Source organism: Saccopteryx leptura, chromosome X (assembly GCF_036850995.1).
Source record: "Saccopteryx leptura isolate mSacLep1 chromosome X, mSacLep1_pri_phased_curated, whole genome shotgun sequence".
Taxonomy (NCBI): Eukaryota; Metazoa; Chordata; class Mammalia; order Chiroptera; family Emballonuridae; genus Saccopteryx; species Saccopteryx leptura.
The window spans coordinates 137,184,157-137,256,245 of record NC_089516.1 but is presented as its reverse complement, the minus strand read 5'-3'; positions in this window follow the sequence as shown (position 1 = coordinate 137,256,245).

The following is a 72,089-nucleotide window of genomic DNA, read 5'->3' as shown; positions in this document are numbered from 1 at the left end:
GTATAGTTTGATTTTTTTCAGGTAGCTGTCCAATTTTTCCAACACCATTTATTAAAGAGGATGTCTTTACTCCATTGTATGCTCTTACCTCCTTTGTCAAATATCAGTTGTCCATAGAGCTATGGGTTTATTTCTGGGGTTTCTATTCTGTTCCACTGATCTATATGCCTGCTCTTATGCCAGAACCAGGCTGTTTTGAGTACAATGGCCTTGTAGTATAACTTGATATCCAGAATTGTGATACCTCCCACTTTATTCTTCCTTTTCAAGTTAGCTGAGGCTATTTTGGTTCTCTTTTGGTTCCATATAAAGTTTTGGAATATGTGTACTATATTTTTACAGTAAGTCATTGGTATTTTAATCGGTATTGCATTGAATTTATAAATTGCTTTGGGTAATATAGACATTTTAATGATGTTTATTCTTTCTACCCATGAGCATGGTATATGCTCCCACTTGTTTGTATCTTCCCTGATTTATTTTATCAATGTTTTATAATTTTTAGAGTACAAGTCTTTAATCTCCCTGGTTAAATTTATTCCTAGGTACTTTATTTTTTGTTGCAATAGAAAAGGGAATTGCTTCCTTAATTTCTCTTTCTGACAGTTCGTTGTAATGTATAAAAATGCCTCTGAGCCTGACCTGGTGGTGGCACAGTGGATAGAGCATCAAACTGAAATGTGGAGGACCCAGTTTCAAGACCTTGAGGTCACCAGCTTGAACGTGGGCTCATCTGGTTTGAGTAAAAGCTCACCAACTTGGACCCAAGGTCGCTGGCTCGAGCAAGGGGTTACTCGGTCTGCTGAAGGCCCATGGTCAAAGTACATATGAGAAAGCAATGAATGCACAACTAAGATGTCGCAATTCACAATGAAAAACTAATGATTGATGCTTCTCATCTCTCCGTTCCTGTCTGTTTGTCCCTGTCTATCCCTTTCTCTGACTCTCTCACTGTCTTTATTTAAAAAATGCCTCTGATTTCTGAGTATTGATTTTATATCCTGCCACCTTGCTGAATTCCTTTATCAGGTATAGTTGTTTTTCACTGAGCCTTTAGGGTTTTCTATATACAATATCATATCATCTGCAAATAATGAAAGTTTCACTTCTTCTTTTCCAATTTGGATGCCTTTTTTTTTTTTTTTTCTTTTCTGATTGCTGTGTAGGGACATCCAGAACTATGTTAAATAAGACTGGTGAAAGAAGGCACCCCCGCTTTGTTCCTGATCTTAAGGGGACTGCTTTTAATTTTTTCCCATTGAGTATGATGTTGGCTGTGGGTTTGTCATAGATGGCCTTTATCATATTGAGGTGTGTTCCCTGTATTCCCACTTTGCTGAGAGTTTTGATCATGAGTGGGTGCTGGATTTTATCAAATGCTTTTTATGCATCTATTGAAATTATCATGTGGCTTTTCTCCTTCCTTGTGTTTATGTGATGAATAACATTGCTAGATTTGCGCATATTGTACCAGCCTTGCCTCCCCAGAATAAATCCCACTTGATCATGGCGTATGATTTTTTTCATATATCGCTGGATCTGGTTTGCTAATATTTTGCTGAGGATTTTAGCATCTAAATTCATCAGGGATATTGGCCTATAATTTTCTTTCTTTGTGTTGTCTTAGCATGGTTTTGGAATCAGAATTATACTCGCCTAATAAAAGGAGCTTGAAAGTCTTCCTTCCTCTTGAATTTTTTGAAATAGCTTCTGAAGGTTAGGAGTTAATTCTTCCTTGAATATTTGGTAGAATTCACTTGTGAAGACAACAGGCCCAGGACTTTTCTTTTTTGGGAGTTTTTTGATAACTGTTTCGATCTTATTTGTTGTAATCAGTCTGTTTAGGTTTTCTGATTCTTCCAGATTAATTTTTGGAAGATTATATGTTTCAAGGAATTTGTTCATTTCATCTAGGTTGTCTAGGTTTTTGGTGTACAGTTTTTCATAGTATTTTCTTACAATATTTTGTATTTCTGTGTGTCAGTTGTTATTTCTCTACTCTCATTTCTAATTTTATTTATTAGAGTCCTCTCTCTTTTTTTCTTGGTGAATCAGGTTAAAGGTTCATCCATTTTGATGATGAACCAGCTCCTGGTTTCATTGATCCTCTGTATTGTTTCTTTAGCCTCTATGCCATTTATTTCTGCTCTGATTTTTATTATTTTTTTTTCCTTTTGCTAGATCTAGGCTTTACTTGTTGTTCTTTTTCTTGTTATTTTAGATGCAGGACCAAGTTATTTATTTGAGCTTTTTCTAGCTTCTTGAGGTATGCCTGTAATGCTATGAACTTTCCTCTTAGGACTGCTTTTGCTGTGTCCCATAGATTTTGAATTGATGTATACTCATTATCATTTGTTTCTAGGAATTTTTAAATTTCTTCTTTGATCTCATTGTTAACCTATTTGTAATTTAATAACATGCTATTTAGTTTCCAAGTGTTTGAGTAATTTTCAGTTTTTTTTGTGGTTGATTTCTAGTTTTGTGCCATTGTGATCAGAGAAAGTGATCGATATGATTTCAATCTTTTCAAATTCGTTGAGACCGCTTTTGTGCCCTAACATGTGATCTTTTCTAGAGAATATACCATGAGCACTTGAAAATAATGCATATTCTACTGCTTGAAGGTGAAAGGTTCTGAAGATATCTATTAAATCGAGTTGATCTAGTATGTCCTTTAAGTCTGCTGTTTTTTTTGTTAATTTTCTTTCTTAAGGATCTATCTAGTGATGTTAGTGGGGTATTGAAATCCCCTACTATTATAGAATTGCTGTTGATCTCACCCTTTAAATCCATAAAAGTCTGCTTTATATATTTAGGTGCTCCTATATTAGGAGCATTTACATTTAAGGTTATTATTGATATGTAATTTTTATTGCCATTTTATTCTTTAAAACTGTATTCCTCTTTTGCTGTATTCTTTTTCTCCTTTGATCTGTTCATAACAGGCCCCTTAACATTTTTGCAGCCTTTGTTTTTTGTAGTGAATTTCTTGAGTTTTTGTTGTTGTTGTTGTTGTTGTTTTTGTCTGGAAAGCTTTTTGTTTCTCCTTCAATTTTAAATGATAGCCTTGCTGTATAAAGTAGTCTTGGTTGTAGGCTCTTGTTCTGCATTATTTTAAATATTTCTTGCCATTCCCTTCTGTCCTCAAGTTTTTCTGTTGAGAAGTTGGAAGATATCCTTATGGGGGCTACTTTGTAGGTAATAGTCTTTTTTTCTCGAGCATCTTTTAATATTTTCTCTTTATCACTTAGCTTTGGTATTTTAATTATGATGTGTCTTGGTGTAGATTTCTTTGGGTTTCTCTTTAATGGAGTTCTCTGTGCTTCTTGAGCTTGTGAGATGTTTTCCTGCCTTAATTGAGAGAAGTTTCAGCTATGAGATGTTGGAACAAAATTTCTATCCCTTGTTCTTTCTCTTCTTCTTCAGGAACCCCTATGATGCAGATGTTATTTCTCTTCATGTTGTCACAGAGCTTTCTTAGATTTTCCTCAGACTTTTTGAGTTTCTTTTCTTTTTTCTGCTCAGCTTCCATGCCTTTATTTATCTTGTCCTCTAACTCACTGATTCGATTCTCAGCTTCATCCATCCTGCTTTTAATTCTTTCCATTGTGTTCTTCATTTCTGATATTGTATTTGTCATTTCTGACTAATTCTTTTTTATTATTTCAATGTCCTTTTTTATATTTGCTATCTCTTTATTTAGGTGTTTGTAATGACCATCTATTGTTCTTCTAATATCTTTAAGCATCCTAACAATCATTATTTTTAACTCTGCATCTGGTAATTTGGTTATATCTGACTTATTATAGTCTCTGGGCCTGCAGGCTGGGGCTTTGTTCCTGGGAATCAAGACCCTGCCCTTTCTGCTAAACTCACTTCCTGCTACACGAGTCTCTCTGGCTTCGGTTTGCTCTGGGTAGCTGGGCAGCCCTCTACTGATTTCCACATTTCCTACCAGTCTTAGTGTGCCTTCTTTGCTATTCCTTGGTTAAAGAGTCCTAGTACATTAGTCCAAAGTCGGTTTTTCCAAATGATTGTTCTTAAAATTAGTTTGTAATCCACTTTGGTTCTGGGAGGTGGAAGTTAGTATGTCTGCCTACACCATTGCCATCTTGTCTCCTCTAACTCTTTTTTTTTGTTCTTTTTTCCTTTATTTTCCTCTTCTTGTTCTTTTCTCTTTCTCTTTTTCTCTCATTCAATTGTCATTCACAAACCAATTATTTTATTCGGGATTCAAATTTTTTCTTTGTGGCATTTTGTGTGTTTTTCACTTTGCTTTTTATCTCTTTATCATGTCCCATGAAATCTGGCTCTCCATTCTATGTAGTTTTTGTTCTCCTTAACAAAATAGAATTTTCATTTTTCACTCTTTTGAAAATTTCTTTTCTTTTTCTCTTCTTGTTCTTTTCTCTTTCTCTTTTTCTCTCATTCAATTGTCACAAACAAATTATTTTATTCTTGATTCAAATTTTTTCTTTGTGGCATTTTTTGTGTTTTACTTCATTTTTTATACCTTTGTCATTTCCCCCCAACTCAGGCTCTTTGTTCTATGTAGTATTAGCTCCAGTTAGCACAATCAAATTTTCTTTTTCTCACTGTATTTTCTCAATTTTTTCTATCATCTATTAGTGTTATTAACAATAGCACTCTCAAAAGCCATTAAGAAAAAAGAAATCAAATATCATGGATATAAAAGACAGAGATGTAGCTCAGACAGATGAGGAAAAATCGATAGAAAAAAATTACAATTGCTTGGAAACCTTGGAGATAAATGACAAAGAATTTGAAATTGAAGTCCTAAAAATTCTTAGGAAAATACAAGAAAGCACAGAAAGACAACAGAGGGAGCTCAAAAAACAATTCAATAAACAGAAAAAATACATCACCAAGGAAATAAAAACTATAAAAATAAATCAAACAGACAAAAACTCAATTCATAAACTGAAAAAAGAGGTAATAAGCTTATTTAATAAAACACACCAGATAGAAGAGAGAATTAGTGACATAGAAGACAGGTAACTAGAGACACTACAGAGAAAACAGGAGAGAGACTCACAAAATAAAAAAAATGAGAAAGCGCTACAGGTATTGTCTGATTCCATCAGAAAGAGCAACATAAGAATAATGAGTATATCAGGAGAAAAGAGAGAAAATAAAATGGAGAACATATTCAAAGAAATAATAGACAAGTACTTCCCAAGTCTGTGGAAAGAAGATCAATAAAATTGACAAACCCTTGGCACGACTCACCAAGGAAAAAGAGAAAAGACTCATATAAAAAAAAAATCCAAAATGAAAGAGGAGAAATCACCACAGATATCATAGATATACAGAGAATTATTGTGGAATACCATGAAAAACTATATGCGACCAAATTCAAGAATCTAGAAAAAATGGATAAATTCCTAGAACAATATAACTTTCCTAGACTGAGTCATGAAGAAGCAGAAATCCTAAACTGATCAATTAGCAGGGAGGAAATAAAAAAAAACTATAAAAACCTCCCCAGATATACAAGTCCAGGCCCAGATGGTTATACTAGTAAATTCTATCAAACATTCAAAAAAGACCTGGTTCCTATTCTACTCAGACTTCCAAAAATTGAAGAAGAAGCAATACTTCCAAACACTTTTTTTTTGTATTTTTCCGAAGCTAGAAATGGGGAGAGACAGTCAGACAGATTCCCGCATGCGCCCGACAGGGATCCATCCACCCGGCACACCCACCAGGGGGCGATGCTCTACCCCTCTGGGGCATCGCTCTGCCATGACCAGAGCCACTCTAGCGCCTGGGGCAGAGGCCAAGGAGCCATCCCCAGCACCCGGGCCATCTTTGTTCCAATGGAACCTCGGCTGTGGGAGAAGAAGAGAGAGATGGAGAGGAAGGAGAGGGGGAAGGGTGGAGAAGCAGATGGGCGCTTCTCCTGTGTGACCTGGCCGGGAATCGAACCAGGGACTTCTGCACACCAGCCCGACGCTCTACCACTGAGCCAATCAGCCAGGGCTCCAAACACTTTTTATGAGGCCAACATAACCCTCATACCGAAATCTGACAAGGACGGCACAAAAAAAGAAAACTACAGAACAATATCTCTAATGAATACAGATGCTAAAATAATAAACAAAATACTAGCAAATTGAATACAACAACATATTAAAAAAATTATACATCATGATCAAGTGGGATTCATCCCAGAATCACAAGGATGGTTCAACATACGTAAAACGGTTAACGTAATACACCATATCAACAAAACAAAGAACAAAAATCACATGATCTTATCAATAGACACAGAAAAGGCTTTTGATAAAATACAACACAACTTTATGTTTAAAAAACTCAACAAAATGGGTATAGAAGGAAAATATCTCAACATGATAAAGGTCATATATGATAAACCATCAGCTAACATCATATTAAATGACATAAAACTGGACTTTTCCCCTTAAATCAAGAAAAAGACAGGGTTGTCCACTTTCTCCACTCTTATTTATTGTGGTGGTAGAAGTTCTAGCCTGAGCAATCAGAAAAGAGAAATAAATAAAAGGCATCCATATCGGAAAAGAAGAAGTAAAGGTTTCACTTTTGGGGGATGATATTATCTTATATATTGAAAACCCAAAGACTCCACAAAAAGATTACTAGAAAAAAAGAAACCAATAAAGTAAGGTTGCAGGATACAAAATTAATATACAAAAGTCCATACCCTTTCTATATGCCAACAATGAAACATTAGAAAATGAACTCAAAAAAAAAAAATAATCCCCTTCAGGATTGCAATAAAAAAATTAAAATACCTAGAAATAAACAAAACAAAGAATGTGAAGGACCTATATAACAAAAACTACAAAGCATTGTTAAGAGAAATAGAAAAAGATACAATGAAAAGAAAAAATATTCCTTGTTCTTGTATAGGAAGAATAAATGTAATCAAAATGACCATATTACCCAAAGCAATATACAAATTTAATGCAATTACAATAAAATTCCAATGATATTTTATAAAGAAATGGAACAAAAAATCATCAGATTTATATGGAACTATAAAAAACCCTAATAGCCAAAGCAATCCTAAGGAAAAAGAATGAAGCTGGGGAGATTAAAATACCTGAGTTCAAATTATATTATAGAGCCACAACAATCAAAACAGCATGGTATTGGCAGAAAAATAGACACTGAGACCAATGGAACAGAATAGAAAGCCCAGAATTAAAACCACATATATATGTCCAAATAATCTTTAATAAAGGCCAACAACACACAATGGAGAAAAGTAAGCCTCTTCAACAAATGGTGCTGGGAAAACTGGAAAGCCACATGCAAAAGAATGAAACTCGACTACGGTTTGTACCCTTGTACTAAAATTAATTCAAAATGAATCAAAGACCTAAATATAAGGCCTGATACAATAAAGTACATAAAATAAAACATAGGTACTAAACTCATGGACTTTGGTTTTAAAGAGCATTTTATTTTTTAAATTTTATTTATTTATTTATTTATTTTAGAGAGGAGAGAGTGCTAGAGTGAGAGAGAGAGAGAGAGAGAGAGAGAGAGAGAGAAAGGGGGGAGGAGCACGAAGCATCAACTCACATATATGCCTTGACCAGGCAAGCCCAGGGTTTTGAACTGGTGACATCAGCATTCCAAGTCAATGCTTTATCCACTGCACCACCACAGGTCAGGCAAAGAATATTTTATGAATTTGACTCCAAAGGCAAGAGAAGTGAAGGCAAAAATAAATGAATGGGACTACATCAGACTAAGTAGTTTTTCCTCAGCAAGAGAAGCTGACAACAAAATAAACAGACAGCCAACTAAATGGGAAATGATATTTTCAAACAACAGCTCAGATAAGAGCCTAATATCCAAAATATACAAAGAACTCATAAAACTCAACAACAAACAATACAATAATAAAATGGGAAGAAGACATGAACATACACTTCTCCCTCGAAGAAATGCAAATGGCCAACATATATGAAAAGATACTCATCTTCATTAGTTATTAGAGAAATGCAAATCAAAACTACAATGAGATACCACCTCACACCTGTTAGATTAGCTATTATCAACAAGACAGGTAATATAGCAAGTGTTGGAGAGGCTGTAGAGAAAAAGGAACCCTCATTCACTGTTGGTGGGAATGTAAAGTAATACAACCATTATGGAAAAAAATATGGTTGATTCTCAAAAAACTGAAAATGGAACTACCTTATGACTCAGCAATCCCTCTACTGGGTATATACCCCCCAAACTCAGAAATATTGATACGTAAAGACACATATAGCCCCATGTTCATGCAGCATTGTTCACAATGGCCAAGACATGGAAACAACGAAAAAGCCCTTCAATAGATGATTGGATAAAGAAGACGTGGCACTTATACACTATAGAATACTACTCAGCCATAAGAAATGATGACACCAGATCATTTACAACAAAATGGATGGATCTTGATAACAGTATAGGAAAATCAGAAAAAAACTAAAAACTGCATGATTCCATATATAGGTGGGACATAAAAACAAGACTAAGAGACATGGATGTGTGGTGGTTACCAGGAGTGGGGGAGAGGGGGGGCGCAGGAGGGAAGGAGGGAAAGGGGAAGGGGAAGGTGAAAAGGGAGGGGCATAGAGAAAACCAGATAGAAGGTGATGGAGGACAAACTGACTTTGGATGATGGGCATGCAACATAACTAAATGACAAGATAACCTGGAGGTGTTTTCTTTGAAGATATGTTCCCTGATTTATTGATGTCACCCCGTTAAAATTAATAAAAATTTATAAAAAAAAGAAAAAGGATTTCTAACTCTAAAAAAACGAATACATACGAATGGCTAATAGGCTTATAAAAAATGTTTAATGTCATTAATCATCAAAAAATGCAAATTAAAACCACAATGAGATACCACCTCACACCTGTCAGAATGGCGCTCTTCAACAAATCAACACAGTAATTGCTGGCGACTGTATGAAGAAAAGGGAACCCTCCTGCACTGCTGGTGGGAATGCAGACTGATGCAGCCACTGTGGAAAACAGTATGGAGATTCCTCAAAAAATTAAAATGGAACTGCCTTTGGACCCAGCCATCCTACTTTTAGGAATATATCCCAAGAACACCATACCACTAATTCAAAAGAAGAAATGCACTGTCATGTTTATGGCAGCAATGTTTACAATAGCCAAGATCTGGAAACAGCCCAAGTGTCAGTCAGTGGATGAGTGGATTAAAAAGCAATGGTACATATACACAATGGAATACTACACGTCCATGAAAAAGAAAGAAATCTTACCTTTAGTGACAACATGGATGGACCTAGAGATTATTATGCTAAGTGAAATAATCCATGTCAAGAAAGACAAATATAATATGATCTCACTTATATGTGGAATCTAAGAAACAATGTGAACTGAGGAACAGAATAGAGGCAGAGGCGGGGTCACAGGAACCATTAGGATAGCTGTCAGAGGGAAGAGTGATGAGGGGATGGGATCTAAAGAGGTGAACAAATTAGTAAAATTATATATATATATATATTATATATATATATATCACATAGATACAGATAACAGGATTGCAAATCCCAGAAGGAAGGTGGTGAGAGATTCAGGGGGAGGAGGGCAAAGAGGATGTAATGAGGGGTATGGTGTTTGGGATTGAGGGTGTTATATTTGGTGGGACACCTGAATCCATGTTAATACTCTGAATTTTAAAAATTAATAAAGAGAAATTAAATATAGATTTAATTTTGGAGGGGCATACCAAAGTACAGATTTCTTAATTCAATATTTAGTTTTATTATTAGTTTTAATGATATTTCATAGAGGGTTTGCTATTTTAAGATGTCTAAATAAACCTTGAATAATATGAGTACACTTAAAAAAATAAAAGAAATTGCTTCTAAATCATCATAATAGCCATTAACATTTATTAAACACTATATAAAATATGCAATTCATGGATTATCTCCTCTAGTCCTCAAAATATCATTGCTATTATCTCCATTTTATAGATGAGGGAACTGAGGCCTAGAAAGGCCTGAGTACAGGGTTGCAATTTGAATGCATGCAGTTTGACTACAGTGCCATTGTTTGTAACTACTACTTTGCAGTTTTGGTTTTCAACTAGCTTTGAAAGTGTTGATTGATTAATAGTAAATTATAGTTGTTCTAATAAAGTAAGCCCTCTTTTAGTATACCAGTGGTTAGCAAACTCATTTGTCAACAGAGCCAAATATCAACAGTACAACGATTAAAATTTCTTTTGAGAGCCAAATGTTTTAAACTTAGACTATACAGGTAGGGATATTCCTTATCGAGGTAGTACCCCCACATGGTATTTTGTGGAAGAGCCACAGTCAAGGGGCCAAAGAGCCACATGTGGCTTGTGAGCCGCGGTTTGCTTACCACTGGTATAGTCAGTTCTCTGTATCCATGGGTTTTACATCTTTAGATTCCATCAACCAATGGTTAAAAATATTTGAAAAAAATCCTAGAAATTTCCATAAAGCAAAACTTGAATTTATCATGTGCAGAGTACTACAGTAGATCCATGCAAATGTAGTGATGTTTAGGTATACCTTGTTATAGCCTATGCAAATATAGGTTATATGCAGAAATTTTACTATTTTATATAAGGGATTGAGCATCCAGATTTTGGTATCTGTTGGAGGTACTTAAACCAATCTCCTAACAGATGCTGAGGGATAACTGTACTTTTATGTTTGACCAATAAGATTTAAAAAATGCATCGTTATAAATTTATGACCACTGAGCCTTATCAGAATTTCAGCTAAATCTCATGCATGATTTGAAACACATTCTTTCATTCATTCATTCAGTCATTTAATCATCATACATTATATGAGAACTTACCCCTAAAGCATATGTTAGACATTGCTGTATGCCAAGATCATTCCTCTGTAGGTGGATCCTTAAGTGTAAACCCATTTTTGCTTAAGGTAAGTGTATTTCTTTCAGAATTGAAGAGTTCCAAAATTAAATTTTGAATGTACAGTCCTTTGGACTCTTAGATGTGAGTAACAGAGACTTTATTTAACTACTGTAGACAAAAAGGAGAAATTTATTCTACCGACTTCAGGATTTTCAAGGCACCTAGAAATAAGAATAAAGTCAGGTTTCAGGAATGACCTGAGACCAGGCACTAGTGGTCAAGACTTTTATTTCACTCCCTCTTTGATTCTCTCTGCATATCAGCTTGAGTCTTTCTTTCTTTGCTCCCTATCACCTGAATGCATATTATAGGTTCAGCTAACCAGAGTGAGACCAGTTTCCTTTTAGTCTGAATTACAAAATCACAGATGGCTGCCCGAGCTTGGACCTGTCATTAAGGAAAAGGTCATATACAAACAAGGCTGGCAGTAGACATCCTTATAACCAAGAGGACTAAAAAGAGAGGGGAATACCCAGAAAAGGAAGACTGGGGAGGAGAGTAAGACAATCTAATAGATATTCAGTGAAGGAAATGGAAACAAATACTATAGAAACAGATTAAAATACATGTATTCAAGTTTCTTATATTTCTTTTTTTTAGCAAGGGAGAGAGAGAGAGACAGAGAAAGAGGGAGAAACAGACAGAAAGGGAGAGAGATGAGAAGCATCAATTCATAGTAGTGGCACTTTAGTTGTTCATTGATTGCTTTCTCACATGTGCCTTGACTGCGGGATTCAGCCAAACGGGTGACCCCTTGCTCAAGCCAGCAACATTGGGCTTCAAGTCAGCGACCTTTGGGCTCAAACCAGCGATCATGGGGTCATGTCTATGATCTTACGCTAAAGCCAGTGACCCTGAATTCAAGCTGCTGAGCCTGCCCTCAAGCCATCGACCTCAGGCCTTCAAACCTGGGCCCTCAACATCCCAGGTCAATGTTCTATCCACTGCGCCACTGCCTGGTCAGGCTCTTATACTGCTTTCTGTGGTGAAAATTAAGAAGCAAATCAACTATTACTCAAATATCTGCTGTTTTTCCACAAGAACAGTCATGATTATTATATAACATATATATATATATATATCTCATAGTTTTAAATCCCTTGTCTTGATTCTAGATAGAAACATTTGAAGTCAGTATCAGTTGAATTACAAAAAAAAGCAAAAAAAAAAAGAAATCTCACTGAATGCCTGCCATGGTCAGTTGGATCCCTCTTTCAGTTTTATTTCAGTTACCTACAAGTTCCTAAATAGGAAAAGAAACTTGTAATACTTATGCTAATCCAAGTCCTTGAGACTGCAAAAGGATTTAGGTTTTTGTTTTCTACTACAATTGGGAAAATACAATGAATGATACATGATTAATCTCTTAGTACTGGTAATTGTGCTTTTGAAAATAATAAGATTTCCAGCTACAAATTATATTCAGAAGTAATCTAATAATACACCACAATATGCACTGCACTTTTGTAATGTATGTCTTTCACTTTTAGCATCAGCAAATATGTCATTGTACTTCACAGGTAATACTGCAAACTTTATATACTACTTTGTTTATAAATGTGTTGTTTAAACTGGGAAAAATCTCATTTTCTAAATATGGTGGTGATTTTCAGCTATTTAAACCAATTTTACACTCAGTGAAGGAGATGCAAGTGGTTATAACAACATGTTCTTGAAATTGGCATGAGTTACCAAAGGCCTCAAATATTTGGCCATTATCGGGCCACAGTTCAGAAGATGCAGGCTACATGAAATTTAACAGCCTGTCTGTTTTTCCAGTCCCCTTTTGTCAGAAGAGGGGGAGGTTCAACTCCTTAAAAAAGAGCTCTGTCCAAAATGGAGCTGACTTTCTAGTTTAGGCTCATGAAAAGTCATGGAGGGGATGCATGTAAATAAGAGTTGTAAGGTCATTTTTCAGTCTTAAACCCAGAAGCTTCTTCAAAGGCCACCTCTGTCCTGTTTCCGGCTTGTTAACAAGGTGGAAATTTCATTTTGATTTCTATAAGAACAATCAATAACATTTTTATACTGCTTTACCATTTACAAATCACTTCCATATGCATTTTCTCATTGGATGAGGACCATCTATTTTACATGGGGATCTACTGAGTGCAAGAAAGAGTAACCTGTCTATGGTGACAGAGACATTAAGTTACAAAACCAAGACTGAAATTGAGGATTTGTGCTCCAAATCCTATTCTTTCCCAAGTATACATACATTACTTCTCTCATGGGAATGTATTGTTAGAAAATATTCAAACCAATGGATACCATGGCATCTTGTGTCAGGAAAACTAGATGAAAGATTTTAGGATGGTTGTGCACAGCAGGGATAAGAAAACTGATAGTCCACAACACAAAGTTTGGTAAACAAGTAACCACAGTTAATGATATGTTAACATTCCTCACAGCTACATCAAAAAACACACTTGGAAACTTTAAGGAATGACACGCAGAAAAAAAAGCCTCTTTTTTTAAAAAAATAATTTTATTTTTTTAATGGGCGACATCAATAAATCAGGATACATATATTCAAAGATAACAAGTCCAGGTTATCTTGTCGTTCAATTATGTTGCATACCCATCACCTGAAGTCAGATTGTCCTCTGTCACCTTCTATCTAGTTTTCTTTGTGCCCTTCCCCCTCCCCCATTCCCTCTCCCTTTCCCCCCTCCCCCCATAACCACCACACTCTTATCAATGTCTCTTAGTTTCACTTTTATGTCCCACCTACGTATGGAATAATGCAGTTTCTGGTTTTTTCTGATTTACTTATTTCACTTCATATCATGTTATCAAGATCCCACCATTTTGCTGTAAATGATCCGATGTCATCATTTCTTATGGCTGAGTAGTATTCCATAGTGTATATGTGCCACATCTTCTTTATCCAGTCGTCTATTGATGGGCTTTTTGGTTGTTTCCATGTCCTGGCCACTGTGAACAATGCTGCAATGAACATGGGGCTGCATGTGTCTTTATGTATCAATGTTTCTGAGTTTTGGGTGTATATACCCAGTAGAGGGATTGCTGGGTCATAAATAAAGCCTCTTTAGATAATATGTTTGAAGACCTTTCTTAGTATTTGCTTACCTAGCTCATCTTCTTGTTTTTACTTCATCACCAGAAAAGCAAAAGGACATTGGGAAGTTAATTTTTTTAAATACATAGTTTTATTCAGATTTGTCCAGACAGTAGATCTTGGCACCTAGCTTTGGGAAAATCCATAATACCACCTTTAAAAGGTAAGATACACTCAGGAATTTTTTTTTGTAGCCTAGTGGTTACGATTTGGTGTTTTCTCATGATTTTTAAATTACTCAATTTACAAAAACATGACAATTTTCCCTGGGAGCACAGCAGTAATATGAAAGAGGATCAGCTTCTAGTTCTGGGATTATTTTTAACAAGATTGTGTTTGTTTGTCAATGCTGCCACAAAGCTATCAGTAGTCTAATTTTTAATAGTGAGGATGAGTACATCAGAGACTTCTAACTAGTTTAACCTCTACCTTATGAATTTCTAACTAGAGAGACCACTGTAGACACAGCCAGGACATACTATTGAATCCGAACCTCACTATGTTTATGTAAACATTAAATACAGGGTGGGGGAAAGTAGGTTTATAGTTGTGAGAACATTAAACATAGAGTTTATTCCTGTATTATTATTAATTAATTGTATTATTTTCCATATGAACAACTGTAAATTTACTTTTGCCCTACCTTATATAAATATCAACTTTACTGTGCTCCTGCCCTTTGGAAAAGGAAAATTATGGCACTTGAACAGTCAAAATTTTCTACACATAAATCTTAGTGAAAGAGGGTTGGGATTTTAATGAGTGATAACAGTTGCATTATGGCTAGTTAGTGGCCTCTTGAGTTTGTGTGTAGCAAAGTGAACCGTTTGCTTGATATATTACCATATGAACCCAACAGTGTTATCTTTTTATTTTTTACACCCTTTCCCACTCATCTGGAGCCAAACACTTCCCTTTGTTGTATCTTATGTAGGAACAAGAAAATGCCAGAAGCTGTGGGTAAATATGACCTCTGTGAACGGGCAGAAACCTTCCTCAGTTGTATGCCTTAGAGCTCAGGTTTCCAACATGAGATTCATTTCAAAATGTCCTAGTCAGAGTTTATACTTAATCATAGATTCGCTAATAGTTAGTGGTGGTTTGTTGATACAATTATGCCTAATTCTAGTAAAAGACATATTACTTGCACTTACAAACATTTTGTTAAAATTTCAAAAAACAAAGAGCCAGTCCTATAACATTTAAAAATGTAATTTGGGAGTGACGTCACGGAAATGGTGCCATGAGCAGCGTGTCTGACAGATCTCCCAAAAATCTCAACAAATTTATCAACTAGAAACAGAAAAATTTATCCTCGGAGCATTCTGGAGTTCCACACACACTGAAAGTGAAAGGACTGTTATCACTTGAATCTGAGAGACTGGTCAGAGCTGAGGGGGTGTGGAAGAAGCTAACTACCGCACGGACGTTCATTCAAGCTGAGGAGGGAGTACACCTGTGGTGAGTCAAGCCACGCGTGCAACTGTCCGCCCACACTTGGGGAGGAACAGCCTGAGCGCTGCGAGCAGCCACCGGCATGCCGTGAGAAACTGCGTGCACGCGCGTGCCCGTGCACCCGCGCCCATGCACCCGCGCCCCATGTCCTGGTCCAGTTGCAGAGTGAGCTCCCTTGCACTGCGAGCATCCCCAGCGGCCCTTGCACTGCGAGTGAGAGTCCCCAGCCACCGGCGTACCCAGAGCACCCCATTCACTCGCATGCCCTGAACGTCCCACTCGCCCACACGCCCAGAGCACCTCACTCGCCCGCACACCCAGAGTGCCCCATTCTCCCACGCGCCCAGTGCACCCCAGCTGCCAGCAGCAAGGCAAGTGGGAAGGGCGCCAAAGCTATGTTCCCTACTTTGGAGATTCTCTCCGTGGGCGGGGCACCTCACCCAGCCATTCAAGCTAACAATCAAGCATTGGGGGAGGGACACGCAGGCAGCTTGAAATACTTTCTGGAGCACAGCTTCAGATCCAATCACTGAAATTAGCTTAACCTACGAAATCTGCACACCCACGGGGCTCCAATTGATAAGATCTCTCTCAGTTCAGCGATCCAAGACAAGAGGCATGATATTTTTTAGTGCCTCTCGCTAAAGGGGTGGGGGCAACTTCTGATTGACAGAGCCTTCATATTCAGGGATATACGCTAACAAGAGGGACTTGGCAGATGTTAAGATCTATACAGCAAGCAGCAACTAGTGCCTCTTCTTCCCAGCCAAAACAGGCTACAAAGTGTGGAAAGCCTGGGTTGAGTGGTCCAAATGAATGCTAGGCGCTGAACAGTCACCTTGACAAAAATTGACTCCCAGCCCCGCCTGATTATGCTGGAGGATCTGACTGCCAGACCCTTACCCAGAGCCTTGTGCTGAGTGGGGATAGAGTGGGGATTTCCCAGCTCTTTGAACCTCTTACCCCCCAGGCAGAAGCAGTGGCAGCCTCATTAGCTGTATCACCAGGCTGCTAATTCAGGAAGGGGAGACTAGGAGAGAAACCCCAGGAAAGCAAACTCTCTCATTGTTGGACCCTGCAAACGCCAACAAGCCTTGACTACCAACGAGACTAAAGCCAATTATAAGACATTGCCATAGAATCCCATCAACTGCAAATCCCTACCTAAGGGTGACACAGGGGTAGAGCCTGGGGTACAGAGTCACTGACCAGGAAGAGGGAGAGAAAAGAAAAAGGAAGAAGTTAACCTCTCAAAATCAAGAAAAATCCACAGACTTTATAACTTGTTCCACTATTTTTTCGTTGTTGTTTTTGTTTCTTCTATCTTATTGCCTTTATTATTATTACTTCTATTTCCTCTACCTCGGGCCTTTAATTCTATGCCCATCTTACGCTTCCCTTTTCTTGAACTACACTACCCATGAGTGTGACATTTTATTTCTTTTCTTTATCCTTAATCTCCTTTAGGGTTACACTCCAAAACCCTTAACTCTCACTCTCTCCACTTTTGTTTTTTTTTTTTTTCTTTTCCTTTTTTTCTTCCTTCGTTTTTCTTTTTTTCTTATTTTTTCCTTTCTATTTGTTTCTTCTTTTCTCCTTTTACTTTTCCTCCCATTCAAAACTCAATCACGAACAAATTACTTAATTTGGAACTCAAGTTTTTTTTTTGTTTTTCTTTTTTTGCTTTTGTTTTTGGTTATCTTTTGTTTGTTTGTTTTTGTGGGATTTTGGGTACTTTTTTTTAATTATAATTTTATTTTTTTAATGTGGCGACATCAATAAATCAGGCTACATATATTCAAAGATCAACAAGTCCAGGTTATCTTGTTTTTCAAATATGTTGCATAACCATCAACCAAAGTCAGATTGTCCTCTGTCACCTTCTATCTAGTTTTCTTTGTGACCCTCCCCTTCCCCCTTTCCCTCTCCCTTTCCCCACTTCCCCTGTAACCACCACACTCTTATCAATGTCTCTTAGTTTCACTTTTATGTCCCACCTACGTATGGAATAATGCAGTTCCTGTTTTTTTCTGATTTACTTATTTCACTTCGTATAATGTTATCAAGATCCCACCATTTTGCTGTAAATGATCCGATGTCATAATTTCTTATGGCTGAGTAGTATTCCATAGTGTATATGTGCCACATCTTCTTTATCCAGTCGTCTATTGATGGGCTTTTTGGTTGTTTCCATGTCCTGGCCACTGTGAACAATGCTGCAATGAACATGGGGCTGCATGTGTATCAATGTTCTGAGTTTTGGGGGTAGATACCCAGTAGAGGGGTTGCTGGATCATAAGGTAGTTCTATTTTCAGTATTTTGAGGAACCACCATACTTTCTTCCATAATGGTTATACTACTTTACATTCCCACCAACAGTGTATGAGGGTTCCTTTTTCTCCACAGCCTCTCCAACATTTGCTATTACCTGTCTTGTTAATAATACCTAATCTAACAGGTGTGAGGTGGTATCTCATTGCAGTTTTGATTTGCATTTCTCTAATAACTAAAGAAGATGAGCATCTTTTCATATATCTGTTGGCCATTTGTACTTCCTCCTGGGAGAAGTGTCTGTTCATGTCCTCTTCCCATTTTTATTGGATTGTTTGTTTGTTTGTTGTTGAGTTTTATGAGTTCTTTGTATATTTTGGATATTAGGCCCTAATCTGAGCTGTTGTTTGAAAATATCATTTCCCATTTAGTTGGCTTTCTGTTTATTTTATCAGTTTCTCTTGCTGAGCAAAAACTTCTTAGTCTGATATAGTCCCATTCATTAATTTTTTCCTTCACTTCTCTTGCCTGTGGAGTCAAATTCATAAAATGCTCTTTAAAACCCAGGTCCATTAGTTTAATACCTATGTCCTCTTCTATATACTTTATTGTTTCAGGTCTTATGTTTAGATCTTTGATCCATTTTGAGTTAATTTTAGTACACGGGGACAAACTGTAGTCCAGTTTCATTCTTTTGCATGTGGCTTTCCAGTTTTCCCAGCACTATTTATTGAAGAGGCTTTCTTTTATCCATTGTATGTTCTTGGCCACTTTATCAAAAATTATTTGACTATATATATGTGGTTTGATTTCTGGGATTTCTATTCTGTTCCATTGGTCTGAGTGTCTATTTTTCTGCCAATACCATGCTATTTTGATTGCCGTGGCCCTAGAATAGAGTTTGAAGTCAGGTATTGTAATGCCCCCAGCTTCATTCATTTTCTTTAGGATTGCTTTGGCTATTCAGGGTTTTTTATAGTTCCATATAAATCTGAAGATTTTTTGCTCTATTTCTTTAAAAAATGTCATTGGAAGTTTGATGGGAATTGCATTAAATTTGTATATTGCTTTGGGTAATATAGCCATCTTGATTATATTTATTCTTCCTAACCAAGAACAAGGAATATTCTTCCATCTGATTATATCTTTCTCAATTTCTCTTAACAATGGTTTATAGTTTTCATTATATAAGTCCTTTACATTCTTTGTTATGTTTATTCCTAACTATTTTATTTTTTTTGTTGCAATTGTGAAGGGGATTATTCTTTTGAGTTCATTCCTAATTGTTTCATTGTTGGCATATAGAAAGGCTATTGACTTCTGTATGTTAATTTTGTATCCTGCGACCTTACTGTATTGGCTTTTTGTTTCTAGAAGTCTTTTTATGAATTCTTTGGGATTTTTGATGTATAAGATCATATCATCTGCAAAAAGTGATATCTTTACTTCTTCTTTTCCGATATGGATGCCTTTTATTTCTTTGTCTTGTCTGATTGCTCTGGCTAGAACCTCTAGTACCACATTAAATAACAGTGGAGAGAGTGGACAACCCTGTCTTGTTCCTGATTTAAGGGGGAAAGCCTTCAGTTTTATGCCATTTAATATGATGTTAGCTGATGGTTTATCATATATGGCCTTTATCATGTTGAGATATTTTCCTTCTATACCCATTTTCTTGAGAGTCTTAAACATAAAATTGTGTTGTATTTTATTGAAAGCCTTTTCTGCATCTATTGATAAGATCCTGTGGTTTTTGTTCTTTGTTTTGTTGATATGGTGTATAATGTTAACCGTTTTACGTATGTTGAACCATCCTTGAGATTCTGGGATGAATCCCACTTGATCGTGATGTATTATTTTTTTAATATGTTGTTGTATTCGATTTGCTAGTATTTTGTTTAGTATTTTAGCATCTGTATTCATTAGAGATATTGGTCTATAGTTTTCTTTTTTTGTGCCATCCTTGCCTGGTTTTGGTATGAGGGTTATGTTGGCCTCACAGAATGTGTTTGGAAGTATTGCTGCTTCTTCAATTTTTTGGAAGACTTTCAGTAGAAAAGGAACCATGTCTTCTTTGAATGTTTGATAAAATTCGCTGTTATATCCATCAGGTCCTGGACTTTTATTTTGGGGGAGGTTTTTAATGGTTTTTTCTATTTCTTCTCTACTAATAGGTCTGTTTAGGCTTTCTGCTTCTTCTTGACTCAGTCTAGGAAGGTTGTATTGTTCTAGGAATTTATCCATTTCTTCTAGATTGTTGAATTTAGTGGCATAATGTTTTTCATAGTATTCTACAATAATTCTTTGTATATCTACGGTGTCCATGGTGATATCTCCTCTTTCATTTTGGATTTTGTTTATATGAATTTTTTCTCTGTTTTCCTTGGTAAGTCTTGCCAAGGGTTTGTCAATTTTATTGATCTTTTCAAAAAAACCAGCTCTTTGTTCTATTAATTTTTTCTATAATTTTACTGTTCTCTATTTCATTCATTTCTGTTCTGATTTTTATTATCTCCTTTCTTCGACTATTTTTGGGTTGTTTTTGTTCTTCTTTTTCTAGTTCCTTAAGGTGTGAAGTTAAGTGGTTCACTTGGGCTGTCTCTTGTTTATTCATATATGCCTGAAGTGATATGAACTTCCCTCTTATCACTGTTTTTGCTGCATCCCATAGATTCTGATATGTCGTATTGTCATTTGTCTGTATATATCTTTTGATCTCTGCACTTATTTCTTCTTTGACCCGTTTATTTTTTAAAAGTATGTTGTTTAGTTTCCACATTTTTGTGGGATTTTTTCCCTCCATTTTGCATTTGAATTCTAGTTTCAAGGCTTTATGATCAGAAAATATGCTTGGTACAACTTCGATTTTTCTGAATTTTCTGATGTTGTTTTTGTGGCCCAACATATGGTCAATTCTTGAGAATGATCCATGAACACTGGAGAAAAATGTATACTCAGTCACTTCGGGATGAAATGTCCTGTAGATGTCTATCATATCCAGGTGCTCTAGTGTTTTGTTTAAGGCCACTATATCTTTGTTGATTGTCTGTTTGGATGACCGATCTAGAGCCGTCAGCGGTGCATTGAGGTCTCCAAGTATGATTTTATTTTGTCAGTTTTTGATTTAGGTCAATAAGTAGCTGTCTTATACATTTTGGTGCTCCTTGGTTTGGTGCATATAGATTAAGAATTGTTATGTCTTCTTGATTCAGTGTCCCCTTAGCCATTATGAAATGGCCATTTTTGTCTCTGAGTACTTTTGTTGTCTTGTATTCAGCATTATCAGATATGAGTATTGCTACGCCTGCTTTTTTTTGGATGTTATTTGCTTGGAGTATTGTTTTCCAGCCTTTCACTTTGAGTTTGTTTTTATCCTTGTTACTTAGATGAGTTTCCTGTAGGCAGCATACAGTTGGATTTTCTTTTTTAATCCATTCTGCTACTCTGTGTCTTTTTATTGGTGAGTTTAATCCGTTTACATTTAGTGTAATTATTGACACTTTTGAGTTCCCTATTGCCATTTTATAGATTGCTTTCTGTTACTTTTGTGTCTTGTTTGATCCTTCTCTTTCGTTTTTTTTATCTTTTGTTTTTATTTGTTTGTATTCCATACATCTTTCCACTGTTGCTATCTTTTTTATCTCATGTGCTTCTGTTGTGGTTTTTTCAATGGTGGTTACCTTTAGGTAATGAATAGGGTTCCTACCCTGCTCATTGCAGCGCACTATTTTGTGAGTACTTTTGCACTCCATCATCCTTTGCTACTGTTAATCTCCATCTTCTCCCCCTCTTTCTGTTTGTTGTTGTCACAGTTTAAATTTGGTTTTATTGTGTTCTTTTTGGAGCTTTTAATTGTGGCTTTATTTTTTTTTGTTCTTTGTATCTGATTGGAGAACCCCCTTTAGTAATTCCTGGAGTGGGGGTTTTCTGATGATAAATTCCCTCATCTTTTCTGTATCTGGGAATGTTTTTATTTCTCCTTCATATTTGAAGGATAGCTTTGATGGGTATAGTATTCATGGCTGAAGGTTCCTCTCTTTCAGGACTTTAAATATTGGGGTCCACTTTCTTCTAGCTTGTAGAGTTTCTGCTGAGAAATCTGATGATAATCTAATGGGCCTTCCTTTATATGTTGTATTCTTCTTTTCCCTGGCTGCCTTGAGAATTTTTTCTTGGCCATTGGTTTGTGCCAATTTCATTATGATATGCCTTGGAGTAGGTTTGTTGGGGTTAAGAAAACTCAGAGTTCTGTTTGCTTCATGAATTTGAGGCTTTAGTTCTTTCCACAGGCTTGGGAAATTCTCATCTTTTATTTGTTTGAGTTTTTTCTCCATTCCATTTTCTCTCTCTTCTCCCTCTGATATACCTATTATTCTTATGTTATTCTTTCTGATGGAGTCAGATAATTCTTGTAGAGCTATTTCATTTTTTTTAATTTTTGAGTCTCTTTCTTCCTCTCTCTGTTGTGCCTCAAGTTGCTTGTCTTCTATTTCACTAATCCTCTCTTCTATCTGGCCTGTTCGATTAGCCAAGCTTGTTACCTCGTTTTTTAGCTCGTGAATTGAGTTTTTCATCTCTGTTTGATTTGTTTTTATAGTTTCAATTTCCTTGGACATATATTCTTTGTGTTCATTGAGTTGTTTTCTGAGTTCCCTAAATTGCCTTTCTGTGTTTTCTTGTATATCTCTGAGTATTTTTAGGATATCTATCTTGAATTCTCTGTCATTTATCTGCAAGGTTTCCAATAAATTAAATTTTTTCTCCATATATTTTTCCTCTTCTATCTGTGTTACCTCTCTTTCTTTTGTATCCATGATATTCGATTTTCTCTTCCTTAATGGCATCTGAGGGTGGTTTTGTTGATGGTATTAATGAGATTTAATAACAAATAAAAAGTTAAAAAAATAAAAAATTGAAAAAATTTTTTTTAAAAAAAATTAATAATGAAATAAAGAAAAATAAAATAAAATAAAAATTTTAAAAAAGGAAATTATTCCCCCCCTCCTTTTTTTCTCTCCTCTCCTCTCCCCTCTTTCTTGAGAAAATCTTGTGGTGAACTGTGAATTATATTGTATTTAATAGAACAAACAATGCCTGTAATGGAGGGCCTGAATTGGGGAAAAGTAATAAAGGGGGAAGAAAAATAAATAAATTAAAAAAGGGTATCGCTTCCTACTCCGCCCTTATTCTGACATCATCTTGGGTACTTTTTACTTTGCTTTTTAACTCATTAGCATTCCTCCCAACCAAAGATCTCCATTGTATTTAGTCTTTGCTCCACTTAATACAACAGATTTTTACTTAATATTATTATTTTTTTCTTCTTTAATTATTATTCTTTTTCTCCTTTTTTCTGTTTCTCTCTTAGCCCTCTCATTATATCTCTTAGTCAACCATCACTTACAAGCAAATCATATTATACTTGTCAAATTTTTCTCCTTTTCTTGCATTTAGTATGTCCCTACTCCCTTTTTTGCCCCTTGAACTCTTCACCCCAAATCAAGCCCTCCATTATAGGCAGTTTTTGTTCCATTAATATAATATAATTCACAGGTCATCACAATATTTCCCTAAGGAGGGGAGAGGAGGGGAAGAGAAGAAAGAAAAAAGTGGGAAATAATAAATAATTACTGTTTTTTTTTTTTTTGTGGGGTGTTTTTCTTTTTCCTTTTTTTTTTTTTTTACTTTTTATTCTTTATTAATTCTAATTAGTGTTATCAACAAGACCACCCTCAGATGCCAATAAGAAAAAGGAAATCGAATATTATGGATACAAATATAGAGAGGTAACAAAAATAGATGTGGAAAAACCTATGGAGAAAAGATTTAACATATTGGAAACTGTGGAGCTAAATGACAGAGAATTTAAAACAGAAATCCTAAAAATACTCAGAGATGTACAAGAAAACACAGAAAGGCAATTTAGGGAGCTCAGAAAACAACTCAATGATCACAAAGAATATATTACCAAGGAAATTGAAACTATAAAAACAAATCAAACAGAAATGAAAAACTCAATTCACTAGCTGAAAAACGAGGTAACAAGCATAGCTAATAGAAAAGCCCAGATAGAAGATAGGATTAGTGAAATAAAAGACAAGCAACTTCAGGCAAAACAGAGAGAAGAAGAAAGAGACTCAAAAATAATAAAAAATGAGAAAGCCCTACAGGAATTGTCTGACTCCATCAGAAAGAATAACATAAGAATAATAGGTATATCAGAGGGAGAAGAGAGAGAAAATGGAATGGAGAATATACTCAAACAAATAATAGACGAGAACTTCCCAAGCCTGTGGAAAGTACTAAAGCCTCAAATTCAAGAAGCAAACAGAACAGCGAGTTTTCTTAACCCCAACAAACCCACTCCAAGGCACATCATAACTAAGATGACATAAACCAATGACAAAGAAAAAATTCTCAAGGCAGCCAGGGAAAAGAAGAGTACAACATATAAATGAAGGCCTATTAGATTATCATCAGGTTTCTCAGCAGAAACTCTACAAGCTAGAAGAGATTGGACCCAAATATTTAAATCCCTGAAAGAGAGGAACTTTCAGCCAAGAATACTAAACCCATCAAAGGTATCCTTCAAGTACGAAGGAGATATAAAAACATTCACAAATACAGAAAAAATGAGAGAATTTATGATCAGAAAGCCCCCACTCCAGGAAATACTAAAGGGATTTTTCCAACCAGATTCAAAGAACAAAACAAAACAAAACCGCAAGTAACAGCTCCACCAAGAACACAATAAAACCAAATTTATACTGTGACAACAAAAGAAAAAAAGGGGAGAGAGGATGGAGATTAACAGTAGCAAAGGACGATGAATCACAGAAATACTCATACAATAGGGTACTACAATGAATATGGTAGGTACCATTTTCATTACTTAATGGTAACCACCCTAGAAAAAACCACCACAAAAACACTTGACTTAAAAAAGGTAGCAACAGAGGAAAGAAGTATGGAATACAAACAAACAAAAACAAATGTTAGAAAAACAAAAGAGAAGAACCAAACAAGATACAAAACAGAAAGCAATTTATAAAATGGCAATAGTGAACCTACAAGTGTCTATAATTACACTAAATGTAAATGGATTAAACTTATCAATAAAAAGACACAGAGTAGCAAAATGGATTAAGAAAGAAAATCCAACTCTATGCTGCCTACAAGAAACACATCTAATCAACAAGGATAAAAACAAATTCAGAGTGAAAGGCTGGAAAACAATACTCCAAGCAAACAACAGCCCCAAAAAAGCAGGTGTAGCAATACTCATATCTAATAATTCTGACTACAAGACAGAAAAAGTACTCAGAGACAAAAATGACCATTTCATAATGATTAAGGGAACACTGAATCAAGAAGACATAACAATCCTTAATACATATGCACCAAACCAAGGAGCACCAAAATATATAAGACAGCTACTTATTGACCTAAAAGGAAAACTGACAAAAATACAATCTTATTTGGAGACCTCAATACACCGCTGACGGCTCTAGATCGGTCATCCAAACAGAGAATCAATAAAGATATATTGGCCTTAAACGAAATACTAGAACACATGGATATGATAGACATCTACAGGATACTTCATCCCACAGTGACAGAGTATACGTTTTTCTCTAGTGTACATGAAAAATTCTCAAGAATTGACCATATGTTGGGCTACAAAGAGAATATCAGCAAATTTAGAAAAATTGAAATTGTACCAAGCATATTCTCTGATCATGAAGCCTTGAAACTAGAATTCAACTGCAAAAAAGAAGGGGAAAAACCCACAAAAATGTGGAAACTAAACAACATACTTCTAAAAAATGTATGAGTCAAAGAAGAAATGAGCGCAGAAATCAAAAGATATATACAGACTAATGAAAATGACAATACGACATATCAGAATCTCTGGGATGCAGCAAAAGCAGTAATAAGAGGAAAGTCCATATAACTTCAGGCTGATATGAACAAACAAGAGAGAGCCCAAGTAAACCACTTAACTTCACAACTTAAGGAACTAGATAAAGAAGAACAAAGACAACCAGAACCCAGCCAAAGAAAGGAGATAATAAAAATCAGAGCAGAAATAAACGAAATAGAGAACAGAAAAACTACAGAAAAAATCAATAAAACAAGGAGCTGGTTCTTTGAAAAGATCAACAAAATTGACAAACACTTGGCAAGACTTACCAAGGAAAAAAGGCACAGGACTCAAATAAATAAAATCCAAAATGAAAGAGGAGAAATCAACACAGACATCATAGATATACAAAGAATTATTGTAGAATACTATGAAAAACTATATGCCACCAAATACAACAATCTAGAAGAAATGGATAAATTCCTAGAACAATACAATCTTCCTAGACTCAATCATGAAGAAGCAGAAAGCCTAAACAGACCAATCAGCAGGGAGGAAATAGAAAAACTATTAAAAACCTCCCCCAAAATAAAAGTCCAGGCCCAGGCGGTTATACTAGTGAATTCTATCAAACATTCAAAGAAGAATTGGTTCCTATTCTACTCAAAGTTTTCCAAAAAATTGAAGAAGAAGCAATACTTCGAAACACATTTTATGAGGCCAACATAACCCTTATACCAAAACCTGGCAAGGATGGCACAAAGAAAAAAAACTACAGACCAATATCTCTAATGAATACAGATGCTAAAATACTAAACAAAATATTGGCAAATCAAATACAACTACATATTAAAAAAATAATACATCATGATCAAGTGGGATTCATCCCAGAATCTCAAGGATGGTTCAACATACGCAAAACGGTTAACGTAATACACCATATCAAAAAATCAAAGAACAAACCCCACATGATCTTATCAATACATGCAGAAAAGGCTTTTGATAAAATACAACACAATTTTATGTTTAAGACTCTCAACAAAATAGGTATAGAAGGAAAATATCTCAACATGATAAAGGCCATATATGATAAACCATCAGCAAACATCATATTAAATGGCATAAAACTGAGGACTTTCCAACTGAAATCAGGAGCAAGACAGGGTTGTCCACTCTCTCCACTCTTATTTAACGTGGTGCTAGAAGTTCTGGCCAGAGCAATCAGACAAGACAAAGAAATAAAAGGCATCCATATCGGAAAAGAAGAAGTAAAGGTATCACTTTTTGCTCATGATAAGATCCTATACATCAAAAACCCGAAGGACTCCACAAAAAGATTACTAGAAACAATAAACCAATACAGTATGGTCGCAGGATACAAAATTAACATACAAAAGTCCATAGCCTTTCTATATGCCAACAATGAAATATTAGAAAACGAACTCAAAAAAATAATCCCCTTCACGATTACAACAAAAAAAAATAAAATACCTAGGAATAAACATAACAAAGAATGTAAAGGACCTATATAACAAAAACTACAAGGCATTGTTAAGAGAAATAGGAAAAGACACAATGAGATGGAAAAATATTCCTTGTTCTTGGATAGGAAGAATAAATACAATTAAAATGGCCATATTACCCAAAGCAATATATAAATTTAATGCAATTCCCATCAAAGTTCCTATGACATTTTTAAAGAAATAGAACAAAAAATCATCAGATTTATATGGAACTATAAAAAAACCCGAATAGCCAAAGCAATCCTAAGGAAAAAGAATGAAGCTGGGGGCATTACAATACCTGACTTTAAACTATATTATAAAGCCACGATAATCAAAACAGCATGGTATTGGCAGAAAAATAGACACTCAGACCAATGGAACAGAATAGAAAGCCCAGAAATAAAACCACATATATATGGTCAAATAATCTTTGATAAAGGGGCCAACAACACACAATGGAGAAAAGAAAACCTCTTCAACAAATGGTGTTGGGAAAACTGGAAAGCCACATGCATAAGAATGAAACTCGACTACAGCCTGTCCCCGTGTACTAAAATTAATTCAAAATGGATCAAAGACCTAAATATAAGACCTGAAACAATCAAGTACATAGAAGAAGACATAGGTACTAAACTCATGGACCTGGGTTTTAAAGAACATTTTATGAACTTGACTCCAATGGCAAGAGAAGTGAAGGCAAAGATAAATGAATGGGACTACATCAGAATAAAAAGTTTTTGCTCAGCAAGAGAAACTGATATCAAAATAAACAGACAGCCAACTAAATGAGAAATGTTATTTTCAAACAACAGCTCAGATAAGGGCCTAATATCCAAAATTTACAAAGAACTCATAAAACTCAACAACAAACTTACAAACAATCCAATAAAAAAATGGGAAGAGGACATGAACAGACACTTCTCCCAGGAAGAAATACAAATGGCCAACAGATATATGAAAAGATGCTCATCTTCATTAGTTATTAGAGAAATGCAAATGAAAACTACAATGAAATACCACCTCACCCCTGTTAGATTAGCTATTATCAACAAGACGGGTAATAGCAAATGTTGAAGAGGCTGCGGAGAAAAGGGAACTCTCATCCACTGTTGGTGGGACTGTAAAGTAGTACAACCATTATGGAGGAAAGTATGGTGGTTCCTCAAAAAACTGAAAATAGAACTACGTTATGACCCAGCCATCCTTCTACTGGGTATATACCCCAAAACCTCAGAAACATTGATACGTAAAGACACATGTAGCCCCATGTTCATTGCAGCACTATTCACAGTGGCCAAGACATGGAAACAACCAAAAAGCCCTTCAATAGAAGACTGGATAAAGAAGATGTGGCACATATACACTATGGAATACTACTCAGCCATAAGAAATGATGACATTGGATCATTTACAGCACAATGTTGGGATCTTGATAACATTATACAGAGTGAAATAAGTAAATCAGAAAAAAACAAGAACTACATGATTCCATACATTGGTGGAACATAAAAACGAGACTAAGAGACATGGACAAAAGTGTGGTGGTTACCAGTGGCGGGGCGAGGGAGGATGCGGGAGGGAAGGAGGGAGAGAGTTAAGGGGAGGGGGAAGGGCACAGGGAAACTAGATAGAGGGTAACGGAGGACAATCTGACTCTGGGCGAGGGGTATGCAATATAATTTAATGACAAGATAACCTAGACATGTTTTCTTTGAATATATGTACCCTGATTTATTAATGTCATCCCATTAACATTAATAAAAATTTATTTAAAAAAAATAAATAAAAATGTAATTTTTTGACTTTGTGAAAGAAAATAGGGGAACTGACTGTTAATTGATATTCTTTATTAAATACTGTCATTCATATATTTAGAAAGTTTGAAGTTAAGACAAAGAGTTGTATAATATTAGGGTTGCCAAAAGAAATACAATATTGTATTCAGTTAAAATTAAATTTCAAATAAACAATATTTGGAACTTATTTATACTAAAACATATTTATTGTGTATTTTTAATTAAGATTTAACTGGGAATATTTTTTTTTCATTTGCTAAGTCTGGCAAACCTAGTAAATAATACTTATTTTTCCATGATATGAAGCCATCAGATGATGAAGCAATTATTCAAAACTCAATTGAAATAAGCCTGTTAATAATGGGCAACCAACTGGATAGAAGTATGTTTCAGCTGAATCTCTATTAGATAGTCTATTTTTAAAAATAATGACAGAATTGTGCATAAGGAAGTATATATTTTTATTCATTCTCTGAATTCTATGATTCCATATTTTAATTAATCATGTAGTACCAGAGATAATCTTGGGACAATGTGTCCACCAACTGTGACAGAGAGCCAGGCAGTAATTAGGAAAAATTGAAGGAGATTACTAGGCATGCATTTGGATTTCTTTTGCTGTTATTAGGAAAGACTACAGATCTATAACGGTGATGAGTCCAGAGTACTCTTCAGCCAGTATCAAAAACATTTATAATATTTCCTAATCTGCTTTTAATGTAAAAAAAAAGATTTTAAGGTTATTCTGTGAACAAATTAATACTGAGAACATCAGCAACAGCAGCAGAAGCCGCAGTTGCTATCTGTTGAGGGTTGACTATGGGCCAGGCACTGTGGTTGGGCTCCTGACTTCCTGTTGACTCTGACTGATTCTGGAGTTCATGTTTTCTTAGGAGACTACTCTGCTTTCTCATGTATAGGTGACACTGGAAGGAGATTGCTGATAACTAAAGGGACGTAAATATTTTATATATATATATATATTTTTGTTATTATTAAATGTTACTTTTAGTATCACCAGCAATAATATAAGGGCTATGTCCCAGGTTCTCTGCACATTTAATGGCTTTTCTTATTGACTCCTCATAACAGCTCATGAGTATGCTTCATTATTATTCTCATTTTTAAGATGACAAATCTGTAGCTAAGAGAGGTTATATAATTTGCCCAAAGTTACATGACAGAGCTAATTCTAGAATTCTAACTAGGTGGAAGTGCTTAATCACAATGCTGGATCTTTCCCGTAAATCACAAACTTCATACAGAAATATATCAACTTAAAATATGAGCTATGCTTTCATATATTACTTAAACATCTGTGGTATAGACACATGGTAGAAAGTTCTACCTTAAATTTTTAGGGTTTAATGATAGTGTAATATCAATTTAAGCTCATTGTACCTTAATAATCAAAACACTTTTCAGAAGAAATTAATATCATCAATTTCTTTAATTTTATTTTTTATCTCATTCCAGAAAGGATTTAAAGCAAATTGTTAATCTTTATGCTAAATTATTTTTTGTTAAGATTAGATTTTATTTTGGTGGCAATGCACTATTTAGTTATTTATTTAGCAAATCATTTCAGAACGCTTCTGTGCTTAACTCTTGCCCTTAAGGAACATCACATGTTATGGGAAAGGGACAGGTAAAATAGAATTATGACAAAGTCATCTCTCAAAGAATTGGAGATAATTCAGAGATTAAATTTGTTCCAACATGACCTGAAACAAGAAAAACAATATGAATAATACATTTCCATCATCCCTGCTCCAACTCAGAAATTACTATAAATTTTGCCTTTTGCAAGATGAACAAGTAATCTCTTTTTTGTGTTCCTTTATACTTTTAAGAAATGACTTGCTACACTTTCTCAGCTGTCCCTTTTCTCACCTGATCTAGGATAAAAAGGAATTGTAAACTTTAGAAGATTGCTCCTGCTAAACCAATTCTGATGGACTGGCTTCAGGTGGGAAGGTGAGCCTCTTGCTGGATAATCTTGCTTAACCAGATGGCCTTCCCATTAGATTACATTAAAGGTGTGCTGGCTCCTGTCTTTCCTCCTTACCTCAGTGAAATTCCACAAAGTTAGAAGTACTTTAATTTTCTGAATGAGGAGATTGACTAAGGCTCAGATAAAACAGAGGACTTGATTATAGAAAATATAGTTACTTATATAAGCAAAACTAGAAGGTGAGCCACTGATTCTAACCTAAATGTCTTGGTCTCATAATCTGCAGCTTTGTACTGTCTTCAGATCTTATTTTATTAAGGTCTTTTCTTTGGTTTACAAACAGAATCTATAGAATCTCTAATAAAATTTGAACATCATTTACCAAGAGTGAAAGCCTAGTGAGAATCATGCAATACAAGGGTGGGCAAAAGTAAGATTATATATTTTTTGTATTCAAAATAAAACAATAATTAATAAATAATAACATAAAAATAAATTTTTGTTTTATGAACTCACCCCAGTAAACCTACTTTTACCATCTCCTGTAAATTATACCATCTTTCAGGTTAGAGAGCTTTCATATCTAAAAGCACAAATTTGAAGCATACCTTAGAATAGCAACCCTTATTGCAAAAACAAATTAGCTAGTGGTTTATTATTCCTGTGGAAATATATTTTTAAAAATGGTTTTTGGAATTGTTTGAAGGAAGGAACTAGAAAGCTGGTGATTAATGTACAGTAATAACCAGTTACAAGAAGTGGCATTGCAGAATGTAGATTATAACTGAGACACTATAATAGTCACTTATGCTAATTGGAATAAGAGAGACAGATTTCTCTTTAAATGCAATCGCTTTCTTTATATATGTCCTGAGTAAGAACATTTGATCCCAAATTTTATCTGTGCTTTCCTTGAATAAAACTGAAACTGTGGTTAAGCCATTTGAAAATAGCCAGCCAGGGAAAAAGAAAACCAGATAGTTATTTGGTAATGCGTAGACCAAGCTAAATTTGTGCAGCATTTTGTAGACCCTGCTTTGGTTACGCAAGAAAGGATCAATAATTTACATTTTCCAAATGCTTTAAAATCATTCATTGATCACAATAGCATATCTGTAAAAACATTTCCATATGAGAAGCATAAGACTCCAATCTGTTTAGATTGGAACACCTCGTCCCCGATTGGTAGACTCATTTGTAAGTTAATTATGTCAAGTTCCAGACATTATTATGTAAGTCAGTTGGAAACTTGAAACATGTTTTCAAGTTTCAAGAAACAACATTATTTATGATGGTGGGTGGTGAGTTTCTTAGCTTAACTGGAAAACACAATTGCCCTTTAATTATACCATAGGTTGGCTTACAAGTCTATTTACAGCTCAGAGAAAGGGTTAATATCCAAAATATATAAAGAAGTCACAAAACTCATCAACAAACTAGCACACAATCCAATAAAAAATGTGGTTAGCAAGGGGAAGGAAAGGAAGGTAAGAGAGGGGAATAGGAGGAAGGGGAGGGACTTAAAGAGAAACAAAATATAGGATGGCAGAAGATGATTTGACTTTGGGAGATGGGTATACAGCATAATCAACTGTCCAAATGATGTGGAGATATTTTCTCTAAATCTATGTACTCTGGTTGACCAATGTCACCCTGTTAAATTTAATTGTCTAAATAAAAAACATTCACCTTTACAGCCACAAGAATATTAGTATTCACTTAATAACAGTGATTTGAAGTTAATAAAAAATACATTTAATTTAAAATAAAAAAATGAGAAGAGGACATGAACAGACAGTTCTCCCAGGAAGAAATACAAATGGCCAACAGATATATGAAAAGATGCTCAATTTCATTAGCTATTAGAGAAATGCAAATCAAAACTATGATGAAATATCACCTCACACCTGTTACATTGGCTATTATCAACAAGACAGGTAATAACAAGTGTTGGAGAGGCTGTGGAGAAAAAGGAACCCTCATCCACTGTTTATGGAAATGTAAAGTAGTATAACCACTATGGAGGAAAGTATGGTGGTTCTCAAAAAAACTAAGAGTAGAAATGCCATATGACTCAGCAATCCCTCTACTGGGTAAATACCCTCAAAACTCAAAAACTTTGATATGTAAAGACACGTGCACCCCCATGTTCATTGCAGCATTGTTCACAGTGGCCAAGACACAGAAACAACCAAAGTGCCTTTCAATAGAGGATTGGATAAAGAAGATGTGGTACATATATACTATGGAATACTATTCAGCCACAAGAAATGATGACATAATGTCGTTTACTACAACATGGATGGACCTTGTTAACATTATACTGAGCCAAGTAAGTAAATCAGAAAAAGCTAAGAACTATATGATTCCATACATAGGTGGGACACAAAATTGAGACTCATGGACATAAATAGGAGTGCAATGGTTATTAGGGAGAAGGGGCAGGGGGAAGAGGGATGGGTCTGGGAGAAACATAAAGAGGGACAAATATAAGGTGATGGAGGATGAATTGACTTTGGGTTATGGGTATAAAACATAACTGACTGTCCAAATGATGTAAAGATAAATGCCCAAAAGCTATGCACTCTAATTGCCAAATGTCACCCTGTTAAATTTAATTCTCTAAAGAAAAAATGAAAAGAAAAAAGTCTATTTAAAACATGGTACAATTGACAGGCAACAGTGTCTTCTAGTTAGCTTAACATACTAAATAGAGATGTGGGATCCATATTTCTTAGAAGGTACTGGTAAGGAATTGATGTGGGTGCTATGATTTTGCCTGCAGAACTCAATTCCAACTAGGAGCAAATCCCTAATTCCTTAAATTGATTTTCCCTTATCATTTCTCATTTGTAAAGGGCTAAGCTAGAAGAACTTGGTGTGGTTTGGTCAATGAGGCAGCTGCTATAAGGAGACCTGATCTGAGCAGTCAGCCTTGAGAATTTTATAGCCAGGGCAGTGCCACTCACCTTGCACTCTAACATTGGACAAGTGACCTCCCTTACCTGAATGGCACTCAAAAGTGGATTAAGACTTATGAGGAGATGTGCTGTTAATAATTGTGGGTCCTAGTTCCTGCTTCATTCTGGCCCCACTAGTTCTACCTAAAGAAGGAGATGAAGGAATGGAAGAGAATTCACAAAATAAGAAGGTGGTCAAGTTCTTGTTTTTCAAATTAAAAATAGACATACTTTTTTTTTTACAGAGACAGAGAGAGAGAGTCAGAGAGAGGAATAGATAAGGACAGACAGACAGGATCGGAGAGAGATGAGAAGCATCAATCATCAGTTTTTCGTTGTGACACCTTAGTTGTTCATTGATTGCTTTCTCATATGTGCCTTGACTGCGGGCCTTCAGCAGACCAAGTAACCCCTTGCTCAAGCCAGCGACCTTGGGCTCAAGCTGGTGAGCTTTTGCTCAAACCAGATGAGCCCACACTGAAGCTCGTGACCTCGGGGTCTCAAACCTGGGTCCTCCACAGCCTAGTCAGGCTAAAAATAGAAATATATATGTATAGATACATAATTATAATTGTATACATGCATGATTATATATATATGAATTTAGAAATAATGTACCAATTGTAAAAAATTGACAGAAATATAAAAAAGAGTAAAGAAAAATTTGTTCATAATTCTATCACCCACAGATAACTACCATTAATATTTTGGTGTATGTGCTTAAATAATTTTTCTATGATTGTGAGTATACATATACTTTTTTAACTATTACAATTGGATTATACTAACATTGTTTGGTGACTTAAATATATTTATTAATATCATATTGCTAATATTTCCATGTCAAGAAATATAAAGCCTGGCCAGGCAGTAGCACAGTGAATAGAGAGTCAGAAGGGGACAAAGAGGACCCAGGTTTGAAACCCAGAGGTTGCAAGCTTGAGGTTGCTGTAACCCCCTGATCAAGGGACATATGAGAAACAATCAATGAACAACTAAGGTGCTGCAATAAAGAGTTGATGCTTCTCATCGCTCTCCCTTTCTGTCTGTCCCTATCTGTCCCCCTCTCTGTCTCTGTCATGCACAGAAAAGGAAATATAAAACTACATATTTTAAAGTAAAGATGAGAGATCCATTGGTTACAGCATAGGTGGATGTTTCACTCACCTCCTCTCAGGATAAAGCTGGAGTTATAAATAAATTTAAAAACATCATCCCAATGAACCAACTCAGGACTAAATGAAGAGGAGTCTTATAACCAAGAAATCATAGAAGAAGCCACATCAAGACTGATAAGAATGGCAAAGAAGCAAAAAGGGCTGCCCCTGCTCCCATGAATTGTGGCTGAGGGTCTGGAGGGATAGTTCAGCTGCAGAGAAGGTTAACCTTGAGAGGTGTGGATCCTAAGGCCCAGGCCAGGTGCCCTGACTTAGAGCACCAGAGCCTAGAAAAGGTGCCCACAAAACATTAAGTCATGAAAAGAGGTGAGGTTTCTGTCTCTGAGAAAGAAAGAGATGGGAGTTCTCAAGGAAGCAGATACACTTAAAGGGGCAACACAGAAAATCTCATTCACAACCATGTACCCTGGGCTCTAGTATAGGGAGTGCTAAGCAAACTAGAGTTACAAGAAGAGAATGTGAGATTGAGAAACCCTGGGGAGAGACATGGTGGAGAACAGCTACCAAGACCCCTGAGAAAAATCATTCCCCAATACCACAGTGTCCCAGTTTTTGCCAGACAGGCACCCCTGGTACTGAGAATATTTATTCACTCACATTTAAATTCAGAGGTGCTGCCTCAGTACTTCCTTCAGAAGGGGCTCCATCAGTGATGCTCCTCTCTGTGGTGTCTAGTTCAGGATCCAGTCAAAAGTGGAGACATGTCTACTCTGCATTGGAGTCAAGATGACTGACTGACTGACTGCGGTTTAGTGGACCCTTTCACATGTAACACATCTCTCCATATGGTTATCACAAATCACATAAACATCAGGCTATTGCCAGAGTTCACTCTTATCATTTCGTAACATCCCTTGCTTAGTTGTTAACTGGGCATGTAAATACTTTTAGTTTTACTTGTATTGATTTCAACTGTTTACAAGTTTTTTATTAATGTTTTCAAACTTATTTTTCTATGTTTACTATAACACACAGTCACCATCTTTCTTGGGTAAAGTATTCCCCTCTATGTTGTATCAGCCTGAAGGAAAGCAACTGTCCTACCCTCAATAACCACTCTTTCTCCACCTTATGTAAATTAGACCCTGCTAAAAAGCAAGTAGCCTTGCCAGAAAGCAGGGGGCTAAAAAAACTCAGGGGGAGACATTGAGACCCCTGGCATTGAAACCAAAGTTATTCACCTCATTTTCTCAAGAATATGACCAGTGCTTCTGTCTCATAGAAAATTCAGTAGAAACTGTCCAGGCTGGCCTGACCTGTGGTGGTGCAGTGGAGAAAGAATCAACTGAATTAACTTGGAACACTGAGGTTTTCAGTTCAAGCCCACGGGCTTGGCTTGTCAAGACACATACAGGAAGCAATTGCTATGAGTAGGTGCTTCCCACATCTATTCCATCTTTCTCACACTCCCTCTCTTTCTTTCTTTGCCTGCCTCTCTCCAAAATTCAATAAATAAAATCTAAAAAAATAAAATAAAAAGAAAAAAACTGTCCAGACTGTCAGCAGATGAAGGTTGTGGATTTCAGAAGTCACACCCACTGGGCCCTTAGTAGTCACACCCCACTGAAGTTTAAGAAAAAATTCATAACAGAAAGATATCTGGAGCCCAGGGAAGGGAACCCCACCCACCACCTTTCCCAATGCTTGAGTAGCCCCAGTCTTGTACTCTATCAGAGGTCTTTTTCAAGGGCTTAGCCTAACAAGTAGTCAGCAGACAGAGGCATCAGGAGACAAATCTCAGGGAACCTTGAGTCGTTTGTTGATTTTTTGCCAAGCCTGCTGCTGGTAAAAGCCAGCCTAAATGTGCACTTTGGTTGTCCCATGTGTACTTAAGCCCAACAGAGGCAGATATAACATCTGGATCACTTATACCTCCAAAAAGGTTGCTGATGGCCAGTCACAGGCACTGTTGTACACTGTTTCACTGTTTTGCATAAAGTTTTTTCTAAGAGGCCCAGAATGAACACATTCAGTGGCCAGCTACAACAACATCAGAACAGGATCCACCTAGCATTACTAGCAGCATATCCAAGTGGAAAGCTCATCAGGCATCAAACCCAGCTGAGGAACATTCTGCTTTCTGTTGTCAGAACCTGCAAAGCAGCTTGTACACATTGGACAAGGAATAGCCTCACAGTCAGCTGAACCAAGTTTTGGATACATTGCCTTGCTGAACTAAATGTCTGTCAGTAGATTCGTAGATTAAAAAGCTGAGGTATGTATATACAATGGAATACTACACAGCTGTGGAAAAGAAGGAAATCTTACATTTTAAGACAGTGTAGATGGACCTGGACATTATTATGTTAAGTGAAATAAACCAGGCCGAGAAAGGCAAATATCATATGATCTCACTTATATGTGGAATTTAATAAGCAAAGTGAACTGCAGAATGGAATAGAGGCAGAGGTGGGGTCACAGGGAGCAGAGGGACAGCTGTCAGAGGGAAGGGGGATGAGTGGACAGGATGAGAAAAGATGAAGCGATTAGTGAAATTATATACTCATAACACATAGATACAGATAACAGGAAAGCAAATCCTAGAGGGAAGGGGGTAAGTAATTAGGGAGAGGGGGGCCTAGTGTGTATAATGGTGGATACAAGGGTGGGGGGCAAGGGTCTTATTTTGAGTTGGACACTTGAATATATGTTAACATGATAAATTAAAATTAATAAAAATTAAAAAAAATAAAGTGCACATAGTACATTTTCTATGATAGACCATATGTCTATCATAGAAAACAAGTCTATCACACAAAACAAATCTCAACAAACTTTAAAAAATTAAAATGAAATATGAAGATGACAGCAGAGTAATGGTGTTGTGAGAAATACTCCTGATCTCTTTCCTTGAAATTTCAACATATTGAACAATTATAGCATATCAAAGAAACTTCAACTGGGTTTACAAGCATACCTGAAAGATCTACACATGGAAGGGATTAAAAAGGAAGGCAGAAGATAAAATGCATTTATAGTCTTCTCTGAGGAGGAGACAAACCCATAATGACTAGATTTTTTTATTCTCTACCAGATTTGCAGAGGAGGAAATTTCAGGCTCTCCATGATTTGTTGGAGGAGTACAGAGAGGGAAATTGAAGTGACTGGGTCTCTTTCTGCCAGAAGGAACAATAAGATAGGGGTATAGAGGGGGAGATAAACCAAAGATGAGGCATAACATGGAGTCATGGCCAGTGTTTCCATGGTCGACCTGAAACCTGAAAGCCAAAATCATGAAGCCAGAGAACCAAAGCAAGAAAGTCAAAGCAGTAAAGCCCTCACAGCACATCCCACCCAAAAACTCAACTGTGACCCCTCCTACATCAATGTGGCACCTACAGAGGAAAACTCAGGAATTTCAAAGAGCTAAACCTAGTAATACTGCTACACCTACTGGAAGAAAACAGGAACTTCTCAAAACAGAAAAGTATTCTTTATTTATTTTTTTATTTATTCCATTTTTTCTTAGTCTTTTCTCCTCTTCACTCTTTTGAATTTCATTTCCTTTAATTGTTACATTTTTCATTCTTTTTTAAAATTTTTTATTTATTTTTTTTACAGAGACAGAGAGAGTAAGAGAGAGGGATAGACAGGGACAGACAGGAACGGAGAAAGATGAGAAGCATCAATCATCAGTTTTTCATTGCGCATTGCGATACCTTAATTGTTCATTGATTGCTTTCTCATATGTGCCTTTTTGCTCAAACCAGATGAGCCCACGTTCAAGCTGGTGACCTCGGGGCCTTGAACCTGGGTTCTTCCACATCCCAGTCTGACGCTCTCTCCACTGCACCACTGCGTGGTCAGGCACATTTTTTATTCTTACTTTTAGCAGATGTTTGATTAGTTTATGATTTTTTTTACTTTTAATCTTTGTGTTCTGTGTTTTTTCTTTTTTAATTGTCATTAATTTTAAATTTTTATTGTATTTTTATATTTATTTATTTATTTTTGTGTTTTTTAGGGTTCTTAAAAATAATACTTTAAAAAAAACATCAAAGATAAAGAAATCAAATACTATAGCTACACAAGGCAGAGATGTCATTCAGAAAGAAAAAATCTCCAGAAAAAATATCTCAACTGCATGAAAATACTTGAGTTAAGTGGTAGAGTATTCAAAATTGAAGTTTTGAAATACTTGACAAGATGTGGGAAAACACCAATAAGCAAATTTAATGAGCTCACCTAGGAGATTGAAACTTTAAAATCAGAGATGAAGAAATTAATATATAAATTGAAAACAGAGGTAGGAAGTTTAGTTAATAGAACAAGCCAGATACAAGAAAGAATCAGTGACATCAAAGACAGGCAACTAGAGATACTGCAGAAAGAAGAAAAGAAAGATTCACAAATTAAAAAAAAATGTGAGAGCTCTACAAGAATTTTCTGACTCCATTAGAAAGAGCAATATAAGCATAATGGGTATATTAGAAGAAGAGAGAGAGAAGGGAATGGAGAATTTATTTAAACAAATAATGATATGAATTTTCCAGAACTTATGAAGAGACAGAGCATGGAATCCAAGAAACAAACAGAACAATAAGTTACCTCAACACTAACAGACATACTTTAAGACACATTATAATAAAACTGTCAAAAATAAATGACAGAGTAAGAGTTCTAAAGGTGGCTAGGATAAAAAGACTATAACATCTATAACATATAAAAGAAACCCCATTACATTATTAACAGACTTCTCAGCAGAAATTCTATAAGCCAGAACATAGTGGACTCAAGCATTCAAAATATATATAAAAAAGGAATTACCAACCAAGAATACTATATTAATCAAAGTTATTCTTCACATATGAAGGAGAAATAAAAATTTTACAGACATATAGAAGGTGAGGAAATTTATCACCAGAAAACCCTACTGCAGGAAATATTCAAGGGGGTTATTTCACCTAATACAAAGAACAAAACAAAACGACAAGTAGGTGCTCCAGAAAGATTTGAATAAAAATAAAGATAATCCTGTGACAACAGTAGCATAAAAGGAGAAATGTAAAATATCTACAATAGAAAAGAAAGATGGAGCACAGAAGCACTCATAAGACAAAGAATTCTTGTACATATGAATATTTTTCTCTTAATAACCTAATAATAACCACCCACAAAAAAGCCACTACTGAAATACACAGCTTAAAAAAAGCAGAAACGGGGGAAAGAAAAATGGAATACAATCAGACAAAACAAATAACAGAAACACAAAAGAGAATGTCTAAAACAAAACAAAGAGCTGAAAGAAAAAAATATACAAAATGGCTATAGGAAAGTCTCAAGCATCAATAACTACCCAAAATGTAAATGGACTGAACTCACCAATAAAGAGGCACAAAGTAGCAGACTGGATCTAAAAGCAAAATCCAACCATATGCTGCCTTCAAGAGACACATCTAAGCTGCAAATTCAAAAGTAGATTCAAAATGAAAGATTGGAAAACATTTTTTTAGAAAATGATATAAAAAATAAATAAGCAGATGTAGCCATACATATATATGACAATGCTGATTTCAAGACATCACAGGTAACCAAAGACAAAAATGAACATTTCATAATGATAAAAATGACAGTGTATTAAGAAGACATAATAATTCTTAATATACATGCACTAAATGGGGGACACCAAAATATATGAAAAATCTAATAACTGATCTAAAACTAGAAGCAGATGTAAACACAATCATACGTGAACATGTCATCAAGCCATTGATGCCTTTAGATAGGTCATACAAATGGAAAATCAATAAAGAAATATGGGCCTTAAAGGACACACTAGACTGAGTGGACATGAAAAACATTTACGGTACATTTCAATCCAAAATATCAAATTATACATTATTCTCCAGTGTTCATGGAACATTTTAAGAATAGGCTAAATGTTGGGCCACAAAACTAACATCAACAAATTGAGAAAGATTGAAATTATGCCAAGCATATTTTCTGATCATAAGGCTTTAAAATTAAAATTTAACTGCCAAAAGGAAGTAAAAAACCCACAAAAATGTGGAAATTAAACAACATACTTCTAAAAATGACCAGGTCAGAAAAGAAATAAAAGCAGAGATAAAAAGATAAATACATACATGAAAATAACAACACAACATATCAAAATTTTGGGGATGCAGAGATTGGTAATAAGAAGGAAGTTTATATCATTACAAGCTTATATCAAGAAAAAAAAAGGTTCCAAGTAAACAACCTAGCATCATATCTTAAAGAAATAGGAAAAAAAATCACAACAAAATGTCAGCAGAAGAAAAGAAACAGTAAAAATTAGAGCAGAACTTAAATAGTGAACAAACTATAAAAAAATTAATCCAACAAAGACCTCAATCTTTGAGTATATCTATAAAATTGACAAAACCAAATCTAGACTTATTAAGGAAAAAAGAGGAAGGATTCATATAAACAAAATAGAAAAGAGGAGAAATTACCAGAGGCACCATAGATATACAAAGGACCATACTAAAACACTATGCAAGAGTACATGCCACTATATTTAACAATCTAGAAGAAATGGATAAGTTCTTAGAACTATACAATCTTCCTAGGCTGAGTCATGTAGAACTGATAAACCTAAATAGGCCCATAATCAGAGAGGAACTAGATACAACTATCAAAAACTTCCCCAAAAGTAAAAGTCCAGGACCAGATGGCTACACTAGTGAATTCTACCAAACATTCAAAGAAGATTTAGTACCTATCCTTCACAAAGTATTCCAGACAATAGAAGAAGAAGCAATGCTCCCTAACACATTTTATAAATTGTAAACAAAATTCTAGCAAATTAAATAAAGCAACACATTAAAAAAATAATACATCACCATCAAGTGAGATACAACCCAAGGACACAACTATTTTTCAAAATATTTAGATTGGTCAATGTAATATACCACATCAACAAAACAAAAAACAAAAATCACATGATCACATCAATAGATGCAGAAAAGACATTCACTAAGATACAACCTCCCTTTATTTTTAAAACACTCAATAAAATGGGTATAGGAGGAAATACCTCAACATAATAAAAGCCATATATGACAAACCATCAGCTATTATCATACTAAATAGTGAAAAAAAATTAAAGTTGTTCCCAAAAATCAGGAACAAAAGAAGACTGCCCCCTCTCTCTACTCTTATTGAACATAGTTCTGAAGTTTTACCTGAAGCAATCAGGCAAGAGAAAGAAAGAAAAGCATACATATTAGGAAGAAAGTAAAAGTATCACTTTTTGCAGATGACATGATTCTCTAAATAGTAAACCTCAAAGACTCCACCAAAAATCTGTTAGGAATATTAAACCAATACAAAAAAAGTAGCAGTTCACAAAATCAATATACAAAAGTCTATTGCTTTCCTATATGTCTACAATGAAACTTAGGAAAATTAACTCATAAAAACAATTTCTTTTAAAATTGCAGCAACAACAAAAAAAAAATAAAACACCTAGGAATAAACATAACAAAAGATGTGATGAACCTATTTACTGAATTTTATAAAACACTTAAAAAATTGAGAAGACACACAAAATGAAAAAAAATATTCCATGGTCATGGATTGGAAGAATCAACATAGTTAAAAGGGCCATATTACCCAAAGCTATATATAAATTTAATGCAATTTTCATCAAAATTCCAATGTCATTTTTTAAACAAATAGAACAAAAAAACACCAGGTTTGTATAGAACCATAAGAAAACCCAAGTAGCCAAAGCAATCCTGTGGAAAAAGCAGAAAGCCAGAGGTATTCTACTACCTGACTTCCAATTACACTCTAGAGCAACAATAATCAAAACAGTAAGGTATTAGCAGAAAAATGGACATACAGACCAATAGAACAAAATGGAGATCCCAGAAAAAAACCACACATATATGGAAAAATAATCTTTGACAAATGAGCCAAAAAAATTCTGAAAAGAATCCCTCTTCAATTAATGGTGCTGGGAAAATAGAAAAGCACCATGCAAAAGAATAAAACTTGACTACAGTTTGTCTCCCTGCACAAAAATGAATTCAAAGTATATCAAACACCTAAATACATGATCTAAAATAATAAATTACATAGAGGAAAACATAGGTACTAAATTCATGGACCTTGGTAGTAGAGAGCAATTTATAAATTTGACCCAAAGACAAGGGAAGTAAAGGTAAAAGTAAGGTAATAGGACTATGTCAAACTAAAAAGCTTCTTCACAGGAGAAAAAAACTGATAAAAAAAAAAAAAAACAAATAGGCAGCCAACTAAATGAAAGATGATTTTTGCAAACAACAGCTCTGATAAGGGGTTAATATTCAAAATATATAAAGAATTCATAAAACTCAACAATAAACAAGCAAACAATCCAAATAAAATAGGGAGAGAATCTGAACAAACATTTCTTCCAAGAAGACATACAAATAGCCAACTGATATATGAAGACATTCATCTTTACTAGCTATTTGAGACATGCAAATCAAAACTACAATGAGATACTACTTCACACCTATTAGATTGGCTACTATCAGCAAGACAGGTAATAAGAAGTGTTGAAGAGGTTGTGGAGAAAAAGAAACCCTCATTCACTGCTTGTGGAAATAGAAATTAGTACAACCACTATGGAAGAAAGTATGGTGGTTTCTCAAAAAATTAAAAATAAAACTACCACATGACCCAGCATTTCCTTTACCTGGTATCTACCCCCAAAACTTGAAAATATTAGTAGGTAAAGACACATGCACTCCTGTGTATATTGCACCATTATTCATGTGGCCAAGACATGAAAGACATGAAAAAAAACCAAAGGGCACCTTGATATAGTATTGGGTAAAAAAGATGTGGTACATATATTCAGTGGAATTCTACTCAGCCATAAAAATGATGACATAGTGACATTTATGACAGCATGGAAGGACCTTGGTAACATTATACTTAGTGAAATAAGTAAATCAGAAAAAACTAAGAAATGTATGATTCCATACATAGGTGGAATATAAAACTGAGACTCATGGACATAGATTAAAGTGATATGGTTACCAGGGGAAGGAGTTGTGGAAGAGGAGTGGAAGAAGGGTGTAACGTAGGACAAATATACACTGAAAGACAAATGATCTGACTTTGGATGATCAATATACAATGTAATCAACAGTTCAGATGTTATATAAATGTTTACCTAAAACCTGTGCACACTTTTTTTTATCAATGTCACCTTTTTAAATTTAATTTTCTAAATAAAAGCTTCTCAGAAATTCAAAAAATAAAGTGGAAATCAAATCAAGCAATTTCTCTGACCACAATGGCAAAAAAATAGAAATCAACCACAATAAAAAAATAAAAAGAAATTCACATACTTGGAAGTTAAATATCATATTATTAAATAACAAGTTGGTTAACAATAAGCTCAAAGAAGAAATAAACAGTTTGCCTGAAACAAATAAAAACAAATATACAACAACCCAAAATCTATAAGATGCAGTGAAAGCAGTCCTGACAGTGAAGTTCGTAGAATTACAGGAATACCTTATTAAAGAATTTAAGCATGCACCTAAAAGAACTAGAAAGAGAACCACAAACAAAACCCAGAGGAATTAGAAGGAAGAAAATAATAAAGACATGAGCAGAAATAAATGGCATAGAGACTAAAAAATATACCAAAGATCAATGTAACCAAGGGTAAACAAGATCGACAAACCCTTTGACTATACTCATTAAGAACAGAAGAGCCTGACCAAGCGGTTGTGCAATGGATAGAGCATCGGACTGGGATGCAGAGGACCCAGGTTCGACACCTTGAGGTTGCCAGCTTGAGCACAGGCTCATTTGGATTGAGCAAAAAGCTCACCAGCTTGGACCCAAGGTCGCTGGCTTGAGCAAGGGGTTACTCAGTCTGCTGAAGGCCCGCGGTCAAGGCACATATGAGAAAGCAATCAATGAACAACTAAGGTGTCGCAATGAAAACCTGATGATTGATGCTTCTCATCTCTCTGTTCCTGTCTGTCTGTCCCTGTCTATCCCTTTCTCTGACTCTCTCTGTTCCTGTAAAAAAAAAAAAAAGAAGAAGAGAGAGTACCCAAATTAATAAAATTAGAAATGAAAGAGGAGTCTGACCAGATGGTGGTGCAGTGCATAAAGCATCAGGCTGGGATGCAGAGGACCCACGTTTGAAACCCCAAGGTCGCTGACTTGAGCGTGGGCTCCTCTGGTTTGAGCAAGGCTCAGCAGCTTCAGCCCAAGGTCACTGGCTTGAGCAAGGGGTCATTCGATCTGCTATAGCCCCTCAATCAAGGTACATATGAGAAAGCAATCAATGTACAACTAAGGTGCCACAATAAAGAATTGATGCTTCTCATCTCTCTCCCTTCCTGTCTGTCTGTCCCTATCTTTCCCTCTCTCTGTTTTTCTCTGTCTCTGCCATAAAAATAAAAAAAAGAGATGAATGAAAAGAAGTAACAGGCATCACAGATATACAAAGAATATTTAGAAAATACTTAGAAGAACTATATGTCAAAAATTGTACAATTTGGGTTGAATGGATAAATTCTTAGAAACATACAATCTTTCAACACTGAATCTGAAAGTATCAAAAAACCAGAGCAAACTGATTACAATAAATGAAACTAAAACATTTATCAAAGCTCTCCCAACAAACAAAAGTCCTGGACTAGATGGCTACACAGGTGAATTTCACCAAAAATTCAAAGAACTAACACCTATCCCTTTCAAACTATTTCAAAAATTTAAAAGGATGGAAGACTTTTAAGCTTATTTAGGAGGTGAACATTTCTTAATGGCAAATCCAGATAAAGTAACTGCAAAGGAAAAAAATTATAGTCTAATATCCTTGATGAACATAGATCTAAAATTCTCAACAAAGTATTAGCAAACAGGATCCAACAATACATTCGAAAGGTCATACATACATCATGATTATGTGAGATTTATTGCAGGAAGTCAATATAGATACAATATTCACAAATCAATGAAAGTGATTAAAAGCTTTAAAAATGTAGGGTAAAAAATCACATGATTAAATCAATAGATGCAGAAAAAAGCAGTTGATAAAATCCAGCACCCATTTATAATCAAAACTCTCAGCAAAGTGGGAATTCAGGGAACATACCTCAACATAATAAAGCTATATATGACAAGCCGACAGCCAACATCATACTCAATAGGCAAAAATGAAAAACAATTTCTTGAGAATCAAAAACAAGACCGGAGTGTCCCTTTTCATCTCTCTTATTCATTTTAGTACTGGAAATACTAACCACATCCATCAGACAAGATGAAGTAAAAGGCTTCTAAATCAGAAAGGAAGAATTAAACCTGTCATTATTTTCCAGTGACATGATACTGTACATAGAAAACACTGAAGTTTCATCCAAAAAATACTAGGCTTAATAATTAAATTTTGCACAAAGTGGAAAGATATAAAATTAATATTCAGAAATCAGTGGCATTTTTATATATCAATAATGAACTGTTAAAAAGAGAAATTAAAAAATCTGTCCCACTCACTATTTCAATAACAATAAAAATAAAGTACTTAAGAATAAATTTAATCAAGGAGTTTAAACTCTTGTTCTTAGAGAATTATAAGGCATCGAAAAAAAATTGAGGAAGATACAAACAAGTGGAATCATATATCACTTTTATGGATGGAAAAAAATAACATTATTAAAATTCTATACTATGCAAAGCAATCTACAGATTCAATACAATTCTTATTAAAATACCAATGTAATAGTTCACAGACCTTAAACAAATATTCAAAAAAATTATGGAACCAAAAAATAACCCAAATATTCTCAGCAATCTAGAAAATGAAAAACAAAGTAGAAGGTATCACACTTCCTGTTATCAAGCTATACTACCAGGCCAAGTACTCAAATCAGGCTGGTATTAGCATAACAGCAGCCATACATGGAACAGAACAGAGAACTCAGAAATGAACCTACATCTGTGTGGCCAATTAATATTTGACTAAAGAGACAAGAGTATACAATGGAGTAAAAATAGTCTCATTAATAAATGATGGTGGGAAAATTGGACAGGTACATAAAAAAATGGAAATAGATCACCAACTTACACCATTCACAAAAATAAACAAAATGTATAAAAAACTTAAATGTAAGTCATGAAGCCATAAAAGTTCTAGAAGAAAACATAGGTAATAGACTCTCAGACATCTCTTGTAGCAATATTTTTTGCTGATATATCTCTTTGGACAAGTAAAATAAAGAACAAAATAAAAAATGGGACTATATCAAACTAAAAAGCTTTTGCAAAGCACATGATACCATCAGCAAAATGGAAAGAGCACCCACTATATAGAAGAAACATATTTGCAAGTAAATCTGATAAGGGATTAATAACCAAAATTCATAAACAATTTATAAAATTCAATGAAAGAAGAAAAACAATACAATTAAAAATAGGCAAAGGATCTTAATAGACACTTTTTCAAAGAGAACATACTGATGGTTAAAAGACATATGAAAAAATGCTCAACATCACTAATCATTAGAGAAGTGCAAATTAAAACCACAATGAGATATCACCTCACACCAGTCAGAATGGTGCTCATCAACAAAACAACACAGAGTAAGTGCTGGCAAGAATGTGAAGAAAAGGGAACCCTCCTGCACAGCTGGTGGGAATGCAGACTGGTGCAGCCACTGTGGAAAACAGTATGGAGATTCCTCAAAACATTAAAAATGGAACTGCTCTATGATCCAGCTATTCTACTTCTAGGAATATATCCTATGAATGGTAAAATATTAATTTAAAAGAAGAAATGCACCCTTATGTTCAGCAGAGCATTGTTTCCAATAACCAATATCTGGAAACAGTCCAAGTGTCCATCAGTGGATGTGTGGATAAAAAAGATGTGGTATATTTACACAATGAAATACTACAAGTCCATAAAAAAGAAAATCTTACATTTTGTGATGTCCTGGATAGACCTGGAGATTATTTTGCTAAGTGAAATAAGCCAGGCAGAGAAAGACCATATAATATCACTTATATGTGGAATCTAATGAATACAATAAAATGAGGAACAAAATAGAAACAGAGGTAGAGTCACAGAGAACAGATGGATAGCTATCAGAGGGTAAGAAGAAGAGTGGACTGGATTACAAGAGGGCAAGAGATTATCTCAAAACACATATATACAGACATTAGGGCAACCATAGCCAGAGGGAAATGGGGATGGAGATAGGGAAAAGGGAGCCAAAGGTGGAGAAATACAGGTGAAAGAGACTTTGCATGGGGCATGAAGGTCACAATCCGGTTTGTAGAGTATGTTATATTAAGTGGAACACTTGAATCCGTGTCAGCAAAATAAATTCAAAATAATAATTAAAAATAAATAAAATGGAAGAGAAGTCATAGGTAAATAACTATAGATCTACTTCAGCATCTTTAGCAACCACTTTGTTTCCCATTGTGTGGTGCAACTCTCATTTGTTTAACTACTCTTCCATTGATGAGCCCAACTTCTTTTTCATGTGCTATACAGACTTTCCTGCTGGCTTGTGTGGACTCTGGAGAACTATTGTTAATACTGTATTTCTTCCCATCTTCATATTAATATGGTCACATTTGTAGTCTGAAATCTGTAATACAGGTTGTATTTAAATCATGAAAACTGACAAATGCTATAAATAGTTTTTTCCCCTCCTAGAGAGCTGGTTTATTACCACATTATACAGAGCCTGTCAGCTCAATCCCTGGCTATATTTCTCCTAATTCAGATGGCTGGTGAGGGGAGATGGATGGGAGAAAAGGAAATGACATCCAATAATCACAGTAACAACCAGATTTGTAGCTGATGCTCCAGTCACAAAATAACCTTAAACCTTAAAAATTATGTGTAAATACAAAATAGTAAGGTTTTGGAAACCAAGTGTTTTGGCAATAAATGAAATCTCTGTTATCTGTTAGCCTTGTAATAACTTTCAAATTGAATAAATTACAGATGGGTAGCAAAGCCAGGAATAAGAAAAATCTGAAAGAAGACTACAACTGCTGTTTTGGCTTTTTAGGAATTTTCATTGTTTCTCTCAAGTGAAGAGTATTTGCTGGTAGAATGGCTCTTATGATGCCCAATGATTGTTATATATAATATGAAATTTTAAACCTATGGGTACAATACCAAGGATTAGGGGTGGCACATTTGGATCTTCTTTTCTGGTCAGGGTAAAAGTTATCAGGTTGAAGTCTTTGAAAAAAAATGAAAAAGAAGGCCGAAGCCTGACCAGGCAGTGGTGCAGTGGATAGAGCATCATACAGGGATGCAAATGACCAGGTTTGAAACCCTGAGGTCTCTGGCTTGAGTGCAGGCTCATCTGGCTTGAGTGTGGGCTCACCAGCTTGAGCACAGGGTTGCGGTTTGAATGTGGGATTATAGACATGACCTCATAGTCGCTGGCCTGAGCCCAAAGTCACTGACTTGATACTCAAGGTTACTGGCTCGAGCAAGAGGTCACTCAGTCTGCTCTAGCCTCCCGGTCAAGGCAATATGAGAAAGCAGTCATTGAACAACTAAGGTGTTGCAACAAAGAATTGATGCTTCTCATCTCTCTCCCTTTCTGTCTGTCTCTGTGTATCTGTCCCTCTCTCTGTCTCTCTTTCTGTCTCTGTCCCAAAAAAAGAAGTATGAAATTTATGACACTTAGGGATACCATACTCAAGAATTGACCATATGTTGGGCCACAAAAACAACATCAGCAAATTCAGAAAAATCGAAGTTGTACCAAGCATATTTTCTGATCATAAAGCCTTGAAACTAGAATTCAACTGCAAAAAAGAGGAAAAAAATCCCACAAAAACGTGGAAACTAAACAACATACTTTTAAAAAAATGAATGGGTCAAAGAAGAAATAAGTGCAGAGATCAAAAGATATATACAGACTAATGAAAATGACAATATGACATATCAGAATCTATGGGATGCAGCAAAAGCAGTGATAAGAGGGAAGTTCATATCACTTCAGGCATATATGAACAAACAAGAGACAGCCCAAGTGAACCACTTAACTTCACACCTTAAGGAACTAGAAAACCCCCCAAAATGCCACAAACATAAGTTTGAGTCCCAGATAAGATAATTTGTTTGTTATTGAGGTTTGAATGAGAGGAGATGTAAAGGAGAAAGGAAGAAACTAATATAGAGGGAGAAAAGAAAGAGAGAGAGAGAAAAAAAAGAGGGAACCACTAAAAGAAGAAAAAAGAAAGGAGAGAGAGAGAGAGAGAGAGTTAAGGGTTTTGGAGTGCAATCCTCATAGAGAGAAAGGAAGAGAAGAGAAAAGATAATGGGAGATGTAACACTTATGGGTAGTGTAGTTCAAGGAGAGGAGAGAGTAAGACCGGTAGAGAGTTAATCGGCCAAATTGGAGGAGGAAAAAAAAAGTATCAAGAATGAAGATAAGAGAAACAAACGAACAAATATAATAAAATGGGATAGGTTATAAAGTCTGCAGATTATTCTTGATTTTGAGAGGTTATCTTCTTGCTTTTTCTTTTCTCTCCCTCTTCCTGGTCGGTGACTCTGTACCCCGGGTTTTGCCCCTTTGGCACGCTCAGGTGGAGGTTTGCAGTTGATAAGTCTCTATGGCAATGTCATGTATTGTGCTTTAGTCTCGTCGGCAGTCGAAGCTCATTAGCATTTATAGGCTCCGACAGTGAGAGAGTCCGTGTTCCTGGAGCCTTTCTCCTAGTCTTTCCTTCCTCAATTAGTAGCCTGATAATCCAGCTATGGGGTTGCTGCTGCCTCTGCCTGGATAGTAAGTGGCTCAAAGAGCTGGCAACTCCCCACTCTATTTCCACTCAGCACAGGGCTCTGGGTAAGGCTCAGTCAGTCAGAGCTGCTAGCATAATCAGGCGGGCTTTCCTCCCACTCAAAGACCTCTGGTTCTGTCTGCCACTCTGTCCGGTTACACAGGCGGGCGCCCACTTCCGGGGCACTTGGAGGAAACTCACTCACTGGCTGCGCGCGCAGACCAGGATATCCGGCCAGCAGTCTCACGCTCTGAGTGAAACCCCCAACCGCAGGTAAAAGTTGCAGCGTTGGAATTGAGTCTCGCTCCGTCCCCGTGCGTGGCTTTTGCAAGGCGCTGGGGAGGCCCGAGTTTCTGCTTTGGTCCACACAAAGGCCCCTGACTCTGCCCCTCTGTGCGATAACATGGGCGCGCACTGCCGAGGTACTCGGAGGAATCGCTCACTCCTTATCTGTGCGCGCAAACCAGGATATGAGGCCGGCCGCGTTTCCCTCTGAGTGAAACACCCTCCAGCACGGAAAATCTCCACCATTGGAATTAGTTCTCACTCCCTCCCGTGCGTGGCTTTCCCAGGGCGCTGGGGCTGCCCAGAGACTCTGCCCTCGGCCCACAGAAAGGCCTCTGACCCTGCCTCTCCGTGGGGCAACACGGGCGCCCACTCTCGGGGCCTAGGAAGAAATTCTCGCCCACTAACTGCGCAGCGACCAGGAGACCAGGTAAAATGGCCGCGCCGCTTGTCTTTCTTTGTTTGGGTTTGGCGCGAGTGTTAGCTTGTATTGCCCGGGTTGCCACAGGATCAGATTTTCCTCGGCTTGGATCTCCGTGCCACAGCCTGGTTCGGCCGTTTGTGTCACGGCCTGGATGTATTCACCCCCTTTGCCCGCCTCAGTTTCTATATTCACAGTTACCAGAGAAAGCCGCCCTGTTTAGGTTAGTGAGGAAGGCGGAGCATTTCTTACTCCCTATTTCCTTCGGGGTTTGGTTATATATTTAGCCAATTTTTCACTCAATCATACCTTTGGGTGTATTGCGAAGCATCTGGAAGCTCCAAGTATAGGTTTTTTCTGTTTCTGGTTGAAGGTCTTGTTGAGTTTTGGGGGAGATTTATTGGTATCGCTTCCTACCCCGCCATTACTCTGACGTCATCTCCATATAGAAAGTTTTCCAGTGAAAATGATCCAAAAAACAGGATAAACACTTAAAAGAAAATATTAGTTAATTAGACAATTAATTTATATGGAAATTCTGCTTCTACCACTAGTTTGGATAAATGAGATATTCTAGTCTTGTATTTTATTTGTAAGCAAGTAGTAACTCCCAGCTAGGTTCAGGCTCTTGGAGAGTATAAACTGAATTTTACATTCCTTCTGGAATCCATGCAGAGTCAGCATGGGGCCAAACAGGCAAAAATTTGGGGGCAGCACTTCACCCTGTATATTAAAGCACTTCAGCAAACTGGACCAGATTCTAGCCCACAGTGTGAGTAGAGGAGTGGTAGTATTTCCTTCACCCTGTTCCTAGCTAGCTTTGGGAAATAAGAGGTAGGGGTAGGAGTAAGTTTGCAACCTTTCTCTTTCGTAGGCATGTTGCTGCTTACTAATACTTGCCAAATGCACACAAGTATGTGTAAGACAGAGAGGAAGAGAGAGAAGATGCATTATGAGTTGAAAGCTTTACTAGACTGGTTGTTCAAAATTATTTGAGTATGAAAACATGCTTTTAAAAAACAGTCATTTTTGTTGAGCAAATCAAACAGCTAATCAACTAATCTTGTAGAATACCTGATAGATAAAAATTTTAAAATCAGTCAACACTACTTCCAAATCTATTTTGGGTCTTTGACATGACAAGCCAATATTCACTTAGAAAACTCAAGGATTTTTTCTTTTTTTATTGATTTTAATTTATTGTGTTTACGTAGATTCTAGTGTCACTTCAAATGCATCCCCCTCCCTGTATTCCCCTCAACATCCCTCTTGCCCCCTCCCCATAGTGCCCTTCCTCCTTCCTTTTAGGTTTATCCCATCCTATCATCCCCTTTCCCTCTGTCCTCTTTTCCTCTGGTCCCTTTGATCCCTGCTCTGTCTCAATTCCCTTCCTCAGTTCTCATTATTCCTTGGATTCCTCAAATGAGTGAGGTCATATAATATTTTTCTTTCTCTGCCTGGCTTATTTCACTCAACATAATAGTTTCCAGGTCCCTCTATATTGTTGCAAAAGGTAAGATTTCCTTCTTTTTCATGGCCCCATAGTATTTCATAATATATATGTACCATAGCTTTTTAATCCACTCATTCACTGATAGATACTTGGGCTGTTTCCAGATCTTTGCTATTGTGAACAATACTGCCATAAAAGCTTTCGCAAAGCTGAAGAGAATATGAACAGAATAAAAAGACAAACTACACAATGAAAGAACATACTTGACAATACATCTGATAAGGGGTTAATAACCAAAATTTATAAAGAACTTGTAAAACTCAACACCAAGAAGACAAACAATCCAATCAAAAATGGGCAAAATAAATGAATAGACACTTCTCCAAAGAGGACATACAGATGGCCAATAGACAGATGAAAAAATGTTCAACATCACTAATCATTAGAGAAATGCAAATTGAAACCACAATGTGATACCATTTCACACCAGTCAGAATGACGCTCATTAACAAAACAACACATAATAAGTGCTGACAAGGATGTGGAAAAAAGGGAGCCCTCCTGCACTGCTGGTGGGAATGCAGACTGGTGCAACCACTGTGGAAAACAGTATGGAGATTCCTCAAAAAATTAAAAATAGAACTGCCTTTTAACCCAGCCATCTAACTTTTAGGAATATATTCCAAGAACACCATAGCCCTGATTCAAAAAGAGAAAAGCTCAAGGTTTTCTTCAAAGTACAAACATTTGTAAAGACCCATTTTTAATGTTTGCAATTTTCATGAAGTATCTTTTCTTTTTCTACCCACTTAGCTGTTGCACTGATACTAGCTTTGCTTTTAGAATTTGATGCATAAGAAATGAAAGCATGGGCAAAAATTCACTATGAATTCAACAGCACTTTAAATGAACCAATCATAGCTACGTCTATCTACATTAAAAATATATAGCACAAATGAGCAACACATTTTTGTTGAATATATTGCTCTGATAGCTCCCTGTACTCTTCCTTTTACAGTTTTAAAACATAATTATTTCATCTATTTTTTCATTAATTAATTTAATGCTTGTCTCCTCCTCTGTGCTATAAAGTATATTTCCTTCCTACCCAGCCTTTCCTGCCACTAATAAACTCCATGAGATCATCAATTTCTGCTCACTTTTGTTTCTCTGAGGCTCAGAGCAGTACTTGGGACCTGGTAAATGCTCATTAAATATATGATAAATGTTTGGAATTGATGACACAGTTTCTAATGCATTCTGGGATTTTCTGTGGTTCTTGTAGCAGTAGTTAAAATTAAGCTTACCTAAGTTCTCCACAAGTCAAGAGACAACATCCTCTTTAGAAGAAACTTCATACACATGGTTGTCAAACATTGTAGAAAAATTTTATTCAACAAATACAAATAAGTACAATGTATAACTGGGAGATAAACGAAGACCTAAGTTAGTCACAGTGGTGAGAAGATGATATTTAAGCCACTAGCTAAACATTATGTATAAGAGTTTTCTGGACAGAAGTGATGGCATGAAGTGGTGCTAGAAGCACATCAAGAGGTCTGGTGGTGTGCTTACTAAGGAAAATAATGGTAAATCACTGACCTTTGAAAAAGTTTGTAGTTCTTGAGATGTTGCACTTACATTTTGTTATTTTGAGTTAGTAATATGTCCATATAGTAAAAAAAAAAATTTTCAAAAGAAAGAAAAGGGAATAGTGAAAAGTATATTTCCTTCCTACCCAGCCTTTCCTGCCACTAATTAACTAGTTTTCTTCCCCAAAGGAAGTGCTATTACAAGTTCTTGAGAGAAAATGCTCCTGAAGAAAATTTTCAGGTTCTACTTATGCCAAGTAAATAAGTGAATAAGTGAACATACAAATGAACATTTCTACTTTTCACCTCTTTTGAAATATTCACTATCTTTCTGACCATTTTTATCTGTATATGTACATGTGTGTGTGTGTGTGTGTGTGTGTGTGTGTGTGTGTGTGAGAGAGAGAGTAAACATGCATATGCACATACACAAACAGTTTTACAGAATGGGACTATGGAATACAAGTTTTCACTGTGGACACCTGAAAAAAAATGTAGCCTTTTTACCTTACACTTTATACAAAGGTAGCTAATGTGAATAAGCTGGTATGGATCTTTGCATGTATTCCTCTATGTTTGCATATATAAATAAAACATGTATATTACACATAGATAAGCAATGTTTTATTTTATTTTACAACAGTGGCATCCTAGTATATATGTATACTACCTCATCTTGTTTTTCTCACTTAACAATACTTCATGGAAGCCACCTCACTCTGTGAAATGCTGGAATAAAAGGTTATAGATTGGATGTGCAATTCACCAAACCATACCCCTCCTCACAAATATTCCTTCCATTTCTAGTGCTTTCACTCCTATGGACTAGATTCCCAGGAGTGGATTTGTTAGGTTAAAGTGTATCTGTGAGTTAAGAGTTAATAAATAATACCATATTCCTTTCAAGACAAGGTGTAAGGGTTCGTTTTTTTCACCAGAAATATATGAGAGTATATTTTCACATTCACTTTGGTAAAAAACAAATTTAAGATAACCCTTCAATGTGTTATCAGTTTTTTGTTGGCCCAAGTTGTAAAATTTTTTTGAGCACTGAAAATATTTGGTAGACTCACCTTTGAAGCCAGAACCCCAAGTAGAAAAATACTTTAATTTTATCCATTTTATATTAATTCATGTGGGTAATCAACATGGTAACTACCAGTTGACAAGTACATCTGCTGTTTCCAACATTCATTAAGCACTATCTCATTTAAACCTTAGAGCTATGAGAAGATACTTTTATTCCTTTAATTTTACAAATTAGGAAATTTAGAAACAGAAATTGAAAAACTTATTAAAGATTATATGGCTAATAAGTGACAGAAAGGGTCTTAGTTCAACATAGGGGTCTTAACATCAGTGCCAGTTGACTTTGATTAGCATGTTTATTATTGGGCTACTGAAAGTTGAGCATAGGCCTGATCTTTGTATAGGTAAACCTTTTGCTCAGTGAATAGTAAACTAGAGACCTTGTGCTTCAAGACCAGGTCAACTGAAAGTAGGTAGCTCTGTTTTACAGCTCTTGAAGGTCAAGTCTCTCTTGAGGGGTACAAAGCATTTTTCAGGCAAGGGAGGTCAAATCCCCCATGAAAGGCTAGAGTTGATGTATGCAGAGGGCTTTGGGAAGCTTGATTTTTTATCTCCTGTCCCCAGGTGGAATTTTTGTCACTCAGGAGCTGGAAGCCTTTCCTTAGGTGCTTTCTCTCCAAATCCACATTGTTGCCAGAATCTTTTCAGCCTATCTAAGCAAAGTAAGGGAGGATTCTTGGGGAAAAGTCTTGAAGCAACTAATTACTGGGCCTAAAGTATATTTTCATTCCTGTGGCTCTTTTTTTGTGCTGACAGGACAAGACCCAGGTGAATTTTTTAATGTCATGATGATAGCACTATTACTTATGCAAATGGTTTGCAGAAGCCATTAATTTTCTGAAGACAAAGTTCTAGCCAAATTATCCTTGTGAGAGAAAGTGAAAAACACATTAGAACTCTACAAAGAGTTAAGCAGATGCAGACCAATTCATCAACTAAAAGGAATCACTAAGCCCTGGCTGGGTAGCTCAGCTGGTTAGGGCATTGTCCTGATACCCAAGATTGCAGTTGCAATCTCTGGTCAGGTCACATGCAAGTATCTGTGGACAAGTCTTGCCAGGGGTGAAGACAATGGAGATGCAAAGACCCAACTCCGAGGAACAGGTTCAGTGATGCAGATCCACTTTATTCAGGAAGTAAACTAGCTATATACATGGGTTCAGCCAATAGGATGTTACAGCGTGTCCTTCATAGCCAATGGCTGAAAAGATCATGGAGCTGCGTGGTTGGTGCTAAGTCACTTCCTTATAGCAGGCAAGCTTCCTTCCTGAGTGTGCCTAGGAGGGTTCTGGGAACTGGAGTATTCTCACAGCATTGCATCAGCCACAGCTGCTAGGAATACGCTCTGCACTCTACCCACAAGTATCAACCAATGAATGCATAAATAAGTAGAAGAACAAATTCATGTTTCTCTCCTTTTCTCTATCTCTCTATCTATCTTCCTTTGGCTGGGAATGATCTCACCTTGAAAGGGTAATCAAAGTAGCTATCAATTATCGAGTACTCAATAAATAGCAGATGATTTACATACATTGTTTCATTTAATCATCACTACAACACTGATGAGATAGGTACATTACTATACACATTTAACAAATGAATGAACTGAAGCTGGGTAAATTAGGTGACTTTCTGTCTAAGATCATACAATAAGTGGTGAAAGCTGGAATTGGAAATTGGATTGTATCAGCTTTCCTTAACCTCGCACTATGTTCCTAGCTTCTGGAGACATCTGCTTTTCTTGGGCAATTGCATCTAAGCATCATTGGACATTTCTTAAGGTAATATGGCTATGACTTCATGATGACAAAGCAAAATGCTTCACCTTGATATATGGCTGTTACTGCTCCTTTGTTCTGCTTTTACTAATTCTGCCCTTTTATCTTCTGTAAACCCATATCCACATTCTACATACTTGGTAATCCCCCACAACTGGGTGACGTTAAAACCCCAAAGACCCTGCCGATTGGGGCTCAGACTTTGGAGTTTTAACTCCTCTGGCCCTGCCTGTATAATAAACTGGTTCTCCTACCCTTTGAGTGTCGCTTGGCTTTTTGGACATTCCAATCTGCCCCAACAAAGGCAACAGTTTCTATTTATTAAAGACTTACTATGTATTAAGTACTCTATATCTATTCTATCCATAACTCCAAAACCTATGCTTTTTGTTATTTATTTTTCACACTTCATCTCTGGAGTTAGTTTTCTTTTACAGAGAAAAATTACATGATTAATATAATTTGCAAAGATTATTTTATTTACATAGCCTATCATAGGTGGGTCCTATGTCTGGGTCTTCCTATGTACAAAGCAAACTTAGTCATATGCTCTTGTCTCTCAGCCTTCAGGAACATAACATAAAATAGACTGATGAGCCTGTTGACTAAAGTCTTCAAGGGAATTCTTCATGTGGTAAAAAGCAGTAATGGCTATGGAGAAATTTAAAGTACAGCCATGAACAGTGAGAAAAAACCTAGTTTTCAAGACAGATCCACTAAAACTCTCAGATTTTCCATTTTTCATCTGTGTGCTTTTGTATAAAGGAAAGTGTAACATCCCTGTGAACTCTCATAAACTTAAGAGGTGATCAAAATGGAAATTCATGAGTCCTTAGCCAAGCCTTTTTAATAATAGAACCAATTGCTGTAGACCCCCAAACCTTGCTTTAAACTTCACTCTTCTACTTACTGAGCTCTAGTGCTTCTAACCCATTCATTGTGAAATGCCTACCATTTAGAGTAGTCAGTGGTACTCACTCTGGATTTAAAACCAGAATGACATGGGGAGCTTTTATAAAATGCTGTCATTTATTGAGTACCCAGTAAGTGACAGATAATTTGTATACATTACCTCAAAATATTTTCATCATGAACCTGATGGGGTACTAGCAGTTATTGTGTCCATTATACAAGTGATGCAACGGGATCTTGTCCTTATCCACAGCAAATTTGATTTAAATGATCTGGGCCTCAGAATTTAAAAGAAAAGCTTTCCAAGTCATTTTAATGGCAGTCAGATATGAGAGATTCTGACTGAGATTTAGACTAGTGAGTCTTCTTGTGACTTAAATTTTGTGTCCTAAAAATTTATATTTTAATCTCTTAACCTCCCAATGTGATAACACTAGAAAAAGGGTTCATAGAAAGGTAATTAGATTTAGATTATGTCATGACATTGGAACTCTTACAAGAGAATTAATGCCCTTACAAGTGGAGAAAGACAGACCCCACTTTCTTTCTGATCACACATCAAGGAAAAATCATGTGAGTACACAGCAAGAAGGCAATTGTCTACGAACTAGGAAGAAGACTCTTATTAGACATTGAAGCTGTCAGCACCTTGATCTTGAATTTCCAAGCCTCAAAAACTGTATAAAATAAATGTCTCTTGTTAAATCCATCAAGTCTTTGATATTTTGTTATAGTATCCTAAGTAGACTAAGACAAGTCAAAACATGGTTATGCATCAGAATTGCCAGGAGAGCTTGTACAAAATCCATATTCCTGGCCTTAAACCCAAGAAGCAAACAGAACACTGAGTTGCCTTAACTCAGACCTATTCCAAGGCACATCATAATGAAATTATCAAAAAACAATGACAATAGAAAAAATTATCAAAGCAGCCAGGGAAAAGAAGAATGCAACACATAAATGAAGGCCCATTAGATTATCATCAAGATTTCTCAGCAGAAATTCTATAATCCAGAAGAGAGTAGACCCCAATATTTAAAAACTAAAAGAGAGGAACTTCCAGCCAAAAATACTATTTCCATCAAAGTTATCCTTCAAATACAAAGGGTAAATAAAAATATTCACAGATATAGAAAAGATGAGGGAATTAATCACCAGTAAACCCACACTTCAGGAAATACTAAAAGAGGTTATCCTACCAGATACAAAGAACAAAACAAAACAAAATTACAAGTAAAAGCTCCATCAAGATCACAATAAAAACAAGATTAATCTGTGACAACAAAAACAAAAAAGGGAGATGACAAAGATTAACAGTAGCAAAGGAGAACAGAGTGCAGAAGCACTCATGAGTTAATGTACCACAATGAATATAATATATATCCTTTTTATTATCTACTGGTAACAACCACTGAAAAAACCACCACAGAACACATGTTTAAAAAAAAAAGAAACAGAGAAAAGAATTATGGAATACAACCAAACAAAAACAAATGACAAAAAAACAAAACAAAAGAGAAGAACCAAACAAGCTATCAGTAAGCAATATATAAAATGGCAATAGGAAACCCTCAAGTGTCAGTAATTACAATAAATGTAAATGGATTGAATTCACCAATAAAAAGACACAGAGTAGCAGAATGGATCAAAAAAAAAAATTCAACTGTATGCTGCCTTAAAGAAACACAGCTAAGCTACAAGGATAAAAAAAAAATTCAAAGTGAAAGGTTTAAAAACAATTTTCCAAGCAAATAATATACAAAGAAAAGCAGGAGTAGCCATACTCATATCTAAAAATGCTGACTACAAGAGAACAAAGGTAATCAGAGACAAAGATGTCATTTTATAATGATAAAGGGGACATTGAATCAAGAAGACATATAACTTTTTAATATATATGCACCAAAACAAGGAGCACAAAAGTATATAAGACATCTACTAACTGATCTAAAAATAAAAACTGACAAAAATACAATAATACTTGGAGACCTCGATACATCACTGATAGCTCTAGATCGTTAATCTAAACAGAAAATCGATAAAAAAAATTGGCCTTAAATAACACATTAGAACAATTGGATATGATAGACATCTATTGGACATTTCATCCCAAAACGCCAGTGTACATGGAACATTCTCAAGAATTGACCATATGTTGGGCCACAAAACTAACATCAACAAATTCAGAAAGATTCAAATGATACCAAGCATATTCTCTGAACATAAATCTTTAAAACTAGAATTAAACTGAAAAACAGAAGTAAACAAACCCACAAAAATGTGGCAATTAAACAACATACTTCTAAAATAATGACTGGGTAAAAGGAGAAATAAAAGCAGAGATCAAAAGATACATACGGACAAACAAAAATGTCAATACGACATATCAGAATCTCTGGGATGCAACAAAAGAAGTAATAAGAAGGATTTTACATGCCTATATGAACAAACAACAGAGAGAGCCCAAGTAAACAATTTAATATCACATCTTAAGAAATTAGAAAAAAAAACCAAAAGAACAAAGGCAACCGAAAACCAGCAGAGGAAAGGAAATAATAAAAATTAGAGTAGAAATAAATGAAATAGAGAACAGAAAAAATTAATAAAACAAGGAGCTGGCTCTTTAAAAAGATCCAAAACAATTGACAAACCCTTGGCAAGACCCACTAAGGAAAAAAAAAAAAGACTGATATAAACAAAATCCAAAATGAAAAGGACTGATATAAACAAAATCCAAAATGAAAGAGGAGAAATTACCACAGATATCATAGATATACAATGAATTATTATAGAAATAATATGAAAAACTATATGCCACCAAATTTAACAATCCAGAAGAAATGGATAAATTTCTAGAACAATACAATCTTCCTAGACTGAGTCAAGAAGAAGTAGATAGCCTAAACAAACCCATAAGCAGGGAGGAAATAGAAAAAAACTATCAAAAATCTCCCAAAAAATTAAAGTCCAGGGTCAGATGGTTATACTAATGAATTCTATCAAACATTCAAAGACTTGCTTCTTATTCTAATCAATGTCTTCCAAAAAATGAAGAAGAAGCAATACTTCGAAACACATTTTATGAGGCCAACGTAGCCCTCTTAGCAAAGACAACACAAAAAAGAAAACTACAGACCAATATCTCTAATGAACACAGATGCTAAAATCCTAAACAAAATACTAGCAAATAGAATACAACATATTAGAAAAATAATTCATCACGATTAAGTGGGATTCATCCCGGAATCACAAGGATGGTTTAACAACATAAAACAGTTAACATAACACAGCATATCAACAAAACAAAGAACAAAAACCATATGATTATTTCAATAGATTCAGAAAAGGCATTCGATAAAATACAACCTCATTTTATGTTTAAAACATTCAACAAAATGGGTATAGAAGGAAAATATCTCAACATAATAAAGACTATTTATTACAAACAATCAGCTAACATCATATTAAATGCCATAATACTGAGGACTTTTCCTCTAAAATCAGGAACAAGACAATGTTGCCCATTCTCTCCACTCTTATTCAACGTATTGCTGGAAGTTCTAGCCAGAGCAATCAGACAAGAGAAAGAAATAAAAGGCAATAGTATTGGGAAAGAAGAAGTAAAGGTTTCACTTTTTGCAGATGATATGATCCTGTATAGAAAAAACTCTAAAAATCCACAAAAAGACTATTAGAAACAATAAACCTATACAATAAGGTTGCAGGATACAAAATGAATATACAGAAATCCATTGCCTTCCTATATGCCAACAATAAAACATCAGAAAATGAACTCAAAAAAATAATCCTTTTTATGGTTGCAACAACAACAACAACAAAAAGAAATACCTAGGAATAAACATAACAAAAAGTGTAAAGGACCTATATAATGAAAACTACAATGCACTATTAAAGGAAAACAAAAATGACACAATGAAATGAAAAAATATTTCTTGTTCTTGGATAGGAAGAATAAATATAGTCAAAATGACCATATTAACAAAAGTGATACACATATTTAATGCAATTCCCAACAAAATTTCAATGTCATTTTTAAAAGAAATGGAACAAAAAATTACCAGGCTTATATGAAACTATAAAAAACCCTGAATAGCAAAGTAATCCTAAGAAAAAAGAAAGAAACTGGAGGCATTACAGTACTTGACTTTAAATTATATTTTAGAGCCACAATAATCAAAAAGCATGGTATTGGAAGAAAAATAGACACTCAGACCAATGGAACAGAATAGAGAGCCCAGAAATAAAACCTCACATATATGGTCAAATCATCTTTGATAGAGTAGCCAAAAACACACAATGGAGAAAAGAAAACCTCTTCAACAAATGGTGCTGGGAAAACTGGAAAACGACATGCAAAAGAATAAAACTTGATTACAATTTGTCCCCTTGTAACAAAAATAATTCAAATGGATCAAAGACCTAAATATAAGATATAAAACAATAAATTACATAGAAGAAAACATAGGTACTAAACTCATGGACCTTGGCCATAAAGAGCATTTTATGAATTTGACTCCAAAGGCAAGGGAAGTAAAGACAAAGATAAATGAATGGGACTATGCCAGACTGAGAAGCTTCTGCACAGCAAAAGAAACTGACAACAAAATAAACAGACAGACAACTCAATGGGAGATGATATTTTCAAACAACAGCACAGATAAGGACTTAATATCCAAAATATACAAAGAACTCACAAAACTCAACAACAAACAAGCAAACAATCCAATAAAAAAATGAGAAGATGTGAACAGACACTTCTCCCAGGAAGAAATACAAATGGCTAATAAACATATATAAAAAGATGCTCATCTTCACTAGCTATTAGAGAAATGCAAATCAAAACTACAATGAGATACCACCTCACACCTGTTAGATTAGCTATTATCAACAAGACAGGTAGTAACAAGTGTTGGAGAGGCTGTGGAGAAAAAGGAACCCTTATTCACTGTTGGTGGGAATGTAAAATAGTACAATCATTATGGAAGAAAGAATGGTGGTTTCTCAAAAAACTAAAAATAGAACTACCATATGACCCGGCAATTCCTATACTGGGTATATACCCCCAAAACTGAAAAACACTGGCACGTAAAAACACATGCAGCCCCATGTTCATGGCAGCATTATTCACAGTGGCCAAGACATGGAAACAACCAAAAAGCCCTTCAATAGAAGGTTGGACAAAGAAGATGTGGTACATATATACTATGGAATACTACTCAGCCACAAGAAATGATGACATCAGATCATTTACAACATGTATGGACCTTGATAACATTATACTGAGTGAAATAAGTATATCAGAAAAAACTAAGAACTGTATGATTCCATACTTAGGTGGGACACAAAAATGAGACTCATGGATGTGGACAAGAGTGTGGTGGTTACCAGGGGGGAGGAGAAGGGAGGAAGGGAGGGTTGGGAGGGGAAAGGAGGGGCACAAAGAAAACCAGATAGAAGGTGAAGGAAGGTAATTTGACTTTGGGACAGTGGATGGTAATTCACCATCTGCTATGGGGTCTGGCCTTGTGGCAGGACTTACAGGAAATAGGGCACCAGAATCAGATGACAGTATACCTTGTCACAGAGCATGCTCCTCTAGCCCATTCTGGGAATAATGAGGCAGAAACTTTGGCATGAGTGCAATGGTTGGAGACTCTACCTGCAGTTGACGTGTCACAGTGACTCCATTGGTGTCTGCTCCAAGTAGGACAGAAGACTATGTGGGCTATGATATGATTAAAGCATGGAACTTGGATATGTCCTATGCAGAGGTACTTGCAGTCTGCGATCATTGTGCAGTGTGTTTCAAGTATCACCCTTGGAACAACTGATGCCACCTGGACAGATCCAGAGAGGTTGTATTCCACTGGTATGGTGGCAGATAAGACATCATTAGACCCTTACCAAAGTCAAATGGGTAGCAGTATGCAAGCACCTGTGTAGATACTGCCTCTGGTCTGCTTGTTGTTTACCTTTCCTGTAACCCAGACCAGAGGAAAGTCATTATAGGCTCTGGACCACCTGAGTGTTGTTTACAGGTAGCCGCTGGTCCTTGAAAGTGGCAACAGTACCCATTTTACTGACTCTAAGGTAAATAAATAGGCTCAGGACATGGGGGTGGACTTGAAGTATTCTGCCAGAAGGGAAAATTTGCCTCTCTTGGTGCCACTGACAACTCTCTCATTTTTCCCATAGCTTGAGCTTTTGTAATTTTGTTGCTGTAATCTGTATTGTTTCTCTCTCTCTCTTTTTTTTTTTTTTTTTGTATTTTTCTGAAGCTAGAAATAGGGAGAGACAGTCAGACAGACTCCCGCATGCACTCGACCGGGATCCACCCGGCATGCCCACCAGGGGGCGACACTCTGCCCACCAGGGGGCGATGCTCTGCCCCTCCGGGGCATCGCTCTGCTGCGACCAGAACCACTCTAGCGCCTGGGGCAGAGGACAAGGAGCCATCCCCAGCATCCGGGCCATCTTTGCTCCAATGGAGCCTTGGCTGCAGGAGGGGAAGAGAGAGTAAGAGAGGAAGGAGAGGGGGAGGGGTGGAGAAGCAGATGGGCGCTTCTCCTGTGTGCCCTGGCTGGGAATCGAACCCGGGACTTCTGCACGCCAGGCCGACACTCTACCACTGAGCCAACCGGCCAGGGCCTGTATTGTTTCTCTTTATGTAACATACCTCACTCCTCAAACAGGGACCAACATGGAAGACACCTGTCATATAGATTGTGAGATGAGAAACCTTAAAGAGGAAAATTGTGGGGAAAACAGCTAGATTCCTGGCTGCAAGCACTTGGCATGATACCAGCTACTGTATCAGCACGTGGCAGAAAGCTATGTGTGTGTCTCTATTAAAAGGTATGTGTGCATTCCCTCAGGGGCGATTCTCCAAGATTACTTTCCTGCCACTGCAAGATGAAGTTCCTGGTTCCCTGATTCCCTCAGTCACCACCATGAGGGGCAGTTTTCCTGATCCTTTTCCCTCTACTGTTTTCCTTTTTTTACTGTGTTTCACTTGCTCATGGAGATACATTGGCAAATACATTGGCAAATATATTCCTATAACTGATATCAGAGAGTTTACTACCTTTTTTTTTCAAGGATTTTATGATTTCATGACTTATAGTTAGGTCTTTTATCCATTTTGACTTTGGTTTTGTAAATGGTGGTCTAGTTTTATTTATTTGCATGTAGCAGTCCAATTTTCTGAACACCATTATTAAAGAGACTGTCTTTACTCCATTGTATGCTCTTTCCTCCTCTGTCAAATATCAATTGTCCATAAAGGTGTGGGTTTATTTCTGGGTTCTCTCTTCTCTTTCATCGATCTATATGCCTGTTCGTATGCCAGTACCAAGCTGTTTTGAGTACAATGGCCTTGTAGTATAACTTGATGTCAGGAAGTGTGATACCTCCCACTTTATTCTTCTTTTGTAAGATTGCTGAGACTATTTGCATTTTTTTGGTTTCAGATAAATTTTGGGAATATTTGTTCTAAATTTGTGAAGTATGCCATTGATATTTTAATAGGAATTGCATTGAATCTATAGATTGCTTAGAGTAGTACAGACATTTTAGTGATGCTAACTTTTCTTATACATAAGCATAGTATATGATTCTACTTGTTTTTATCTTCCTCAATTCATGTTTTCAATGTCTTATAAAGTTCTGAGTACTAGTTTTTTAACCCCTTGGTTAAATTTATTCCTAGATACTTTTTTTTCCTGCAATAGTGAAGGGCATTGTTCCCTTAGTTATACTTTCTGACAGTTTATTGTTGGTGTATAAAATTGTCACCAATTTCTGAATATCGATTTTATATCCTGCTACCTTGCCAAATTCATATATCAGGGCTAGTAGTATTTTGACCGAGACTTTAGGGTTTTCTATGTACAATATCAGGCCATCAGCAAATAATGACAGTTTTACTTCTTCTTTTCCAATTCGAATGCCTTTTATTTCTTCTTCTTGTCTAATTGTTGTGGCCAGAACTTCCAGAACTATGTTAAATAGGAGTGGTGAAAGAGGGCACCTATGCCTTGTTCCTGATTTTAAGGGGATTGTTTTTAATTTTTGCTCATTGAGTATGATGTTGGCTGTGGGTTTGTCATAGATGACCTTTATTTGTTGAGGTATGTTCCTTGTATTCACACTTTGCTCAGAGTTTTCATCACAACTGTGTGCTGGATTTTATAAAATGCTTTTTCTGCATCTTTTGATATAATCATGTGATTTTAATCCTTCATTTTTTAATGTGATGAATCACATTTATTTATTAGTGAATATTGTACTAGCTTTGCACTCTTCTGAAGAAATCTACTTGTTCATGATGTATGATCTTTTTGGTGTAATGCTGGACCCGGTTTGTTAATGTACATATTTTAGTGAGAGAGAGATAGAGAAAGAGACAGAGACAGAGGCAGAGACAGACAGACTGGAAGGGAGAGAGATGAGAAGTGTCAATTATTTGTTGTTGCACCTTTGTTGATCAATAATTGCTTTCTCATATGTGTCTTGACTGGGGAGCTCTAGCAGAGTGAATGACTCCTTGCTCAATCCAGCAAACTAGGACTCCAGCCAGCAACCCTGGGCTTCAAGCCAGTGACCCTTGGGCTCAAGCCAGAGACCATGGGGTCATGTCTATGATCCCACGCATAAGCCAACGACCCCACTCTCAAGCTGGTGAGCCCACTCTCACGTTGGATGAGACCACACTTAAGCTGGCAACCTTAGGCGCTAGAGTGGATCCTGCCACAGAGGAGCAGCACCCCAGATTGGCAGAGCATCGCCCCCTGGTGGGCATGCCAGGTGGATCTCAGTCGAGCACATGCAGGAATCTGTCTGGCTGCCTTCCGCTTCTAACTTCAGAAAAATGCAAGAAAAAAAAAAGCAACAACAAATCAAAAACGAACTAACATTAGGTTTTTGAATCTGGGTCCTCAGCATCCTAGGTTAATGCTGTCTGTATCCATAGCACCACTGGCTGGTCAGGCCAGTTGGCTAATTTTTTTTTTTTTGAGAATTTTAGCATCTATATTCATCAGAAATATTGGCCTACAAGTTTCTTTCTTTGTAGTGTCTTTACCTAGTTTTGGAATGAGGATAATGCTTGTGTCATAAAATGAGCTTGGAAGACTCCAATCCTCTTGAATTTTTTGGAATAGCTTGAGAAAGGTGTTAATTTTTTGAATGTTTGGTAAATTTTGACTATGAAGCTGAGCCAGGACTTTTGTTTGCTGGGGGTCTTTTGACAACTGTTTCGATTTCCTTTGTGGTAATTGATCTGTTTAAGTTTTCTGATTCTTCCAGATTGAGTTTTGGAAGATTGTGTGTTTCAAGAAATTTGTCTATTTCACCCAGGTTGTTCAGTCTTTTGGCATATAGGTCTTCTTTATTCATTTTAGAGAGGAAAGACAGACTGAGGGAGAAAGTGAGAGAGATAGGGAAAGGTGGAGAAGCAGGAAGCATCAACTTCCATATGTGCCTAGACCAGGAAAGCCCAGGGTTTCAAACCAACTATGCCAGTGTTCTAGGTCAATGCTTTTTCCACTGCACCACCACAGGTCAGGCCTCCATAAAATTTTCTTACATTCCTTTGTATTTCTGTGGTGTCAGTTGTTACTTCTCCACTTTCATTTCTAATTTTATTTATTTGAGTCCTCTCTCTTTTTTTCTTGATGAATCTGGTTAAAGGTTCACCAAACTTATTTACCTTTTTAAAGAACCAGCTCTTGGTTTTATTAATCCTTTGTATTTTGGGGTGGGGTATTTTTTTTAGCTTCTATGTCATTATTTTTACTCAGGTCTTTATTATTTCATTTCTTCTACTTCCTCTGGCCTTTTTCTAGCTCTTTTAGGTCCAGGGTTAGGTTCTTTATTAGAGCCTTTTCTTGATTTTAAAAGAATGCCTGTAATGCTATGAACTTTCCTCTCTGGACTGCTTTTGTTGTGTCCCATAGATTTGGGGTCTTTTTATGTTCATTTTTATTTGTTTCAAAGAAGTTTTTAATTTCTTCCTTGATCTCATTGTTAACCCAATTGTTATTTAATAACATGCTATTTAGCCTCCAAGTGTTTGAATGTTTTTACTTTTCTATTGTAGTTTATTATTATTTTCATGCTATTGTGATCAGAGAAGATGCTTGATATGATTTCAATCTTCTTAAATTTATTCAGACTTGTTTTGTGTCTTAACATATGGTCTATCCTAGAAAATGTACTATGAACAATTGAAAAATGTATATTCTAATTCTTTGATGTAAAATGTTCTGAAGATATCAATTAAATTCAGTTGATCTAGTATGTCATTTAAAGCTGTGGTTTATTTGTTAATTTTCTATCTGAAAAATCTATTCATTGATGTTAGTGGAGTATTAAAATTAACTACTATTATAATATTGCTTTTGATCTTGTTCTTTATGTCCATCATTATTTGTTTATATCAGCGGTTCTCAACCTGTGGGTTGCGACCCCAGTGGGGTCGCCTAAAGCCATCGGAAAATACATAATGCATATCAGGTATTTACATTCCGAATCATAACTGTAACAAAATTACAGTTATGAAGTAGCCACCAAAATTATTTTTTGGTTTGGGGTCACCGCAACATGAGGAACTGTATTGCGGGTCACGGCATTAGAAAGGTTGAAAACCACTGGTTTATATATTTAGGTGCTACTAGATTAGGTGCATAAATATTTACAATGGTTGTATCCTCCTGTTGAATTGCTCCCTTTATCATTATATAATGACCTTTTTTGTCCCTTACTATACCTTCTGTTTTAAAGACTATATTATCAGATATAAGTATTGTTACCCCAGCTTTATTTTTATTTCTATTTGCATGAAATATACTGCTCACAAAAACTAGGTGCTATTTCAAAATGACTATGAAGTGATAAAAAAAAAAGCATTTGGTTTTTTTATTAAACAAGAACAGAAAAGCAAACGACAAGTCAAAGAAAGTCTTTTGATTTTTCAAATGAGATGCAAAACCAACTTTCATTTCATTGGTGGAAATGCACCATACAAAAGTACTGAAGTATCTACATGTCCCCTGATATCCTAATTTTTGTGCACAGTATACTTTTTTCACCCCTTCACTTTTAGTCTATGTTTATCTTTTGTTCTGAGGTGGATATCTTATAAACAGCGTTTATACTCATCCTTTTTTCTTTTTTTAATTAATTTTAATGCAGTGACATTAATCAATCAGGGTACATAGGTTCAAAGAAAATATCTTCAGGTTATTTTGACATTTGATTACATTGTATACCCATCACCTAAAGTTATATAGTCTTCCATTACCTTCTATCTGGTTTTCTTTGTGCCTCTCCTATCTCCCCACCCCTTACTGTCTCTCCCCACCCCTGGTAACCACCACACTCTTGTCTATGGCTCTGAGTCAATTTTTTATATCCCACCTATATATGGAATCATATAGTTCTTAGTTTTTACTGATTTTCTTATTCCACTCAGTATAATGTTATCAAGGTACATCTGTGTTGTTGTAAAAGATTCGATGTCATCATTCCTTATGGCTGAGTAATATCCCATAGTATATATGTACCACATCTTTATCCAATCATCTACTGAAGGGCTTTTTGGTTGTTTCCATGTCATGACCACTGTGAACAATGCTGCAATGAACATGGGCTGCATGTGTCTTTACGTACCATTGTGTTTGAGTTGTTTATTTTTTTTTTTGTATTTTTCTGAAGTTGGAAATGGGGAGGCAGTCAAACAGACTCCTGCATGTGCCTGACCAGGATCCACCCGGCATGCCCACCAGGGGGCAATGCTCTGCCCATCTGGGGCGTTGCTCTGCTGCAATCAGAGCCATTCTAGCGCCTGAGGCAAAGGCCACAGAGCCATCCTCAGCACCTGGGCAAACTTCGCTCCAATGGAGCCTTGGCTGCAGGAGGGGAAGAGAGAGACAGAGACGCAGGAGAGGGGGAGGGGTGAAGAAGCAGATGGGCGCTTCTCCTGTGTGCCCTGGCCGGGAATTGAACCTGGGACTCCCACACACCAGGCCAATGCTCTGCCACTGAGCTAACCGGCCAGGGCCTGTGTTTGAGTTTTGGGGGTAGATAACCAGTAGAGGAATTGCGAGGTCATATGGTAGTTCTATTTTTAGTTTTTTGAGGAACCACCATTCTTTCCTCCATAATGGTTGTACTACTTTACAGTCTTTACAGTCCCACCAACAGTGGGACTCCACATCCTCTCCAACACTTGTTATTACCTTTCCTGTTGATAATAGCTAATCTAACAAGTGTGAGGTGGTATCTCATTGTAGTTTTGATTTGCATTTCTCTAATAGCTAATGAAGATGAGCATCTTTTCATATATCTGTTGGGCACTTGTATTTCTTCCTGGGAGAAGTGTCTGTTCATGTCCTTTTCCCATTTTTTTATTGGACTGTTTGTTTGTTTGTTTGTTGTTGAGTTTTATGAGTTCTTTGTATATTTTGGATATTAGGCCCTTATCTGTGCTGTTGTTTGAAAATATCATCTCCCAGTTAGTTGGCTGGCTGGCTGGCTGTTTGTTTTGTTATCAGTTTCTCTTGCTGTGCAAAAACTTCTTAGTCTGATGTGGTCCCATTCATTTATCTTTGCCTTCACTTTCCTTGCCTTTGAAATCAAATTCATAAAATGCTCTTTGTAACCATGGTGCATGAGTTTAGTACTTATGTTTTCTTCTATGTACTTTATTGTTTCAGGTCTTATATTTAGGTCCTTGATCCATTTTGAATTAATTTTAGTACAAGGGAACAAACTGTAGTTGAGTTTTATTCTTTTGCATGTGGCTTTCCAGTTTTCCCAGCACCATTTGTTGAAGAGGCTTTCTTTTCTCCATTGTGTGTTGTTGGACCCTTTATCAAAAATTATTTGACAATATACATGTGGTTTTATGTCTGGGCTTTTTATTCGGTTCCATTGGTCTGAGTGTCTTTATTTCTGCCAAAACCATGCTGTTTTGATTATTGTGGTTCTATAATATAATTTGAAGTCAGGTATTATAATGTCCCCAGCTTTGTTCTTTTTCCTTAACATTGCTCTGGCTATTCGGGGTTTTTATAGTTCCATATAAACTTGATGACTTTTTGTTCCATTTCTTTATAAAATGACATTGGAATTTTGATGGAAATTGAATTACATTTATATATCATTTTGTATACCTATCCTTTTTTCTTATCCATGCAGATACCTTATGTCTTTTGATTGGAGCATTTAATCCATTTCATTTAAGATTATTATTGATATGTATTTATTTATTGTCACTTTATTATTTAAACCTATATTCTTTTTTTTCTGGATTTCTTTTTTCCTTTCTTTTTTTTTTAGAGCAAGTCCCTTATCATTTCTTGCAGTACTTGTTTGCTTATAATGAATTCCTTGAGTCATTTTTGTCTGGGAAGCTTCTTATTTCTACTTCCATTTCATATGATGACTTTGTTGGATAAAGTAGTCTAGGTGGTAGGTTCTTGTTTTGCTCACTTTGAATATTTCTTGCCAACCCCTTCTGACCTGAGTGTTTCTGTTGAGAAGACAGATGTCATCCTTATGGGAGCTTCTCCGTAGATAATTAACTGCTTTTCTCTTGCATTTTTTGTATTATTTCTTTGTCTCTTAACTTTGGCATTTCAATTTTAATGTGTCTTGGTGTATGCATCCTTGGCTTCATCTTTAATGGGATTCTCTGTACTTCTTGAACTTGTGTGAGTTTTCTCTTCATCAACTTAGAAAATATT